General features: G+C 34.6%; 1 protein-coding gene across 1 annotated transcript; it reads left to right on the top strand.

Moving 5' to 3' along the window:
- Positions 1-31,916: 31,916 nt before the first annotated feature.
- LOC149544134 (uncharacterized) lies at positions 31,917-42,704 on the top strand. Its single transcript, XM_089795897.1, has 4 exons — positions 31,917-32,143; positions 32,491-32,575; positions 42,368-42,463; positions 42,561-42,704. Exons 1-4 carry the CDS (start codon positions 31,917-31,919, stop codon positions 42,702-42,704), a joined length of 552 nt encoding a protein of 183 aa, XP_089652023.1.
- Positions 42,705-72,089: the final 29,385 nt, after the last annotated feature.

The following is a 72,089-nucleotide window of genomic DNA, read 5'->3' as shown; positions in this document are numbered from 1 at the left end:
ATTAAATAAGAATAAAAAATGTCGCTCATTGCAGAAAAAGGAGAAAGGAAGTTAGCACACAGGGACTTTCAATCAATCTTTTTGAAATTGTCTCTTTTCGTATCACTTTCTGTGAAGCGAAGAAATGATAGTGATCCAGGACAAAGAGTGGCTGAAACCATTCATTGCTGATTGGTCTTTGCATAAGTAACAGCGCGGAAGACCCGCAAAAGTATCATCTGGTAAGCACTTCTAAATTCATAGACTTCTAGCTGATAATCTAGAATTTCCGACCATCTAGAACTCTCTGCCAAATCCACTTTCTTCATATATATATATATATATATATATATATATATATATTATTGTCTGGAAAGGGTTTTTAATTCGAAGATTTCCAGCTATAGAATTATAGACCATCTAGAACTCTTTATATATATAATTCATTTTTTTGAGTGTTTGTTTTGTTTCATATATTCAACTATCATATTTTGTACATGAAACTTTCAACAATGTACCTTAGTGTGCAATGGGTACATGTGTAGATACGAGAGCTCAATTAAACAAAAATTTGACCTTACTTTTGTATATATACATGCAATATATTTAAATTTGTACATTTTGATATTTCTTTCTCCTACATCTTCCTCTATCTCATTAACTCTCCATCACTATGCATCCCTTATCTCTTCATCTCGACCTCCTTAAATATCAATTTCTATCTTTATCTTTACATCACTCCCTATCTCAATGTGCCTTCTTTATATATTTATATCTTCCATTCCTCTTTCTCTAAATTCCCCTCCCTCTCCTATCCTCTCCATGTCCCTCTTCTTTATCTTAGCATCTCTCCTCCTCTCGATCATTATCCCTTTAGCCACTTCAGTAATATTGTAGTTTTTGTCAACACCAACTCAAGTTTAGGAAGATGTATCATTTGATGCCAAGGTCAAGGCTTAGATTTGTATAACCTTTCGGGCTAACTTTGTAGATAATAGTAATTGAATAATACATAATAGTAAATAAATAATAAATAATCTAGGCTTAGAACTCAACAATTATTAACATGTCCAGCTCAATTAAAAAATAAAACAATCAGCAACCAAGAAAGCTAAAAAATGATCAACTATTACTAAATGAACATGCATTATCTACACGTCATCATTTTCTTGAATTTTTAAAAATAATAATTAAAAACTATCTATGACTAAACTAGTAGTAGGGGGTCTCCTCTCTTCTCCTAGTTAAGGTGCCCACTTCAAGGTTGCTTAGGAATTATGCAACGGTGTCGTCTACCCAGCCCCATCGTTCAGGATGGGTTGGATGTGCACCCCTCCATGCCATGCCATGCAATTGCATCTGCAGGCCCCTGTTGAACTTTCTATAAGCGAGTGGCTATTAGACAGTAAAGGCACGAGGAGATGTGTGGGATGTTTTTTCAAATAAAGGTTCAAAATAGTGAATATTTTGTATATGTGCATGTGATTAGTTATAAATTTTTAATTTTTAATTTTAATATTTATTATTTTATTATTTTTTCGAACTAAAAATGTTTATTATGTATATTTATTATTATTTAATATTGTTTAAGTTTAATATATATCATTAAGATATTCAATATATAAGTAGATTTCTTTGTTTAATACATATTATCATTTACATAATAAATCTATATTTTAATTTTCATGTTAATTAAATTTAATTTTCATTAATGCTAGTAAATTTAAATGAATACGTATTAGTTTAATATAATTTGACATAACTATAATAAACAATATTAATTAGATAATAAGTTTTCAAATTAATCTAGTTAAAAATAAAAGTTTGCACGGGGTAAAATTTGAAAAAAAATATCATAACTTAAATAAAAATATAATTAAGTGTCTATGGTGAGAAATCTAATTTAAAAAAAACTAAATGGACCTAAAGTAATTTTTTTAGTGTTAATCATAAAATTTATCATTTATTTTCCTTTAACAAAGATTTTTTAAATGAAGTGATATAAATGAAGTAATATAGTGAAGCGATAATAGAGTGATAGATGATGCCGCTCTATCCATAACCGTGGGGCTGGATAGATGATGTCACTCATCCATGGCATGGCATGGCAACTGTCGGCCCCGTCATCCAAGTGCATTTGCATTGGAAGCACAAACATTTATTTATTTATTCATAGTGCTTGTTTTTATGTTTGATTCAATTTTGGTTAAGTTAGATTTATTAATAGTTCGATTTATTAATAGCTAGATTTATTTTTAGTTAGAGTTATTAATATTTTAAATTAAATAGTGTTTAATAATACTATATTTAAAAGTTACATTTACATTTTAAGTCTACATAAATATATTATATTTTTAGTTACTATAAATAATATTTTTTTAGTATATCAAAATAAAAATTAAGTTAGATTTATAGTTAAACTTATATAGATTTTTTTAGTATATATATATATATAATCTCGATTTACTAATTAATATTTTTAGAATTATTAAAATTATAAAAGATTAAAATTTTAAAATATAAATTAATTTAGTAAAAAATAAAATGCTTATATTAATAAAATTTTAAAAAATATATCATAATAAAATATTTATCTAATTAGATGTATGTAGACTTTCATTTTTAACTAAACTAATTCAAAATCTTATTATCTTATTGTTTTTTATATATGTATTATTATTTATAACTTAAAGTGTTGTTTAGAATTGAATGTTAAATATTAAATTTTGTCAAATGATATTTCCTTCAATTTTTATGTTAAATATTATTTTCCTTATTAAATTTGTAACAAAATAATATTTTCTGATGAAATATTAAATATTTATTTTATTTCTTAGATTTTAATAATGACTCTATTGAATTAGAATTTTAAAATTAATTAATTAATAGAGTTAATATCACTCTATAATTGTTTCATTATATTACTAACTCTATTATATTACTTCATTTAAAAAATCTTTGTTAAAGGAAAATAAATGATAAATTTTATGATTAACACGCCCACATCTCTTCATGGCTTTACCGTGTGACGACCACTCACTTGGACAAAGTGCAACTGGGGCCCACGGATGATGCAATGGCATGGCATGGAGGGGCACGCATCCAGCCCATCTCGAATGATCAGGCTGGGTAGACGATGCCGAAATAGAGTTCTTTTTTTCCCACTTCGATGAAATTTTTAATGTACCCAACGAATACGTAGTTATCTATAAAAGGTTGTCTATGAAGCAACGTATTTGAACTTGATTTCACTAAAGTTTAAAGATATTGAAATAATTATTTTCTTAAAATAAAAAAATACACAATCAAAATAATTTAGCAAACGTGTTTTCATTTAGCCACTCGGTAATTAGATGTTTTCCCTAAATTTAGTGGAACAACAGGCGAGACACCAACAACTACGAAATGGGATTCCACAGACAAAAATTCTTTTGCGCCTTCAGCTTCTGTTCGGAGATGCTTCCGTGTTTCTCCCGCGCGGTTTCCTTCCCAATTAAGGTTGGCAGCCGCGCAATCGACGCGTTCGACTCCACATTACAACTAGAGCACTTCTTTCGTGCATTTATTTTACCTCAACTTTTTTATTTGGTGCATCTTATCTCAACAAGAAGATGAACAACCCTTCTAGTTTTGTCCTTCAGTTCTGTGTCTGTTGTCTTGTTTCATCAAATCTGATTTCATGGCATCTACTTCCAACACTAGCAGTGGCCAAGAGCTCGAAGAAACTGCCCCATCTACATTTAATTCTGGTGGATCCACAATATCAAAGTTGGAAGAAGGCCAAAGGAGTACGAAAAGTCAAATAAAACTTCAGTTGTCCTCAACTAGTCACTCTAACTCTTTTAGTGAGACTCTGTCATGCTTCTTCGTTTCTTTGTTTCTTCCGCGCGGTTACCTCAGCGAGTACACACAGTCTACACGTTTAGTCGCACATTTATTTCTCATTACTTATCCCTCTCCTGCTCTTTTATATGCACCCACTTCTTTTCTGTTTGAACGCCCCTTTTTTCAACCTTTGTCATGTTCGCTTAAATCTAATTTCATGGCATCTTCTTCTAACCCGCACAGTGGTGTTTCGTTAAATTGCCAACACGCTGAAGAATTTCCATCATCCACATCTGCTTCTTGTGCATCAACGATGCCTATGAAAGATTTCCCGTGTTATGATGTATTGATCAATCATTTTAAACATCCTCTGGGCGTAGCAATTTATAAAGAGCTTGATGCGTTAGGACTGAAGGTTTTTCTGAATTCGAAAGAGCTCGATTTGCGGGATGAAGAAGTAGAAGCAGCTTTTAAGAGTGCCTGGCTTTACATTCCAATATTTTCAGAGGGGGTATGCACAATCCGATCGGTGCTTAGAAGAGCTGTCATCAATGCACAAAAGGGGTAAATTAGGCACTAAAATTGTTCCTATTTTCTGCCATGTTAAGACTGATGATGTACGCTATGTAAAAGGAGGCTACGCATTTGACCCAAACAAGCTTTAACGCGACTCTAAGAAACTGGAGGAGTGGAGGAAAGCGCTTTACAGCGTTTCACATTATGTAGGTCCGATCGTTGAGAGCAAGGAGTAAGTACTAAGTACCCATCTCTCCACCAGATGCACTCATCGTTTACTAATCGCTTCATTCTTTTATCTTGAGGCTCATAGAGTTCAGTTATCCATAGAACTTGTGACGTTTATGTTGCTGAAGACAATTACAGAGTGGGTAGCGAAAGAGGGAAAAATGTGTCAAGAATTTTTAGGACCAGCTAAGACTAGTTCAAGCATCCAACAACAGGGAGAAGAATTTGCAGCAACTACATCTACTTTAGGTGGATCGATAATGCTTGTGAGAATGGTTAAGTATGATGTATTTATTAACCATCGGGGTCCTGATGTCAAACATACAGTCGCCACAGCTATCTATAAAATGCTCACAGGAATGGGGCTGAGGGTTTTTCTGGATTCAGAAGAGCTTAAGTGGGGGGGTCACTTTCGTAGTATACTAGAACATGTAATAAAGAGTACCTGGCTTAACGTAGCTATATTTTCAAAGGACTATGCAACGTCCAAGTGGTGTTTGCGAGAGCTTTCGTTGATTAGCGAAAGAGAAGGTAGTAAGTCTGTTCCCATTTATTACCATGTCCTTTCGTATGAATTAAGATATATTGGAAAGGGAAGCTATGGTAAGGCATTTGGGCGGCACCAAGACAAGGGTAGATATAACCCAGAGAAGCTGGAGGAGTGGAAGGAAGCACTTCGCCATGCTTCATTTTGTGCGGGTCATATCATCAATAGCAAAGAGTAAGTACCGATTACTCCAATCAAGGAAGTTAACCCAAGTTCTTTTTGATACATTCTTTGCATGTTTCCTTCCTCATTTTCAAGCTCATGGACTTTTTAAATCAACATTTTGAAATCTAAAGTTTATTATGTTTCCTTTGCTATTGGATATCTCAGCGACGAGGACATGCTCCTGAAGAAGATGACGGATTTGGTAATGAAGGAAGGTAACGAGGCTCAAGAATTCAAATTAGGTAACACTCGTCCAATCATTCACCCACGAGGTAAATTGGCATTTCTTTGTGGTAAAATATATGCAAGGCCTACGAGAGATGTCCGTTACGACGTACACATTAATCATCGCGGTCCTGATGTTAAGCGTTCATTGGCCCTAGCTATCGATAACAAGCTTAAGGACATGGGACTGAAGGTGTTTCTAGATTCAGAAGAGGTTAGATTGGGGGATCACATCGCCGGTGTAATAGAAGAAGCAATAAGCAGTGCTAAAATTCATATTGCTATATTTTCCATGAACTATGCAGAATCCCCTTGGTGTTTGTGAGAGCTGACACTTATGCTACAGACAGGCACTAGAATTACATAATAATAAAAATATACATAATAAACATTACTAGTTCAATATAATAATAATAATAAAATATTAAAGCTAGACATTTAAAATTTATAACTAATCACATACATATATACAAAATATTATTCACTATTTTGAAACTAAAAAGAGAAAAAATTTATGAAACTTTATTTGAAAAAACATCCCACGCGTCGACATCTCTTAATGCCTTTACCGTGTGACGGCCACTCGCTTGGACAAAGTGCAACTGGGGCCGCGGATGATGCCATGGCATGGCATGGAGGGGCATCCATCTAGCCCATCCCGAACGATCGGGTTGGGTAGATGACGTGGAAATTGAGTTCTTTTTTTCCCACTTCGATGAAATTTTCAATGTACCCAACGAATATGTAGTTATCTATAAAAGGCTGTCTATGAAGCAATGTATTTGCACTTGATTTGACTAAAGTTTAAAGATATTGAAATAATTATTTTCTTAAAATAAAAAAATACACAATCAGAATAATTTAGCAAACGCGTTTTCATTTAGCCACTCGGTAATTAGATGTAATTAGATGTTTTCCCTAAATTCGGTGGAACAACAAGTGAGACACCAACAACTACGAAATGGGATTCCATAGATGAAAATTCTTCTGCGCCTTCTGCTTATGTTCAGAGATGCTTTCGCGTTTCTCCCACGCAGTTTCCTTTCCAATTTAGGTTGGCAGCCGCGCAATCGACAAGTTCGACTCCACATTACAACTAGAGCACTTCTTTCGCGCATTTATTTTACCTCAAATTTTTTATTCGGTCCATCTTAGCTCAACAAGAAGACGGACAACCCTTCTAGTTTTGTCCTTCAGTTCTGTTTCTGTTGTCTTGTTTCATCAAATCTGATTTCATGGCATCTACTTCCAACACTAGCAGTGGCCAAGAGCTCGAAGAAATTTCCCCATCTATATTTAATTCTGGTGGATCCACAATATCAAAGTTGGAAGAAGGCCAAAGGAGTACGAAAAGTCAAATAAAACTTCAGCTATCCTCAATTAGTCACTCTAAAACTTCAGCTGTCCTCAACTAGTCAATCTAACTCTTTTATTCAGACTCTGTCATGCTTCCTCGTTTCCTCGTTTCTTCCACAGGGTTACCTCAGTGAGTACACAATTATTTTCTTAAAATAAAAAAAATACACAATCAGAATAATTTAGCAAACATGTTTTCATTTAGCCACTCGGTAATTAGATGTTTTCCCTAAATTCAGTTTAACAACAGGCGAGACACCAACAACTACGAAATGGGATTCCACAGACGAAAATTCTTCTATGCCTTCTGCTTCTGTTCAGAGATGCTTCCACATTTCTCCCGCGCGGTTTCCTTCCCAATTAAGGTTGGCAGCCGCGCAATCGACGCGTTCGACTCCACATTAAAACTAGAGCACTTCTTTCGCACGTTTATTTTACCTCAACTTTTTAATTTGGTCCATCTTATCTCAACAAGAAGACAAACAACCCTTCTAGTTTTGTCCTTCAGTTCTGTTTCTGTTATCTTGTTTCATCAAATCTGATTTCATGGCATCTACTTCCAACACTACCAGTGGCCAAGAGCTCGAAGAAATTGCCCCATCTATATTTAATTCTGGTGGATCCACAATATCAAAGTTGGAAGAAGGCCAAAGGAGTACGAAAAGTCAAATAAAACTTCAGCTATCCTCAATTAGTCACTCTAAAACTTCAGCTGTCCTCAACTAGTCAATCTAACTCTTTTAGTCAGACTCTGTCATGCTTCCTCATTTCTTCGTTTCTTGTGCAGGGTTACCTCAGCGAGTACACGCAGTCTACGCATCTAGTCCAACATTTATTTCTCATTACTTATCCCTCTCCTGCTCTTTTATATGCACCCGCTCCTTTTCTCTTTGAACGCCCCTTTTTTCAACCTTTGTAATGTTCGCTTAAATCTAATTTCATGGCATCTTCTTCTAACCCGCATAGTGGTGTTCCGTTAAATTGCCAACACGTTGAAGAATTTCCATCATCCACATCTGCTTCTTGTGCATCCACGATGCCTGTGAAAGATTTCCCGCATTATGATGTATTTATCAATCATTTTAAACATTTCGGGGATGAAGAAGTAGAAATAGCTTTTAAGAGTGTCTGGCTTTACATTCCAATATTTTCAGAGGGCTATGCACAATCCGACCGGTGCTTAGAAGAGCTGTCATCCATGCACAACAGGGGTAAATTAGGCACTAAAATTGTTCCTATTTTTTGCCGTGGTAAGACTGATGATGTAAGCTTTGTAAAAGGAGGCTACGCATTTGACCGAAACAAGCTTGAACGCGACTCTGAGAAACTGGAGGATTGGAGGAAAGCGCTTTATAGCGTTTCACATTATGTAGGTCCGATCGTTGAGAGCAAGGAGTAAGTACTACGTACCCATCTCTCCACCAGATGCACTCAGTGTTTACTTATTGATTCATTATTTTATCTTGAGGCTCATAAAATTCAATTATCCATATAACTTGTGACATTTACTGTGTTTTCTTCTTTGTCGAATGTGTCCAGGGATGAAGACATGCTGCTGAAGACAATTACAGAGTGGGTAGCGAAAGAGGGAAAAATGTGTCAAGAATTTGTAGGACCAGCTAAGACTAGTTCAAGCATCCAACAATAGGGAGAAGAATTTGCAGCAACTACGTCTACTTCAGGTGGATCGATAATGCTTGTGAGAAAGGTTAAGTATGATATATTTATTAACCATCTGGGTCCTGATGTCAAACGTACACTCGCCACAGCTATGTATAAAATGCTCACAGGAATGGGACTAAAGGTTTTTCTTGATTCAGAACAGCTTAAGTGGGGGGATCACTTTCGTGGTGTACTGGAACAAGCAATAAAGAGTACCTGGCTTAACATAGCTATATTTTCAGAGGACTATACAATGTCCAAGTGGTGTTTGCGAGAGCTTTCGTTGATTAGCTAAAAGAGAAGGTAGTAAGTTTGTTCCCATTTATTACCATGTCTTTTCGTATGAATTAAGATATATTGGAAAGAGAAGCTATGGTAAGGCATTTGGGTGGCACCAAGACAAGGGTAGATATAACCCAAAGATGATGGAGGAGTGGAAGGAAGCACTTTGCCATGCTTCATTTTTTGCGGGTCATATCGTCAATAGCTAAGAGTAAGTACCGATTACTCCAATCAAGGCAGTTAACCCAAGTTCTTGTTGATACATTCTCTGCATGTTTCCTTCCTCATTTTCAGGCTCACGAACTTTTTAAATCGATATTTTCAAATTTGAAGTTTATTATGTTTCCTTTGCTGTTAGATATCTCAGCGACGAGGACATGCTCCTGAAGAAGATGACGGATTTGGTATCCAAGGAAGGTAAAGAGCCTCAAGAATTCAAATTAGGTAACACTCATCCAATCATTCACCCACGAGGTAAATTGGCATTTCTTTGTGGTAAGATATACGCAAGGCCTACGAGAGATGTCCGTTACGACATACACATTAATCATCGCGGTCCTGATGTTAAGCGTTCATTGGCCCTAGCTATCCATAACAAGGTTAAGGACATGGAACTGAAGGTTTTTCTAGATTTAGAAGAGGTTAGATTGGGGGATCACATTGCTGGTGTAATAGAAGAAGCAATAAGCAGTGCTAAGATTCATATAGCTATATTTTCCATGAACTATGCAGAATCCCCTTGGTGTTTGTCAGAGCTGACACTTATGCTATAGACAGGCACTAGAATTGTTCCTATTGACCCTGTGGATGTCCGATATGCTAAAGGGGTCTATGCTCATGCATTTGATAAGCTTGTAGAGATGGGAAGATATGCCTCGAAAAATATTTTGGAGTGGAAGAAGGCACTTTACAATGTGTCATTTAATTTAGGCCACATCGTTAAGAGCAAGGAGTGAGTACTAATTGCTTGACCTTTTATTTATCAATGCATCCTCTATAATTTTATTTTATATTTTATCAGTATAAAGTCAACTATTACGGCTTGATTCTTATTCAATGTTGTGTTTGCATTTATAGCGACGAAAACATGATACTCAAGCATATCGCTCATCGTGTGGGGACAGAGGTTAGAGAAGTACCACCGGTGGTCGCAGAATGTTCGTTGAGCGACGTAGATGGAGTTGTAGAGGACTCTGAATTGAGGACAAAATTCTAAATGTAAATAATTGTACAATAACTATTCAAGTAATTGATATATTCCACACAGATATTAAAGTAGTGAGTAATGTGACACGATGACTTTCACGTCACCCTGTAGATGTTCTTTCGAGAGGTGCATAAAAATTGTGGATAAGACATTATTATTTGACTAGTGGTCCAATAGATTCTGGATGCTTCTACGCTTCTTCAGGCCGTGGTTTCTGACGGTTTAGTCAATTTTCAAGGCATTTTTGTGCCCAAAGAAATGTAATAGCACAATAAGATTTTCAAGGCTCCATTGCTAGTGAGATCCCAAATGACCCAGTTAGCATAGAGGGAAATCCCCTATTTGTGAGTGGAAAGCAGTCCAAGAGCGTAGGAGGCTTTAGGTAGACATAAAAGTCCTAGGCAGCTCCATGAAACTCATGATGCACAACATCAGAGGTCCAGATGAAATCCCTTAGGAGGCATTCAAGTTTGAGGTATGGAGCTCTGGAAGGAGCAAAACATGATGAATAATAGACATGTGTACCAGCCAACACTTTAGAATAAATCTGAAATTTTCTTGCAAGAGAGGGAGGTTTGGTAATCCAATAGTCCAATTTTTAATTAAGAAAAATTAATTAATAACTAAATAAATAATAGATTAATAACATTTAAAAATCTAATTGGAAAATATATATTTTCAAAAAAAAAAATATTTTATCATTGCCAAGCTCAAAGGCATGAACTCCATCTCTAAAAGAGCTCTTGTTATTGAATGATCTAGACAATGTTAGTTGAATTTTATTTTCAAATAAATATAATTATGGTTAATTTCTTATCATGTTAATAGATGTGTGGGGAGAAAGAGAAGGAAGAGAGATGACTTTATATTAGTGAAAGTGCTCATATATTACATCATTCATAATCCTTCATTATAACTATCATATTCTAGCATAAAGGATGGTGTTGATGCAGATACTACTTATTTTTATTAATGTTTAATAACCATCAATATTGAACTTGAGTGTTGTTTACATTCTAAGTAGGCTATGTTATATACTTCAACTTGTTTGTCAAAATTTACATGCACATGTACTATAATTTTTTGAGTATAATTAAAAATTTTAGATGCTTCAACTTCTGGAAAAAATAAACCTCACAATAAAATAATTTTACTTAATTCAAATAAGTTCTTTTTACATATTATCACTCTTTTAATTATAAGGGTCCAACACATTATGCACTCTCTTTTATGTAATTCATTTTTAGATTAAATTAGTACATATCAATATATTTCTATATTCGATTGGGTGTTCTGTTAGAATCCAATAGACACATACAATTGAATCAAAAAAAATATTGATATTTACTAATAGCTTGTGAAAATTTGATACTATTAAGTTAAATTAGAATATCCTTATTATGATCCATGATTGTACGTTATGGCGATTGATCCATCCATTTTCTCCAAATTCACTCGACCTTATGAACATTTTTTTTGTCAACACCCTTCATCCTAAATCATATGGAATCTACTTTTGCTTTGTTCCTATCATACAAGCTAACTTTCTCTTTGTTTTCGAAGTTCAACTTGGAGAATATGTATGACATATATGTTGTATATTTACATGATGACACATTGTAGGTTACGTTAAATTTATATGTATGCAATGATTGTATCCCTTCATATCCAAATTCTTGTTTTATGCATACATTTTGTGTCAATGCTATATATTTTTAGACATATAATCATTCTAAGATTCACATGTATCTCAAAGGTAAGATAGAAAAATTATAAATTTTGTATACCAATTATATTTTCAATTTATTTCTGTGTTTGTTCTAAGGAGAATCCCTTGATAAATAGATATATTGACAAATGGAATATCTACCCAAATGTCACACATATTTCATATTTAATTAACCCCCAACATTTTCTTTATGCACTCATATCTCAATCAAGTAGCATTAATTATACATTTATCAAATGATTATATGCATGCATATAATTTAAATTGATCCATTTTTTATGTTGTCATTGAGGGACCGACCTTAGATTTATAGAATTGATCCACAAATATTGAAAATTAAATGTTCAAAATAATGTCCACTCATGCCAATTGTTTTCTTTAGAGGATGACTAATATAAATACATTTAATGCAATTCATTTTCTCATTTGATATCATTATGCACTTAAAAACCATCATTTACATTTAGCATTTGAATTGATATAATAGAATAAATCTAAAATTGAATAATCATTCTAGAAACATTTCCATAAGAATGAAGTTCTTGATTGTTCATCAAGAGAACATGCATTTTTATTGAGGAAAATAATAATAGGTCACAGCTATCCTCCTTACAAACTGTATAGGTTACCAAGTTTCAAAAAACTGAAAACATCATGGATTTTCCAAAAAATTCAGCATTTGATCTTTATGATCTGCATAGTTTGTAGCCGAAAACAACAAAAAATTTGAGAAAAGATTACTATAACTTTGTGAATTTGGAAAGGAAAAGTTTGGCTTTATTTTTTCTTTAATAAATTTTTTTTTGTAGATTAACGTATCACATAATAATATAATATACTAAATACAATTTAAAGTACATACATTTAAAAATTGAATAATGATGAAAGCAGTTTGAAAATAGAGCTCCCTTTATGTTGAGTATTCTGCAGCCTTTCATTTAGTTTTACAAATCCTGTACATACAGATGGAATATTCTTGAGCAGCATATCCTCATCTCTCAACATATATCACAAAAAGATGCGAGAAAATAAACATTAGAATTTAAGAGTTTTGATTACACTTAATACGAAATACAAGAAAAAAATCAAACAACTAAACATTATCTTATAAAAGTTTAACTATGTAATTGATAAGAAATGAATAATTAGGGACTGATGCTCAATCCTTGCTATGAAGGATTGGACTGAGATGCCATGAAGCACCAAAGAGTGTTTCCTTCGACTTCTGAAGCTGCTTTGAGGTGAATCTACCCTTTTTTTTAAGTCATTGAAAGGCATCCCCAAAAACTCCTTTCATATATCAAAAATGTTTAGGTTGTACACCATAGAAAATGGGAATAATCTGAGCACAAGTTTTGGATTTCATTAATGCCACCTCTCGCAAGCACCACTTTGACTCTGCATAGTTCATTGAGAATATGGCTATATGAACCTTTCCTCTTTTCATTACTATTTCTAGAACACCGGGCACGTTATATCCCCATATAATGTGAAACTCTAAAATGTGCTTTCTTCCACTTGCGAAGCTTTTTTGAGTTGTATTTTCCTTCTCATTTGTATTGCTCAAATGCATCAAAATAGTCTCCTTTCAAATATCGTACATCTTTAGGCTTAACTTAGTAGAAGATGGGAACAATTCTACCGATTTTCCTTCTTTTGTGTATGAATGCCAACTCTTCCAAACAGTGGTTGGATTGAGCATGCTCCTTTGAAAATATGACAAAATGCAGGGAAGCACAATTGATTGTTTTTTTTACTTGTTGATCCACCAATTGACACTATTCTGAATTCAGAAAAACCTTCACTTGCATGGCTGCATATTTAAGCTTTTCAGAGATCAAGAGTTTAGCTAGCAGATGTTTGGCGTGACTAATAAATACATCGGATGGTGTAGGTTCTGCAACATGCGGAAAACTACTGCTAGTGTTGGAAGATGATGCCATGAAATCGGATTCGACGGTACAAAACAACAAAGGGAAAAAGATGGAAATCTAAAAGAAGAAAGGGATTCTTGTTATTCATCAAGCAAAGAGAAATCCGAAACATATAAAAAGCTTAGAGGTGCAGGTACCGCAATAAAGAAATGTAAAGGAAGCTAGTCGGAACTAACAGAGAAGCGCGAATGGATATGATGTAATTAAATAAGAATAATAAAAGTGGCTCCTTGTAGACAAAGGAGAAAGGAAGTTAGCACACAGGAATTTCCAATCAATCTTTTTGAAATTGTCTGTTTTCATTTCACTTTTCATGAAGCGAAGAAATGATAGTGATCTAAGACAAAGAGTGGCTGAAACCATTCATTGCCGACCAGTCTTTACATAAGTAACAGTGCGGAAGACCTACAAAAGTATCATCTGCTAAGCACTTCTTTATTCATAGACTTCCAGCCGATAATCTAGATTTGCTGACCATCTAGAACTCTGCGCCAAATCCACTTTCTTCATATATATATTATCGTCTGGGAAGGGCTTTTAATTTGAAGACTTCCAGGTGTAAAATTGCAAACCATCTAGAACTCTTTATATATATAAATAATTTTTTTGAGTGGTTGTATTGTTTCATATATTTGACTGTCATATTTTGTACATGAAACTTTCAGCAATATACCTTAGTGTGCAATGGGTACATGTGTAGATATGAGAGCTCAATTAAATAAAATTTTGACCTTACTTTTGTATATATACATGCAATATATTTAAATTTGTACATTTTGATATTTCTTTCTCCTACATCTTCCTCTATCTCATTAATTCTCCATCACTATGCATCCCTTATCTCTTCATCTCGACCTCCTTAAATATCACTTTCTATCTTTATCTTTACATCACTCCCAATCTCAATGTGCCTTCTTTATATATTTATATCTTCCATTCCTCTTTCTTTATATTCCCCTCCCTCTCCTATCCTCTCCATGTCCCTCTTCTTTATCTCAGCATCTCTCCTCCTCTCGATCATCATCCCTTTGGCCCCTTCAGAAATATTGTAGTTTTTGTCAACACCAACTCAAGTTTAGGAAGATGTATCATTTGATGCCAAGGTCAAATCTTAGATTCATATAACCTTTCGGGCTAACTTTGTAGATAATAGTAATTGAATAATAAATAATAGTAAATAAATAATAAATAATCTAGGCTTAGAACTCAACAATTATTAACATGTCCAACTCAATTAAAAAATAAAATAATCAGCAACCAAGAAAGCTAAAAAATGATCAACTATTAGTAAATGAACATGCATTATCTACACATCATCATTTTCTTGAATTTTTAAAAATAATAATTAAAAAGTATCTATGACAAAACTAGTAGTAGGGGGTCTCCTCTCTTCTCCTACTTAAGGTGCCCACTTCAAGGTTGCTTAGGAATTATGCAACGGTGTCGTCTACCCAGCCCCATCGTTCAGGATGGGTTGGATGTGCGCCCCTCCATGCCATGCCATGCAATTGCATCTGTGGGCCCCCGTTGCACTTTCTATAAGCAAGTGGCTATTAGACAGTAAAGGCATGAAGAGATGTGTGGGATGTTTTTTCAAATAAAGGTTCAAAATAGGGAATATTTTGTATATGTGCATGTGATTAGTTATAAATTTTAAATGTTTAATTTTAATATTTATTATTTTATTATTTTATATTGTTTATGTTTAATATATATCATTAAGTTTAATGTTTATTATGTATATTTATTATTATTTTATATTGTTTAAGTTTAATATATATCATTAAGATATTCAATATATAAGTAGATTTATTTGTTTAATACATATTATCATTTACATAATAAATCTATATTTTATTTAAAGAGGGGTAAACTCTTTGACCTGGAGCTATGAACCAGTGAGGCCAGAAACGGGGGACCTCATCCCCATGAGATTTGAACCTTGATGGCAATGATAACAACATAACAACTTAACCATCACAACATGCCACTATTGGCAATAAATTAAATTAAATTTTCATTAATGCTAGTAAATTTAAATGAATGCGTATTAGTTTAATATAATTTGACATAACTATAATATACAATATTAATTAGATAATAAGTTTTCAAATTAATCTAGTTAAAAATAAAAGTTTGCACTTGGTAAAATTTGAAAAAAAATATCATAACTTAAATAAAAATATAATTAAGTGTCTATGGCAAGAAATCTCATAAAAAAAAAACTAAATGGACCTAAAATAAATTTTTTAGTGTTAATCATAAAATTTATCATTTATTTTCCTTTAACAAAGATTTTTTAAATGAAGTGATATAAATGAAGTAACATAATGAAGCAATAATAGAGTGATAGATGATTCTGCTCTATCCATAACCGTGGGGCTGGATAGATGACGTCACTCATCCATGGCATGGCATGGCAACTGTCGGCCTCGTCATCCAAGTGCATTTGCATTGGAAGCACAAACATTTATTTATTTATTCATAGTGCTTGTTTTTATGTTTGATTCAATTTTGGTTAAGTTAAATTTATTAATAGTTCAATTTATTTTTAGTTAGAGTTATTAATATTTTAAATTAAATAGTGTTTAATAATACTATATTTAAAAGTTACATTTACATTTTAACTCTACATAAATATATTATATTTTTAGTTACTATAAATAATATTTTTTTTAGTATATCATAATAAAAATTTAGTTAGATTTATAGTTAACCTTATATAGATTTTTTTAGTGTGTATCTATATATATATATATATATATATATATATATATATATATATAATCTCGATTTACTAATTAATATTTTTAAAATTATTAAAATTATAAAAGATTAAAATATTAATATATAAATAAATTTAGTAAAAAATAAAATGCTTATATTAATGAATTTTTTAAAAATATATCATAATAAAATATTTATCTATTTAGATGTATGTAGACTTCCATTTTTAACTAAACTAATTCAAAATCTTATTATCTTATTTTTTTTTATATATGTATTATTATTTATAACTTAAAGTGTTGTTTAGAATTGAATGTTAAATATTAAATTTTGTCAAATGATATTTCCTTCAATTTTTATGTTAAATATTATTTTCCTTATTAAATTTGTAACAAAATAATATTTTCCTATGAAATATTAAATATTTATTTTATTTCTTAGATTTTAATAATGACTCTATTGAATTAGAATTTTAAAATTAATTAATTAATAGAGTTAATATCACTCTGTAATTGTTTCATTATATTACTAACTCTATTATATTACTTTATTTAAAAAATCTTTGTTAAAGGAAAATAAATGATAAATTTTATGATTAACACTAAAAAAATTTATTTTAGGTCCATTTAGTTTTTTTTTTTTTTTAAATTAGATTTTTCACCATAAACACTGAACTATATTTTTATTTAAGTTATGATAATTTTAAAAAAATTTTACTAAGTGCGAACTTTTATTTTTAACCTTTATTCGAAAAAAATCCCACACGCCCACATCTCTTCATGCCTTTACCGTGTGACGGCCACTCACTTGGACAAAGTGCAATTGGGGCCGCGGATGATGCAATCGCATGGCATGGAGGGGCACGCATCCTACCCATCCCGAACGATCGGGCTGGGTAGACAACGCCGAAATTGAGGTTTTTCTGAATTCGGAAGAGCTCGATTTGCGGGATGAAGAAGTAGAAGCAGCTTTTAAGAGTGCCTGGCTTTACATTCCAATATTTTCAGAGGGGGTATGCACAATCCGACTTGTTCCTAGAAGAGCTGTCATCCATGCACAACAGGGGTAACTTAGGCACTAAAATTGTTCCTATTTTCTGCCGTGTTAAGACTGATGATGTACGCTATGTAACAGGAGGCTACGCATTTGACCCAAACAAGCTTGAACACGACTCTAAGAAACTGGAGGAGTGGAGGAAAGCGCTTTACAGCGTTTCACATTATGTAGGTCCGGTCGTTGAGAGCAAGGAGTAAGTACTAAGTACCCATCTCTCCACCAGATGCACTCATCATTTACTAATCGCTTCATTCTTTTATCCTGAGGCCCATAGACTTCAGTTATTCATAGAACTTGTGACGTTTATGCTGCTGAAGAAAATTACAGAGTGGGTAGCGAAAGAGGGAAAAATGTGTCAAGAATTTGTAGGACCAGCTAAGACTAGTTCAAGCATCCAACAACAGGGAGAAGAATTTGCAGCAACTACATCTACTTCAGGTGGATCGATAATGCTTGTGAGAAAGGTTAAGTATGATGTATTTATTAACCATTAGGGTCCTGATGTCAAACGTACACTCGCCACAGCTATCTATAAAATGCTCACAAGAATGGGACTGAAGTTTTTTCTGGATTCAGAAGAGCTTAAGTGGGGGGGTCACTTTCCTAGTGTACTAGAACAAGTAATAAAGAGTACCTAGCTTAACATAGCTATATTTTCAGAGGACTATGCAACGTCCAAGTGGTGTTTGCGAGAGCTTTCGTTGATTAGTGGAAGAGAAGGCAGTAAGTTTGTTCCCATTTATTCCCATTATCAATCATTTTAAACAGCCTCTGGGTGTACCAATTTATAAAGAGCTTGACGCGTTGGGACTGAAAGTTTTTCTGAATTCGAAAGAGCTCGATTTGGGGGATAAAGAAGTAGAAATAGCTTTTAAGAGTGCCTGGCTTTACATTCCAATATTTTCAGAGGGCTATGCACAATCCGACCGGTGCTTAGAAGAGCTGTCATCCATGCACAACAGGGGTAAATTAGGCGCTAAAATTGTTCCTATTTTTTGTCGCGGTAAGACTGATGATGTATGCTATGTAAAAGGAGGCTACGCATTTGACCCAAACAAGCTTGAACGCGACTCTGAGAAACTTGAGGAGTGGAGGAAAGCGCTTTAGTGTGTTTCACATTATGTAGGTCCGGTCGTTGAGAGCAAGGAGTAAGTACTAAGTACCCATCTCTCCACCAGATGCACTCAGCGTTTACTTATTGATTCATTCTTTTATCTTGAGGCTCATAGATTTCAGTTACCAAATATAACTTGTGACGCTTACTGTGTTTTCTTCGTTGTCGAATGTGTCCAGGGACGAAGACATGCTGCTGAAGACAATTACAGAGTGGGTAGCGAAAGAGGGAAAAATGTGTCAAGAATTTGTAGGACCAGCTAAGACTAGTTCAAGCATCCAACAACAGGGAGAAGAATTTGCAGCAACTACATCTACTTCAGGTGGATCGATAATGCTTGTGAGAAATGTTAAGTATGATGTATTTATTAACCATCGGGGTCCTGATGTTAGATGTACACTCCCCACAGCTATCTATAAAATGCTCACAGGAATGGGACTGAAGGATTTTCTAGATTCAGAAGAGCTTAAGTGGGGGGGTCACTTTCCTAGTGTACTGGAACAAGTAATAAAGAGTACCTAGCTTAACATAGCTATATTTTCAGAGGACAATGCAACATCCAAGTGGTGTTTGCGAGAGCTTTCATTGATTAGCGGAAGAGAAGGCAATAAGTTTGTTCCCATTTATTACCATGTCTTTCCGTATGAATTAAGATATATTGGAAAGGGAAGCAATGGTAAGGCATTTGGGCGGCACCAAGACAAGGGTAGATATAACCCAGAGAAGCTGGAGGAGTGGAAGGAAGCACTTCGCGTTGCTTCATTTTGTGTGGGTCATATCGTCAATAGCAAAGAGTAAGTACCGATTACTCCAATCAAGGGAGTTAACCCAAGTTCTTGTTGATACATTCTTTGCATGTTTCCATCCTCATTTTCAGGCTCACAGACTTTTTAAATCGATATCTTAAAATCTGAAGTTTATTATGTTTCCTTTTCTATTGGATATCTCAGCGACGAGGACATGCTCCTGAAGAAGATGACGGATTTGGTAATGAAGGAAGGTAAAGAGGCTCAAGAATTCAAATTAGGTAGCACTCCTCCAATCATTCACCCACGGGGTAAATTGGCATTTCTTTCTGGTAAAATATACGCAAGGCCTATGAGAGATGTCCGTTACGACGTACACATTAATCATCGTGGTCCTGATGTTAAGTGTTTATTGGCCCTAGCTATCCATAACAAGCTTAAGAACATGGGATTGAAGGTGTTTCTAGATTCAGAAGAGGTTAGATTGGGGGATCACATCGTTGGTGTAAGAGAAGAAGCAATAAGCAGTTCTAAGATTCATATTGCTATATTTTCCATGAACTATGCAGAATCCCCTTGGTGTTTGTCAGAGCTGACACTTATGCTACAGACAAGCACTAGAATTGTTCCTATTGACCCTGTGGATGTCCGATATGCTAAAGGGGTCTATGCTCATGCATTTGATAAGCATGTAGAGATGGGAAGATATGCCTCAAAAAATATTTTGGAGTGGAAGAAGGCGCTTTACAATGTGTCATTTAATGTAGGCCTCATCGTTAAGAGAAAGGAGTGAGTACTAATTTCTTGACCTTTTATTTATCAATGCATCCTCTGCAATTTTCTTTTATATTTTGTCAAAATAAAGTCAACTGTTACAGCCTGATTCTTATTCAATGTTGTGTTTGCATTTATAGCGACGAAAACAAGGTGCTCGAGCATATCGCTCATCGTGTGGGGACAGAGGTTAGAGAAGTACCACCGATGGTCGCAGAACGTCCGTTGAGCGACGTAGATGGAGTTGTATAGGACTCTGAATTGAGGACAAAATTCTAAATGTAAATAATTGTACAATAACTATTCAAGTAATTGATATATTCCACACAGATTTTAAAGTAGTGAGTAATGTGACACGATGACTTCCGCGTCACACTGTAGATGTTCTTTTGAGAGGTGCATAAAAATTGTGGATAAAACATTGTTATTTTACTAGTGGTCCAGTAGATTTTGGATGCTTCTACGCTTCTTCAGGCCACGGTTTCTAACGGTTTAGGCAATTTTCAAGGCATTTCTGTGCCCAAAGAAATGTAATAGCACAATAAGATTTTCAAGGCCCCATTGCTAGTGAGATCCCAAATGACCCAGTTAGCATAGAGGGAAATCCCCTATTTGCGAGTGGAAAGCAGTCCAAGAGCATAGGAGTCTTTAGGTAGACATAAAAGTTCTAGGCAGCTCCATGAAACTCATGATGCACAACATCAGAGGTCCAGATGAAATCCCTTAGGAGGCATTCAAGTTTGAGGTATGGGGCTCTGGAAGGAGCAAAACATGATAAATAATAGACATGTGTACCAGCCAACACATTAGAATAAATCTGAAATTTTCTTGCAAGAGAGGGAGGTTTGGCAATCCAATAGTCCAATTTCTTCTCAATTTGTGCCAAGAAAACATTCCACAACTCCATAGGGGAAGCTTAAAAAGAGAAAGGAATGCCGAAAAATTGAAAGATTTTGCCATGCTAAACTCATTTCCACCCATAACCCTACAACCATTGAGGGCTTGACAAGAAGGATTGTCTATAGCAAAGGGTCTTGTTCAATTAAATAGTAGACCTAAAGGAAAGGCAAAAAGTATTGAAGTATTTTAAAGAGTTGGCAATATTATCTTCATCCTCCAGGAGGGTGAGAAAGGAGTCATCTGCAAAATGGGAATTCACAAGCTACATAGAGGAATTTGGGAGAGTTATGCCACACACAAGACCCCGAGAGATAGTGTAGGCAAGAAGATAGCCTAACCCTTCGGTCGCCAAAACATAAATAGAACACCCTAAAGGAAAACCTCAATGGATAGATTTGTAGATCCTGAAAGCATCATATTGCTGGCCATTTATGGTAATACAAGTAGAGGCATCACCAAAAAGCATCTAAACTGATTACAGAAAGACTGTGCCAAACCCCAGGGCTTGAAGCATGGCCAAAATGAAGGGCCATTCAATCCAATCATAGGCTTTGGAAAAATCAATCTTAAGAAACAAGGCCTATAGTTTGGACAAATGAGGCTACTCCATACCTTTCCAAACAACAATAATATTATCTAGAATATATCATAATTTAATGGACCTAATTCTTTCAAGATGAACAATCTATGGGAGCAGATGCTAGATTTAAAGGGAGAGAGCCTTGGCAATGACCTTGTCGGAGACATTCAACAAAGTGATGGGCCTACAATTGCATATGTCTTCATGATCACTAGCTTTAGATATGAATTTGATATTACCCTTATTAATAATGTCTCCTAGGGAATGAGAATTGTGTGCTTCTTCATATATACCTGATGCATATTAGGAAAAATGTTATCCCATAGAGCTTTGTAAAATTCACATGGGAAACCATCACATAGAGCTTTTTAGGGTTTTTTTCCTACTATATCCTCTCACACAACTGCCTCAAGTTCTCCATCATCACTCTCCATAGACTACACATCTTAACCAGAGCAAAAATCCTAGTCATACAAAGCCCTTGTCCTCAAGACCAAATCGTACAGATAGAGGCAATAGACAAAGGTATGAGCTTGAAGCATGATCACCTATAAAGTGGTTAAAATACACATTACAAAATGATAAAGAAAGAAGGTAAGAATTAATGAACGTTAATAATAAATATTTTGAATTATTTGATGATATATAATCTAATGAATACATCTGTGCAGTTTTAATTAAGAAATAAAAGCTCAAATTTATTTTAAATAAATTTAAAGCATGCATTGACCTTGTTATAAATGTTCAAATTTTATATTCTCATTCAATTAGTATGTGATAAATTTAATTTTTAATTTTCAAAATAATAGAATTATCTGAAATATACATAAAATATAAGTAAATTCTAAGTCTTCCTTTATGAATTTTATTTTAACTATTTTGCACATCGTTTCTATTTTGTGTTTATGTTTGTTGAATGGGTGTAAATTATTATTCATTCATGGGAGCTTAAGAAAATTCAATTTTAGGGAGCAATATTTAAATAGATATATGACTTGCTTATTTAGCCATTCCAAATTCACAACTCAAATTTTCTCACAAGAGCACACAAATGGGAATTTTTTAGTAATATTTTTCAAACATCTATTATTTCATTTTAAAAAAATTATTTTCATTCTAATATTTTGTTAAAAAATCATTTTATTAATTTATTAATTTCACAAGAAATATCGACTTTATTTAAATAAAAATTAATTAATAACTAAATAAATAATAGATTAATAACAATTGACAATCTAATTGGAAAATATATTTTTTCAAAAAATATAATATTTTATCATTGACAAGCTCAAAGGCACGAACTCCATCTCGCCAAGAGCTCTTCTTATTGAATGATCTAGACAATGTTAGTTATATTTTATTTTCAAATAAATATAATTATGGTTAATTTCTTATCATGTTAATAGATGTGTGGGGAGAAAGAGAAGGAAGAGAGATGACTTTATATTAGTGAAAGTGCTCATATATTACATCGTTCATAATCCTTCATTATAACTATCATATTCTAGCATAAAGGATGGTGTTGATGCGGATACTACTTATTTTTATTAATGTTCAATATCCATCAATATTGAACTTGAGTGTTGTGTACATTCTAAGTAGGCTATGTTATATACTTCAACTTGTTTGTCAAAATTTACATGCACATGTACTATAATTTTTTTAGCATAATTAAAATTTTTAGATGCTTCAACTTCTAGAAAACTTAAACCTCACAATAAAATAATTTTACTTAACTAAAATAAGTTCGTTTTAGATATTATCACTCTTTTAATTATAAGGGTCCAACACATTATGCACTCTCTTTTATGTAATTCATAACAGATTAAATTAGTAAATATCAATATATTTCTAGATTCGATTGGGTGTTCAGTTAGAATCCAATAAACACAAACAATTGAATGCAAAAATATATTGATATTTACTAATAGCTTGTGAAAATTTAATACTATTAAGTTAAATTAGAATATCCTTATTATGATCCATGATTGTATGTTATGGCGATTGATCCATCCATTTTCTCCGAATTCACTGGACCTTATGAACATTTTTTTTTTCTCAACACCCTCCATCCTCAATTATATGGAATCTACTTTTGCTTTTTTCCTATCATACAAGCTAACTTTCTCTTTATTTTCTAAGTTCAACTTGGAGAATATGTATGACATATATGTTGTATATTTACATGATGACACATTGTAGGTTATGTTAAATTTATATGTATGCAATGATTATATCCCTTCATATCCAAATTCTTGTGTTATGCATACATTTTGTGTCAATGCTACAAATTTTTAGACATTTAATCATTCTAGGATTCATATGCATCTCAAAGGTAAGATAGAAAAATTATAAATTTTGTATACCAATTATATTTTCAATTTATTTATATGTTTGTTCTAAGGAGAATCCCTTGATAAATAGATATATTGACAAATGGAATATCTACCCAAATGTCACGCATATTTCATATTTAATTAACCCCCAACATTTTCTTTATGCACTCATATCTCAATAAAGTAGCATTAATTATGCATTTAACAAATCATTATATGCATGCATATAATTTAAATCAATCCATTTTCGATGTTGTCATTACGAGATTGACCTTAGATTTATAGAATTTGTCCACAAATATTGAAAATTAAATGTTCAAAATAATGTCCACTCATGCCAATTGCTTTCTTTAGAGGATGACTATTATAAATACATTTAATGCAATTCATTTTCTCATTTGATATCATTATGCACTCAAAAACCATCATTTACATTTAGCATTTGAATTGATATAATAGAATAAATCTAAAATTGAATAATCATTCTAGAAACATTTCCATAAAAATGAATTTCTTGATTGTTCATCAAGAGAACATGCATTTGTATTGAGGAAAATAATAATAGGCCGCGGCTATCCTCCTTACAAACTGTATAGTTGACCAAGTTTAAAAAAATTGAAAACATCATGGATTTTCCAAAAAATTCAGCATTTGATCTTCATGATCTGCATAGTTTGTAGCCGAAAACAACAAAAAATTTGAGAAAAAATTACTATAAATTTGTGAATCTGGAAAGGAAAAGTTTGGCTTTATGTTTTCTTTAATAAATTTTGTCTAGAGATTAACCTATCACATAATAATATAATATACTAAATACAATTTAAAGTACATACATTTAAAAATTGAATAATGATGAAAGCAGTTTGAAAATAGAGCTCCCTTTATGTTGAGTATTCGGCAACCTTTCATTTAGTTTTACAAATCCTGTACATACAGATGGAATATTCTTGAGCAGCATATCCTCATCTCTCAACATATATAACAAAAAGATGCGAGAAAATAAACATTAGACTTTAAGAGTTTTGATTACACTTAATACGAAATACAAGAAAAAAAATCAAACAACTAAACTTTATCTTATAAGAGTTTAACTATGTAATTGATAAGAAAAGAATAATTAGGGACCGATGCTCAATTCTTGCTATGAAGGATTGGACTGAGATGCCATGAAGCACCAAAGAGTGTTTCCTTCGACTTCTGAAGCTTCTTTGAGGTGAATCTAACCTTCTCTTTAAGTCATTGAAAGGCATCCCCAAAAACTCCTTTCGTATATCAAAAATGTTTAGTTTGTACACCAAAGAAAATGGGAATAATCTGAGCACAAGTTTCAGATTTCATTAATGCCAGCTCTCGCAAGCACCACTTTGATTCTGCATAGTTCATTGAGAATATGGCTATATGAACCTTTCCTCTTTTCATTACTGTTTCTAGTACACTGGGCACATTATATCCCCATATAATGGGAAACTCTGAAATGTACTTTCTTCCACTTGCGAAGCTTTTTTGAGTTTTATTTGCTTTCTCTTTTGTATCGCTCAAATGCGTCAAAATAGTCTCCTTTCAAATATCGTACATCTTTAGGCTTAACTTGGTAGAAGATGGGAACAATTCTACTGATTTTCCTTCTTCTGTGTATGAATGCCAGCTCTTCCGAACAGTGGTTGGATTGAGGATGCTCCTTTGAAAATATGATAAAATGCAGGGAAGCACAATCAATTGTTGTTTTTACTTGTTGATCCACCAATTGACGCTCTTCTGAATACAGAAAAACCTTCAGTTGCATGGCTGCATATTTAAGCTTTTCAGAGATCATGAGTCTAGCCAGCAGATGTTTGGCGTGATTAATAAATACATCGGATGGTACAGATTCTGCAACATGCAAAAAACTACTACTAGTGTTAGAAGATGATGCCATGAAATTGGATTGGACGGTACAAAAAAACAAAGGGAAAAACATGGAAATCTAAAAGAAGAAACGAATTCTTGCTATTCATCAAGCGAAGAGAAATCCAAGACATATAAAAAGGTTAGAGGTGCAGGTAGCGCAACAGAGAAATGTGAAGGAAGTCAGGCGGAACTAACAAAGAAGCGTGAAGGGATACAATGTAATTAAATAAGAATAATAAAAGTGGCTCGTTGCAGACAAAGGAGAAAGGAAGTTAGCACATAGGAATTTCCAATCAATCTTTTTGAAATTGTCTCTTTTCATTTCACTTTTCATGAAGCGAAGAAATGATAGTGATCCAAGACAAAGAGTGGCTGAAACCATTCATTGCCGACAAGACTTTGCATAAGTAACACCGCGGAAGACCTGCAGAAGTATCATCTGCTAAGCACTTCTAAATTCATAGACTTCTAGCCGATAATCTAGAATTGCTGACCATCTAGAACTCTGCGCCAAATCCACTTTCTTCATATATATATTATCGTCTGGAAAGGGTTTTTAATTCGAAGACTTCCAGGTGTAGAATTGCAGACCATCTAGAACTCTTTATATATATAATTCATTTTTTGAGTGGTTGTATTGTTTTATATATTCAACTGTCATATTTTGTACATGAAACTTTTAGCAATGTACCTTAGTGTGCAATGTGTATATGTGTAGATACGAGAGCTCAATTAAACAAAATTTTGACCTTAATTTTGTATATATACATGCAATATATTTAAATTTGTACATTTTCATATTTCTTTCTCCTACATCTTCCTCTATCTCATTAACTCTCCATCACTATGCATCCCTTATCTCTTCATCTCAACCTCCTTAAATATCACTTTCTATCTTTATCTTTACATCACTCCCTATCTCAATGTGCCTTCTTTATATATTTATATCTTCCATTCCTCTTTCTCTAAATTCCCCTCCCTCTCCTATCCTCTCCATGTCCCTCTTCTTTATCTTAGCATCTCTCCTCCTCTCGATCATCATCCCTTTGGCCCCTTCGGCAATATTGTAGTTTTTGTCAACACCAACTCAAGTTTAGGAAGATGCATCATTTGATGCCAATGTCAAAGCTTAGATTCGTATAACCTTTCGGGCTAACTTTTTAGATAATAGTAATTGAATAATAAATAATAGTAAATAAATAATAAATAATCTAGGCTTAGAACTCAACAATTATTAACATGTCCATCTCAATTAAAAAATAAAACAATCAGCAACCAAGAAAGCTAAAAAATGATCAACTATTAGTAAATGAACATGCATTATCTACTCGTCATCATTTTCTTGAATTTTTAAAAATAATAATTAAAAAGTATCTACGACAAAACTAGTAGTAGGGGGTCTCCTCTCTTCTACTACTTAAGGTGCCCACTTCAAGGTTGCTTAGGAATTATGCAACGATGTCGTCTACCCAGCCCCATCGTTCAGGATGGGTTGGATGTGCGCCCCTCCATGCCATGCCATGAAATTGCATCTGCGGGTCCCCGTTGCAATTTCTATAAGCGAGTGGCTATTAGACAGTAAAGGCATGAAGAGATGTGTGGGATGTTTTTTCAAATAAAGGTTCAAAATAGTGAATATTTTGTATATGTGCATGTGATTATTTATAAATTTTAAATGTTTAGTTTTAATATTTATTATTTTATTATTTTATCGAACTAATAATGTTTATTATGTATACTTATTATTATTTTATATTGTTTAAGTTTAATATATATCATTAAGGTATTCAATATATAAGTAGATTTATTTGTTTAATACATATTATCATTTACATAATAAATCTATGTTTTAATTTTCATGTTAATTAAATTTAATTTTCATTAATGCTAGTAAATTTAAATGAATACGTATTAGTTTAATATAATTTGACATAACTATAATATACAATATTAATTAGATAATAAGTTTTCAAATTAATCTAGTTAAAAATAAAAGTTTGCACTTGGCATGGCATTGCATGGCATGGCAACTGTCAGCCCCGTCATCCAAGTGCATTTGCATTGGAAGCACAAACATTTATTTATTTATTCATAGTGCTTGTTTTTATGTTTGATTCAATTTTGGTTAAGTTAAATTTATTAATAGTTCGATTTATTAATAGCTAGATTTATTTTTAGTTAGAGTTATTAATATTTTAAATTAAATAGTGTTTAATAATACTATATTTAAAAGTTACCTTTACATGTTAACTCTACATAAATATATTATATTTTTAGTTACTATAAATAATATATTTTTTAGTATATCATAATAAAAATTAAGTTAGATTTATAGTTAAACTTATATAGATTTTTTTAGTATATATATAATCTCAATTTACTAATTAATATTTTTAAAATTATTAAAATGATAAAAGATTAAAATATTAATATATAAATTAGTTTAGTAAAAAATAAAATGCTTATATTAATACAATTTTAAAAAATATATCATAATAAAATATTTATCTAATTAGATGTATGTAGACTTTCATTTTTAACTAAACTTATTGTTTTTTATATATGTATTATTATTTATAACTTAAAGTGTTGTTTAGAATTGAATGTTAAATATTAAATTTTGTCAAATGATATTTCCTTCAAACCTAGCCTGGTATTTCTCGATGCTACCATCTACACCGTGCTTTATCTTATAGATCCAGCGTGATCCAACTACAACCCTATATGTTGGTCTAGGTACTACCTCCCACACATCATTCTGCATTATTGAAGAATATTCCTCAACCATAGCATCTCGCCATACCTGATGTTCTGCAGCTTCCTGATAGCTAGAAGGCTCACTATCTACCAACTGACTAACTAATGCCACATAGTCATTGAACTTGGCTGGTTGTCTTCGATGTCTAGTATTCTTCCTAGGAGCTGCCACAAACTCCTGAGTATCCCTTAGTGTATCTGGAACCACATGGTTCCTACTGCCAACTGTAGAGGATGAAATGTCAACCTCTAAGTCTTGTAGATGCATTTCCTGTTGCACCCGTTGCTCCATACTCTATGAATCTTCACTAACTGAGTCTACACTCATACTGGTAACTGTACTTGAGCTTTGCTACCCTTGACTTGGTCTTGGAGCTTCTGTTGGCTGCTCACTTTGATCATCTGCTGGCAAATCTCTGGATCTCTTGAATGCCTTGTCCTCCATGAACTTGACATCCTGTCTGACAATAATTCTTTTAGTCCCCGGGATGAAAATCCTGCATGCCTTTGAGGTCTCACTGTACCCAACAAAGTACCCCCTCTTTGCAGTCTGATCTAACTTTGTACGTGTATCTCCAGGAATATGACAATATGCCAAACTCTCGAATATATTGAAGTGACTAACATCTGGCTTCTTCCCTGTGAAAGCCTCCTCTTTAGTCATCTTCCCTAGCACCTTATGTGGAACTCTATTTTGAGTGTAGACTGATGTATTACATGCCTCTGCCCATAAGTAATGGGTCATGTCCTAGTCATGTAGCATAGCTCTTGCTGCCTCCGATATAGAATGGTTCTTCCTCTCAGCAACTCCATTCTGCTGTGGATTGTAAGGAACAATCCATTCTCTCTTGATTCCTTCTCTGGTGCAAAAATCCTGGAAGACATTTCCTTTGTACTTGCCTCCATTGTCTAACCGAAGAACCTTTATCTTCTTTCTTGTCGAGTTCTCCACAAGAGCCTTGAACTCTTGGAATCGACTGAAAACCTCATCCTTAGTCTTCAAGAAGTATATCCAGGTCTTTCTAGAGAAATTATCAATAAAAGTAACATAGTACTCATATCCTCTGAGAGATTTTGTCGACATTGGTCCACAAACATTTGAATGTACTAGATCAAGAACACCCTTAGATCTGGTGTCACTCCTTGGAAAAGATGCTTTCGCAAACCTTCCCAACACACATCCCTTACATACATCGTCATGCTCTGTGCTCACCTTTGGAACACCTATCATGGTCTCACGAAGCAATCTAAGTGCTCCATGATGAATATGGCCCATCCTCCTATGCCATAGCTCTCCAAGATCTCTAGGATTACTGTTGCTCATAAGTGCCTTAGGAGTACCAAACTGCAATCTATAAAGGCGACCACTCCTAACTCCAATAGTTATGGGTGATTTCCAATCCTTGTGCTTAATCAACACATGTGTCCCTCTAAAGAGTACATTATACCCCCTATCTTGAAGAACAGATATAGAAATCAAATTCATACCTAAGCTTGGCACATATAACACATCATGAAGAAGAATTATATTTCCATTCTCCCTCTGAAATTGAACAGTCCCTTTCCCAACAGGGTTGAGTTTGGACAAGTTTCCCATAGAAATTTGGATGTTGGTGTCCTCCTCCTTGTAACTGGAGAAGTACTCTCTAACTCTTGTCATATATACCAAAAACATTGTGAGGTTGAGCTAACCATACAAGCTATGAGTGCAAACTCATCTTCCATTCTACTAGAGAGTTCTTCTGCACTTGCTGAAGCTGCCACCTACTTCTTACCCTTTTTCCTCTTTGGGCAATCATTGACATAGTGGCCAAACTCGTGACATCCAAAGCACTTGACCTTAGAAAGGTCCTTCTTCTTCTTTTCACTTTGTGAATTTGATCCTTTGCTAGATCCCTTCTTTGCTTTCCATTTACCTGCTAGGGAAACGTTCTCTTGTTCCAGCTCATTTTTTTGACTCTTGTTGGCCCCATTGACAAGACTTAGTCTAAACTCCTCCTGAGTGAAATCAGTCCATAATCGATCCCAACTCGGTAAAGTATCTTGTCCACTGACAACTTGAACAAAGACACTCCATTGTTTAGTAAACCCTTTTAGGGCTATTCTCACTAGCTCATCATCACTAGGGCTATCTTCAACAGCTGTTAACTCATCCTTGACAAGTCTGAGCCTGGTGAGGTAACTTGTGATGTCTTCTCCCTGATTCATTCATGTATTCTTTAGCTTCTCTCTAAGAATCAACTTCCTATTGGTGGTAGCATTTTGGTACAGACTTACAATGGCATCCCACATCTTCTTTGCTGTATCTAACTCTGAGATATGTGGAACATATGATCCTTGACACCATCAAGGATAATCCTCCTCGCTTTGGCATCGTCCTTCCTATATGTTGCAAGCTGTGTTGCATCCGTTGGTACAGGTACACCACTGGTAGCATAATCCTCGATACCATTCTCTTCCAACAATAAAGAAATTCTGGCCTTCCCGACACAAAAATTTGAGGCACCATCCAATCTATCCTGATCTCTCAAACCAACTAAAGCCATCTCAAGGGTTTAAAGCAGTAATAAATCTAAAGAGATCAAACTTTCTTTCCTAGGGAAAAACTCTTCTACCCTTAACAATGCTCTGATACCATGTGAAAAATCAAACTATTGCAGTCACTGATTATTAATATCCTATCATAAATGATTATTAAACTGCTGAAAAAAAATTTCCAGCTAATATTGAAAAATAACACAACTGCAACTTCACTTATAAAATACAGAAAGAAATGTGCAACACAATATTTTCGGACAAAATGTCCCTGGAAAAACCCCTAAGGGAAAACCAGTTCTATAGATGAAAAATTATATTAAACTTCAGCAAATCAAGAGATACAAAAATTCCTTACCTCTCACTGGCAGAACTCCGACAACCTCCTAATTTATCCCGCTGATATTCCTCACTGATATCCCTGCGCTAACATTGCGCCCTTGCTAACACTGCAAGATTGTTTGCTAACACTGCAAACTGCTTCTCCAAACTTCTTCCTCCAAATGACCCAATGACCGCTTTTTATACTACTCCTGTTGGTAAACCAACGACCGAGATTAAATCAAACCAACAGTTGAGATTAAGACAACTGGACAACCAATAATAGAATTGGTTGCAAAGTGTCCAAAAGCGAATCACTAAAATTAGTAAATAATAACCATTTACTAATTTTTGGAAAGTGGACAAATAGTTGTCCAAACCACCCATAAATACAACTGCTATTCATAGATAATGACAAACAGCTATCCAAGCTACCCATAAATACTACTGCTATTTTCGGGTCAGAAATAACAGCTGTCGAACTAACAATAATTAACATTTCTTTGTCGTAAAATATATGCAAGGCCTATGAGAGATGTTCATTACGACGTACACATTAATCATCGCAGTCCTGATGTTAAGCGTTCATTGGCCCTAGCTATCCATAACAAGCCTAAGGACATGGGACTGAAGGTGTTTCTAGATTCAGAAGAGGTTAGATTGGGGGATCACATCGCTGGTGTAATAGAAGAAGCAATAAGGAGTGCTAAGATTCATATTGCTATATTTTCCATGAACTATACAGAATGGCTTTGGTGTTTGTCAGAGCTGACACTTATGCTACAGACAAGCACTAGAATTGTTCCTATTTTCTACTATGTTGACCCCGTGGATGTATGATATGCTAAAGGGGTCTATGCTAATGCATTTGATAAGCATGTAGAGATGGGAAGATATGCCTCAAAAAATATTTTGGAGTGGAAGAAGGAACTTTACAATGTGTCATTTAATGTTGGCCACATCGTTAAGAGCAAGGAGTGAGTACTAATTGCTTGACCTTTTATTTATCAATGCATCCTCTGCAATTTTCTTTTATATTTTACCAAAATAAAGTAAATTGTTATAGCCTGATTGTTATTCAATATTGTGTTTGCATTTATAGGGATGAAAACACGATTCCCGAGCATATCACTCATCGTGTGGGGATAGAGGTTAGAGAAGTACCACTAGTGGCCGCAGAACGTCCGGTGAGCGATGTAGATGGAGTTGTATAGGACTCTGAATTGAGGACAAAATTCTAAATGTAAATAATTGTACAATAACTATTCAGGTAATTGATATATTCCACACAAATATTAAAGTAGTGAGTAATGTGACACAATGACTTCCGCGTCACCCTATAGATGTTCTTTCGAGAGGTGCATAAAAATTGTGGATAAGACATTGTTATTTGACTAGTGGTCCAGTAGATTCTGGATGCTTCTACACTTCTTCAAGCCGTGCTTTCTTACAGTTTAGTAAATTTTCAAGGCATTTCTGTGCCCAAATAAATGTAATAGCACAATAAGATTTTCAAGGCCCCATTGCTAGTGAGATCCCAAATGACCCAGTTAGCATAGAGGGAAATCCCCTATTTGGGAGTGGAAAGCAGTCCAAGAGCATAGGAGTCTTTGGGTAGACATAAAAGTTCTATAAAACTCCATGAAACTCATGATGCACAACATCAGAGGTCCAGATGAAATCACTTAGGAGGCATTCAAGTTTGAGGTATGAAGCTCTGGAAGGAGCCAAACATGATGAATAAAAGACATGTGTAGCAGCAAACACTTTAGAATAAATCTAAAATTTTCTTGCAAGAGAGAGAGGTTTGGTAATCCAATAGTCCAATTTCTTCTCAATTTGTGCCAAAAAAACATTCCATAACTCCACAGGGGAAGCTTAAAAAGAGAAAGGAATGCCCAAAATTTGAAAGATTTTTCCATGCTAAACTCATTTCCACCCATAACCCTACAATAATTGAGGCCTTGACAAGAAGGATTTTATATAGCAAAGGGTCTTGTTCAATTAAATAGTAGACCTAAAGGAAAGACAAAAAGTATTGAAGTATTGTAAAGCGTTGGCAATATTATCTTCATCCTCCAGGAGTGTGAGAAAGGAGTCATCTGCAAAATGGGCATTCACAAGCTACATAGAGGAAATTGGGAGAGTTATGCCACACACAAGACCCCGAGAGATAGTGTTGGCAAGAAGATAGCTTAACCCTTCGGTCGCCAAAACATAAATAGAATGCCCTAAAGGAAAACCTTGATGGATAGATTTGTAGATCCCGAAAGCTTCATATTGCTGGCCATTTATGGTAATACAAGTAGAGGCATCACAAAAAAGCATCTAAACTGATTACAGAAAGGGCTTGAAGCATGGCCAAAATGAAGGGCCATTCAATCCAATCATAGGCTTTGGAAAAATCAATCTTAAGAAACAAGGCCTATAGTTTGGACAAATGAGCCTTCTCCATACCTTCCCAAACAACAATAATATTATCTAGAATATATCATAATTTAATGTAGCTAAATTTTTCAAGATGAACAATCTATGGGAGCAGATGCTAGATTTAAAGGGAGAGAGCCTTGGCAATAACCTTGACGAAGACATTCCATAAAGTGATGGGCCTACAATTGCATATGTCTTCATGATCACTAGCTTTAGATATGAATTTGATATTACCCTTATTAATAATGTTGCCTAGGGAATGAGAATTGTATGCTTCTCAATATATACCTGATGCATATAAAGAAAAATGTTATCCAATAGAGCTTTGTAAAATTCACATGGGAAACGATCACATAGAGCTTTTTAGGGTTTTTTTCCCTACTATATCCTCTCACACAACTGCCTCAAGGTCTCCATCATCACTCTCCATAAACTACACATCTTAAGTAGAGAAAAAATCCTAGTCATACAAATCCCTCGTCCTCAAAACCAAATCGTATAGATAGAGCTAATAGAGAAAGGTATGATCTTGTAGCATGATCACCTATAAAGTGGTGAAAATACACATTCCAAAATGATAAAGAAAGAAGGTAAGAATTAATGAACGTTGGAGATGACTTCAATGGTAGTCATTACTCCTACATTATTTCCAACCATTGGATGACAATTTTAGCCCCTCACTCTTCAAGTAAGGAAATGCCTACGATGTTAATTATAAATATTTTGAATTATTTGATGATATATAATCTAATGAATACATTTTTGCAGTTTTAATTAAGAAATAAAAGCTCAAATTTATTTTAAATAAATTGAAAGCATGCATTGACCTTGTTATAAATGATCAAATTTTATATTCTCATTCAATTAGTATGTGATAAATTTAATTTTTAATTTTCAAAATAATAGAATTATCTGAAATATACATAAAATATAAGTAAATTCTAAGTCTTCCTTTATGAATTTTATTTTAACTATTTTGTACATTGTTTCGATTTTGTGTTTATGTTTGTTAAATGGGTGTAAATTATTATTCGTTCATGGGAGCTTAAAGACAATTCAATTTTAGGGACCAATAGTTAAACAGATATATGACTTGCTTATTTAGCCATTCCAAATTTACAAGTCAAATTTTCTCACAAGAGCACACAAATGTGAATGATTAATAACAATTGACAATCTAATTGGAAAATATATTTTTTCAAAAAATATAATATTTTATCATTGACAAGCTCAAAGGCACGAACTCCATCTCGCCAAGAGCTCTTCTTATTGAATGATCTAGACAATGTTAGTTAAATTTTATTTTCAAATAAATATAATTATGGTTAATTTCTTATCATGTTAATAGATGTATGGGGAGAAAGAGAAGGAAGAGAGATGACTTTATATTAGTGAAAGTGCTCATATATTACATCATTCATAATCCTTCATTATAACTATCATAATCTAGCATAAAGGATGGTGTTGATGCGGATACTACTTATTTTTATTAATGTTTAATAACCATCAATATTGAACTTGAGTGTTGTGTACATTCTAAGTAGGCTATGTTATATACTTCAACTTGTTTGTCAAAATTTACATGCACATGTACTATAATTTTTTTAGTATAATTAAAAAATTTTGATGCTTCAACTTCTAGAAAACTTAAACCTCATAATAAAATAATTTTACTTAATTAAAATAAGTTCGTTTTAGATATTATCACTCTTTTAATTATAAGGGTCCAACACATTATGAACTCTCTTTTATGTAATTCATAACAGATTAAATTGGTAAATATCAATATATTTCTAGATTCGATTGGGTGCTCTGTTAGAATCCAATAAACACATAAAATTGAATGCAAAAATATATTGATATTTACTAATAGCTTGTGAAAATTTGATACTATTAAGTTAAATGAGAATATCCTTATTATGATCCATTATTGTATGTTATGGCGATTGATCCATCCATTTTCTCCAAATTCACTCAAGCTTATGAACATTTTTTTTTTCTCAACACCCTCCATCCTCAATTATATGGAATCTACTTTTGCTTTGTTCCTATCCTATAAGCTAACTTTCTCTTTATTTTCTAAGTTCAACTTGGAGAATATGTATGACATATATGTTTTATATTTACATGATGACACATTGTAGGTTATGTTAAATTTATATGTGTGCAATGATTATATCACTTCATATCCAAATTCTTGTGTTATGCATACATTTTGTGTCAATGCTACATATTTTTAGACATATAATCATTCTAGGATTCACATGCATCTCAAAGGTAAGATAGAAAAATTATAAATTTTGTATACCAATCATATTTTCAATTTATTTCTGTGTTTGTTCTAAGGAGAATCCCTTGATAAATAGATATATTGACAAATGGAATATCTACCCAAATGTCACACATATTTCATATTTAATTAACCCCCAACATTTTCTTTATGCACTCATATCTCAATAAAGTAGCATTAATTATACATTTATCAAATGATTATATGCATGCATATAATTTAAATCGATCCATTTTTGATGTTGTCATTAAGGGACCGACCTTAGATTTATAGAATTGATCCACAAATATTGAAAATTAAATGTTCAAAATAATGTCCACTCATGCCAATTGTTTTCTTTAGAGGATGACTAATATAAATACATTTGATGCAATTGATTTTCTCATTTGATATCATTATGCACTCAAAAACCATCATTTACATTTAGCATTTGAATTGATATAATAGAATAAATCTAAAATTAAATAATCATTCTAGAAACATTTCCATAAGAATGAAGTTCTTGATTGTTCATCAAGAGAACATGCATTTGTATTGAGGAAAATAATAATAGGCCGCGGCTATCCTCCTTACAAACTATATAGTTGACCAAGTTTCAAAAAATTGAAAACATCATGGATTTTGCAAAAAATTCAGCATTTGATCTTCATGATCTGCATAGTTTTTAGCCGAAAACAACAAAAAATTTGAGAAAAAATTACTATAAATTTGTGAATTTGGAAAGGAGAAGTTTGGCTTTGTTTTTTCTTTAATAAATTTTGTTTGGAGATTAACCTATCGCATAATCATATAATATACTGAATACAATTTAAAGTACATACATTTGAAAATTGAATAATGATGAAAGCAGTTTGAAAATAGAGCTCCCTTTATGCTGAGTATTCTGCAGCCTTTCATTTAGTTTTAAAAATAATGTACATACAGATGGAATATTCTTGAGCAACATATCCTCATCTGTCAACATATATAACAAAAAGATGTGAGAAAATAAACATTAGACTTTAAGAGTTTTGATTACACTTAATACGATATACAAGAAAAAAATCAAACAACTAAACATTATCTTATAAGAGTTTAACTATCTGATTGATAAGAAATGAATAATTAGGGACTGATGCTCAATCCTTGCTATGAAGGATTGTACTGAGATGCCATGAAGCACCAAAGAGTTTTTCTTTCGACTTCTGAAGCTGCTTTGAGGTGAATCTACCCTTCTCTTTAAGTCGTAGAAAGGCATCCCCAAAAACTCCTTTCGTATATTGAAAATGTTTAGGTTGTACACCATAGAAAATGAGAATAATCTAAGCACAAGTTTCGGATTTCATTAATGCCAGCTCTCGCAAGAACCACTTTGATTCTGCATAGTTCATTGAGAATATGGTTATATGAACCTTTCCTCTTTTCATTACTGTTTCTAGAACACCGGGCACGTTATATCCCCATATAATGTGAAACTCTGAAATGTACTTTCTTCCAGTTGCAAAGTTTTCTGAGTTGTATTTTCCTTCTCGTTTGTATTGCTCAAATGCATCAAAATAGTCTCCTTTCAAATATCGTACATCTTTAGGCTTAACTTGGTAGAAGATGGGAACAATTCTACTAATTTTCCTTCTTCTATGTATGAATGCCAGCTCTTCCAAATAGCGGTTGGATTGAGCATGCTCCTTTGAAAATATGACAAAATGCATGGAAGCACAATCGATTGTTTTTTTTACTTGTTGATCCACCAATTAATGCTCTTCTGAATTCAGAAAAACCTTCACTTGCATGGCTGCATATTTAAGTTTTTCAGAGATCATGAGTCCAGCTAGCAGATGTTTTGCATGACTAATAAATACATCGAATGGTGCAGATTCTGCAACATGCGGAAAACTACTGCTAGTGTTGGAAGATGATGCCATGAAATTGGATTCGACGGTACAAAACAACAAAGGGAAAAAGATGAAAATCTAAAAGAAGAAAGGGATTCTTGTTATTCATCAAGAGAAGAGAAATCCAAAACATATAAAAAGCTTAGAGGTGCAGGTAGCGCAACAGAGAAATGTGAAGGAAGCCAGGCATAACTAACAGAGAAGCGTGAAGGGATACGATGTAATTTCACTTTTCATGAAGCGAAGAAATGATAGTGATCTAAGGGAAAGAGTGGCTGAAACCATTCATTGCCGACCAGTCTTTGCATAAGTAATAGCGCGGAAGACCTGTAGAAGTATCATCTACTAAGCACTTCTAAATTCATAGACTTCCAGCTGATAATCTAGAATTGCTGACAATCTAGAACTCTGCGCCAAATCCACTTTCTTCATATATATATTATCGTCTGGAAAGGGTTTTTAATTCGAAGACTTCCAGGTGTAGAATTGTAGACTATCTAGAACTCTTTATATATATAATTCATTTTTTTGAGTGTTTGTATTGTTTCATATATTCAACTGTCATATTTTGTACATGAAACTTTCAGCAATGTACCTTAGTGTGCAATGGGTACATGTGTAGATACGAGAGCTCAATTAAACAAAATTTTGACCTTACTTTTTTATATATACATGCAATATATTTAAATTTGTACATTTTCATATTTCTTTCTCCTACATCTTCCTCTATCTCATTAACTCTCCATCACTATGCATCCCTTATCTCTTCATCTCGACCTCCTTAAATATCACTTTCTATCTTTATCTTTAGATCACTCCCTATCTCAATGTGCCTTCTTTATATATTTATATCTTCCATTCCTCTTTCTCTAAATTCCCCTCCCTCTCCTATCCTCTCCATGTCCCTCTTCTTTATCTTAGCATCTCTCCTCCTCTCGATCATCATCCGATTGGGCCCTTCGGCAATATTGTAGTTTTTGTCAACACCAACTCAAGTTTAGGAAGATGTATTATTTGATGCCAAGGTCAAAGCTTAGATTCATATAACCTTTTGGGCTAACTTCGTAGATAATAGTAATTGAATAATAAATAATCTAGGCTTAGAACTCGAAAATTATTAACATATCCAACTCAATTAAAAAATAAAACAATCAGCAACCAAGAAAGCTAAAAAATGATCAACTATTAGTAAATGAACATGCATTATCTACACGTAATCATTTTCTTGAATTTTTGAAAATAATAATTAAAAAGTATCTATGACAAAACTAGTAGTAGGGGTTCTCCTCTCTTCTCCTACTTAAGGTGCCCACTTCAAGGTTGCTTAGGAATTATGCAATGGTGTCGTCTACCCAGTCCCATCGTTCAAGATGGGTTGGATGTGCGCCCCTCCATGCCATGCCATGCAATTGCATCTGCAGGCCCCTATTGCACTTTCTATAAGCGAGTGGCTATTAGACAGTGAATATTTTGTATATGTGCAGGTGATTAGTTATAAATTTTAAATTTTTAGTTTTAATATTTATTATTTTATTATTTTATCGAACTAATAATGTTTATTATGTATATTTATTATTATTTTATATTGTTTAAGTTTAATATATATCATTAGTATATTCAATATATATGTAGATTTATTTGTTTAATATATATTATCATTTGCATAATAAATCTATATTTTAATTTTCATGTTAATTAAATTGAATTTACATTAATGCTAGTAAATTTAAATGAATACGTCTTAGTTTAATGTAATTTGACATAACTATAATATAAAATATTAATTAGATAATAAGTTTTCAAATTAATCTAGTTAAAAATAAAAGTTTGCACTTGGTAAAATTTGAAAAAAAATATTAGAACTTAAATAAAAATATAATTAAGTGTCTATGGTGAGAAATCTAATAAAAAAAAAAACTAAATGGACCTAAAATAAATTTTTTAGTGTTAATCATAAAATTTATCATTTATTTTCCTTTAACAAAGATTTTTTAAATGAAGTGATATAAATGAAGTAATATAATGAAGCAATAATAGAGTGATAGATGATGCCGCTCTATCCATAACCGTGGGGCTAGATAGATGATGTCACTCATCCATGGCATGGCATGGCAATTGTCAGCCCCGTCGTCCAAGTGCATTTGCATTGGAAGCACAAACATTTATTTATTTATTCATAGTGCTTATTTTTATGTTTGATTCAATTTTGGTTAAGTTAAATTTATTAATAGCTAGATTTATTTTTAGTTAGAGTTATTAATATTTTAAAATAAATAGTGTTTAATAATACTATATTTAAAAGTTACATTTACATTTTAACTCTACATAAATATATTATATTTTTAGTTACTATAAATAATATATTTTTTAGTACATCATAATAAAAATTAAGTTAGATTTATAGTTAAACTTATATGGATTTTTTTAGTGTATATATATATAATCTCGATTTAATAATTAATATTTTTAAAATTATTAAAATTATAAAAGATTAAAATATTAATATATAAATTAGTTTAGTAAAAAATAAAATGCTTATATTAATAAAATTTTAAAAAATATATCATAATAAAATATTTATCTAATTAGATGTATGTAGACTTTCATTTTTAACTAAACTATTTCAAAATCATATTATCTTATTGTTTTTTATATATGTATTATTATTTATAACTTAAAGTGTTGTTTAGAATTGAATGTTAAATATTAAATTTTGTCAAATGATATTTCCTTCAATTTTTATGTTAAATATTATTTTCCTTATTAAATTTGTAACAAAATAATATTTTCTTATGAAATATTAAATATTTATTTTATTTCTTAGATTTTAATAATGACTCTATTGAATTAGAATTTTAAAATTAATTAATTAATAGAGTTAATATCACTCTATAATTGTTTCATTATATTACTAACTTTATTATATTACTTCATTTAAAAAATATTTGTTAAAGGAAAATAAATGATAAATTTTATGATTAACACTAAAAAATTTTATTTTAGGTCCATTTAGTTTTTTTTTTAAAATTAGATTTTTCACCATAGACACTTAACTATATTTTTATTTAAGTTATGATAATTTTTTAAAAAAATTACTAAGTGCGAACTTTTATTTTTAACCTTTATTTGAAAAAACATCCCACACGGCCACATCTTTTCATGCCTTTACCATGTGATGGCCACTCACTTGGACAAAGTGCAACTGGGGCCCGTGGATGATGCAATGGCATGGCATGGAGGGGCATGCATCCAGCCCATCCTGAACGATCGGGCTGGGTAGACGACGCCGAAATTGAGTTCTTTTTTTCCCACTTCGATGAAATTTTTAATGTACCCAACGAATACGTAGTTATCTATAAAAGGCTGTCTATGAAGCAACGTATTTGCACTTGATTTCACTAAAGTTTAAAGATATTGAAATAATTATTTTCTTAAAATAAAAAAATACACAATCAAAATAATTTAGCAAACGCGTTTTCATTTAGTCACTCGGTAATTAGATGTTTTCCCTAAATTCGGTGGAACAATAGGCGAGACACCAACAAATACGAAATGGGATTCCACAGACAAAAATTCTTCTGCGCATTTTTCTTCTGTTCGGAGATGCTTCCGCGTTTCTCCCACGCGGTTTCCTTCCCAATTAAGGTTGGCAGCCGTGCAATCGACGCGTTCGACTTCGCATTACAACTAGAGCACTTCTTTCGCGCATTTATTTTACCTTGACTTTTTTTGTTTGGTCCATCTTATCTCAACAAGAAGACGAACAACCCTTCTAGTTTTGTCCTTCAGTTCTGTGTCTGATGTCTTGTTTCATCAAATCTGATTTCATGGCATCTACTTCCAACTCTAGCAGTGGCCAAGAGCTCAAAGAAATTGCCCCATCTACATTTAACTCTGGTGGATCCACAATATCAAAGTTGGAAGAAGGCCAAAGGAGTACGAAAAGTCAAATAAAACTTCAGCTGTCCTCAACTAGTCACTCTAACTCTATTAGTCAGACTCTGTCGTGCTTCTTCATTTCTTCGTTTCTTCCGCGCGGTTACCTCAGCGAGTACACAGAGTCTACACATTTAGTCACACATATATTTCTCATTACTTATCCCTCTCCTGCTCTTTTATATGCACCCACTCCTTTTCTCTTTGAACACCCCTTTTTTCAACCTTTGTCATGTTCACTTAAATCTAATTTCATGGCATCTTCTTCTAACCCGCACAATGGTGTTCTGTTAAATTGCCAACACGCTGAAGAATTTCCATCATCCACATCTGCTTCTTGTGCATCCACGATGCCTGTGAAAGATTTCCCGCGTTATGATGTATTTATCAATCCTTTTAAACATCCTCTGGGCGTAGGAATTTATAAAGAGCTTGATGCGTTGGGACTGAAGGTTTTTCTGAATTCGGAAGAGCTTGATTTGCGGGATGAAGAAGTAGAAGCAGCTTTTAAGAGTGCTTGGCTTTACATTCCAATATTTTCAGAGGGGGTATGCACAATCCGACCGAGGCTTAGAAGAGCTGTCATCCATGCACAACAGGGGTAAATTAGGCACTAAAATTGTTCTTTTTTTCTGTCGTGTTAAGACTGATGATGTACGCTATGTAAAAGGAGGCTACGCATTTGACCCAAACAAGCTTGAACGCGACTCTAAGAAACTGGAGGAGTGGAGAAAAGCGCTTTACAGCGTTTCACATTATGTAGGTTCGGTCGTTGAGAGCAAGGATTAAGTACTAAGTACCCATCTCTCCACCAGATGCACTCATCGTTTACTAATCGCTTCATTCTTTTATCTTGAGGCTCATAGACTTCAGTTATCCATAGAACTTGTGACGTTTATGCTGCTGAAGACAATTACAGAGTGGGTAGCGAAAGAGGGAAAAATGTGTCAAGAATTTGTAGGACCAGCTAAGACTAGTTCAAGCATCCAACAACAGGGAGAAGAATTTGCAGCAACTACATCTACTTCAAGTGGATCGATAATGCTTGTGAGAAAGCTTAAGTATGATGTATTTATTAACCATCGGGGTCCTGATGTCAAACATACACTCGCCACAGCTATCTATAAAATGCTCACAGGAATGGTACTGAAGGTTTTTCTAGATTCAGAAGAGCTTAAGTGGGGGGGTCACTTTCCTAGTGTACTAGAATAGGTAATAAAGAGTACCTGGCTTAACATAGCTATATTTTTAGAGGACTATGCAACGTCCAAGTGGTGTTTGTGAGAGCTTTCGATTATTAGCGGAAGAGAAGGCAGTAAGTTTGTTCCCATTTATTACCATGTCTTTCTGTATGAATTAAGATATATTGGAAAGGGAAGCTATGGTAAGGCATTTGAGCGGCACCAAGACAAGGGTAGATATAACCCAGAGAAGCTAGAGGAGTGGAAGGAATCACTTCGCCATGCTTCGTTTTGGGCGGGTCATATCGTCAATAGCAAAGAGTAAGTATGAGCTTGAAGCATGATCACCTATAAAGTGGTGAAAATACACATTCCAAAATGATAAAGAAAGAAGGTAAGAATTAATGAACGGGTGAGATGACTTCAATGGTATATTTTTCTCACAAGAGCACACAAATGGGAATTTTTCAGTATATTTTTTAAACATCTATTATTTCATTTAAAAAAATCATTTTCATTCTAATATTTTGTTAAAAAATTATTTTATAAATTTATTAATTTTTAAATTTCACAAGAAATATCAACTTTATTTAAATAAAAACTAATTAATAACTAAATAAATAATAGATTAATAACAATTGACAATCTAATTGGAAAATATATATTTTCAAAAAATATAATATTTTATCATTGACAAGCTCAAAGGCACGAACTCCATCTCACCAAGAGCTCTTCTTATTGAATGATGCAGACAATGTTAGTTAAATTTTATTTTCAAATAAATAAAATTATGGTTAATTTCTTATCATGTTAATAGATGTGTGGGGAGAAAGAGAAGGAAGAGAGATGACTTTATATAAATACATTTAATGCAATTCATTTTCTCATTTGATATCATTATGCACTCAAAAACCATCATTTACATTTAGCGTTTGAATTGATATAATAGAATAAATCTAAAATTGAATAATCATTCTAGAAACATTTCCATAAGAATGAAGTTCTTGATTGTTCATCAAGAGAACATGCATTTGTATTGAGGAAAATAATAATAGGCCACGGCTATCCTCCTTACAAACTGTATAGTTGACCAAGTTTAAAAAAATTGAAAACATCATGGATTTTCCAAAAAATTCAGCATTTGATCTTCATGATCTGCATAGTTTGTAGCCGAAAACAACAAAAAATTTGAGAAAAAATTACTATCAATTTGTGAATCTGGAAAGGAAAAGTTTGGCTTTATTTTTTCTTTAATAAATTTTGTCTGGAGATCAACCTATCGCATAATAATATAATATATTGAATACAATTTAAAATACATACATTTAAAAATTGAATAATGATGAAAGCAGTTTGAAAACATAGCTCCCTTTATGCTGAGTATTCTGTAGCCTTTCATTTAGTTTTACAAATCCTGTACATATAGATGGAATCTTCTTGAGCAGCATATCCTCATCTCTCCACATATATAACAACAAAATGCGAAAAAATAAACATTAGACTTTAAGAGTTTTCATTACGCTTAATACGAAATACAAGAAAAAAATCAAACAACTGAACATTATCTTATAAGAGTTTAACTATGTAATTGATAAGAAATGAATAATTAGGGATTGATGCTCAATCCTTGCTATGAAGGATTGGACTAAGATGCCATGAAGCACCAAAGAGTGTTTCCTTTGACTTCCGAAGCTGCTTTGAGGTGAATCTACCCTTCTCTTTAAGTCATTGAAAGGCATCCCCAAAAACTCCTTTTGTATATTGAAAATGTTCAGGTTGTACACCATAGAAAATGGGAATAATCTGAGCACAAGTTTTGGATTTCATAAATGCCAGCTCTCGCAAGCACCACTTTGATTTTGCATAGTTCATTGAAAATATGGCTATATGAACCTTTCCTCTTTTCATTACTGTTTCTAGTACACTGGGCACGTTATCTCCTGATATAATGTGAAACTTTGAAATGTACTTTCTTCCAATTGCGAAGCTTTTTTGAATTGTATTTTCCTTCTCTTTTGTATCGCTCAAATGCGTCAAAATAGTCTCCTTTCAAATATCGTACATCTTCAGGCTTAACTTGGTAGAAGATGGGAACAATTCTACTAATTTTCCTTCTTCTGTGTATGAATGTTAGCTTTTCCAAACAGCAGTTGGATTGAGCATGCTCCTTTGAAAATATGACGAAATGCAACGAAGCACAATCGATTGTTGTTTTTACTTGTTGATCCACCAATTGACGCTCTTCTAAATTCAGAAAAACCTTCAGTTGCATGGCCGCATATTTAAGCTTTTCAGAGATCATGAGTCCAGCTAGCATATGTTTGGCGTGACTAATAAATACATCGGATGGTGCAGATTTTGCAACATGCAGAAAACTGCTGCTAGTGTTGGAAGATGATGCCATGAAATTGGATTCGACGCTACAAAAAAACAAAAGGGAAAAAGATGTCAATCTAAAAGAATAAAGGGATTCTTTTTATTCATCAGGCGAAGAGAAATCCAAAATATAAAAAAAGCTTAGAGATGCAGGTAGCGCAACAGAGAAATGTGAAGGAAGCCAGGCAGAACTAACAGAGAAGCGTGAAGGGATACGATGTAATTAAATAAGAATAATAAAAGTGGCTCATTGCAGACAAAAGAGAAAGGAAGTTAGCACACAAGAACTTTCAATCAATCTTTTTGAAATTGTCTCTTTTTGTATCACTTTCCGTGAAGCGAAGAAATGATAATGATTAAAGACAAAGAGTGGCTGAAACCATTCATTGTTGACTGGTCTTTGCATAAGTAACAGCGCGGAAGACCTGCAGAAGTATCATCTGGTAAGCACTTCTAAATTCATAGACTTCCAGCTGATAATCTAGAATTGCCGACCATCTAGAACTCTGCGCCAAATCCACTTTCTTCATATATATATATATATAGATATATATATTATTGTCTGGAAAGGGTTTTTACTTCGAAGACTTCCAACTGTAGAATTGCAGACCATCTAGAACTCTTTATATATATAATTCATTTTTTTGAGTGGTTGTATTGTTTCATATATTCAACTGTCATATTTTGTACATGAAACTTTCAGCAATGCACCTTAGTGTGCAATGGGTACATGTGTAGATACGAGAGCTCAATTAAATAAAAATTTGACCTTACTTTTGTATATATACATGCAATATATTTAAATTTGTACATTTTCATATTTCTTTCTCCTACATCTTCCTCTATCTCATTAACTCTCAATCACTATCCATCCCTTATCTCTTCATCTCGACCTCCTTAAATATCACTTTCTATCTTTATCTTTACATCACTGCCTATCTCAATGTGCCTTCTTTATATATTTATATCTTCCATTCCTCTTTCTCTAAATTCCCCTCCCTCTCCTATCCTCTCCATGTCCCTCTTCTTTATCTTAGCATCTCTCCTCCTCTCGATCATCATCCCTTTGGCCCCTTCGGCAATATTGTAGTTTTTGTCAACACCAACTCAAGTTTAGGAAGATGTATCATTTGATGCCAAGGTCAAAGCTTAGATTCGTATAACCTTTCGGGCTAACTTTATAGATAATAGTAATTGAATAATAAATAATAGTAAATAAATAACAAATAATCTAGGCTTAGAACACAACAATTATTAACATGTCCAACTCAATTAAAAAATAAAACAATTAGCAACCAAGAAAGCTAAAAAATGATCAACTATTAGTAAATGAACATGCATTATCTACACGTCATCATTTTCTTGAATTTTAAAAAATAATAATTAAAAAGTATCTATGACAAAACTAGTAGTAGGGGGTCTCCTCTCTTCTCCTACTTAAGGTGCCCACTTCAAGGTTGCTTAGGAATTATTCAACGGTGTCGTCTACCCACCCCCATCATTCAGGATGGGTTGGATGTGCCCCCCCCATGCCATGCCATGCAATTGCATCTGCGGCCCCCCGTTGCACTTTCTCTAAGCGAGTGGCTATTAAACAGTAAAGGCATGAAGAGATGTGTGGGATGTTTTTTGAAATAAAGGTTCAAAATAGTGAATATTTTGTATATGTGCATGTGATTAGTTATAAATTTTAAATGTTTAGTTTTAATATTTATTATTTTATTATTTTATCGAACTAATAATGTTTATTATGAATATTTATTATTATTTTATATTTTGTAAGTTTAATATATATCATTAAGATATTCAATATATAAGTAGATTTATTTGTTTAATACATATTATCATTTACATAATAAATCTATATTTTAATTTTCATGTTAATTAGATTTAATTTTCATTAATGCTAGTAAATTTAAGTGAATACATATTAGTTTAATATAATTTGACATAAGTATAATATACAATATTAATTAGATAATAAGTTTTCAAATGAATCTAGTTAAAAATAAAAGTTCGCACTTGGTAAAATTCGAAAAAAAATATCATAACTTAAATAAAAATATAACTAAGTGTCAATGGTGAGAAATCTAATAAAAAAAAAACTAAATGGACCTAAAATAATTTTTTTAGTGTTAATCATAAAATTTATCATTTATTTTCCTTTAACGAAGATTTTTTAAATGAAGTGATATAAATGAAGTAATATAATGAAGCTATAATAGAGTGATAGATGATGCCGCTCTATCCATAACCGTGGGGTTGGATAGATGACATAACTCATCCATGCCATGGCATGGCAACTGTCGGCCCTGTCATCCAAGTGCATTTGCATTGGAAGCACAAACATTTATTTATTTATTCATAGTGCTTGTTTTTATGTTTGATTCAATTTTGGTTAAGTTAAATTTATTAATAGTTCGATTTATTAATAGCTAGATTTATTTTTAGTTAGAGTTGTTAATATTTTCAATTAAATAGTGTTAAATAATACTATATTTAAAAGTTACATTTACATTTTAACTCTACATAAATATATTATATTTTTAGTTACTATAAATAAGATTTTGTTTTGTATATCATAATTAAAATAGTTACAGTTATTAATAATTTTTCTATTAGATATAAGAGTTACAAAAAGGAGGAAAACCAAAAAGGTCACCATGAGAGAAAACAAGGAGGCCAAGCCTCACCACAGAGAATCAGAGACTGTTGTACATCAAGTCAGAAAAACAACAAAAGAGAAGAGGAATAGTCTACCTAAGAACATCATAGGGATTACCCACGTTGTCCAACCTAAGGGGCCCTCCATTCAAACAATTCGTTTGTGCTCTTGAATCTGAATTGGCATGAATAATTCCTCTTTTTTGGCATGCCCTTTCTCTTTGATCTCCCTGGTCAGCCTATTATAATCATGCAGGAAAACTTGCAAGTCATCCAAAGTTCTATGCCATTGGTACCCATCATGTAGGAACCTTCTCAATTTCTCCTGCTCAATCAAAATGGTAGCTTGCACCTGCAAGTAGATTTTAAATTAAATAGTGTTTAATAATATTATATTTAAAAGTGACTGTTACCTCTGGTTTTATTGCCAAGGATTTAAATTTTGAAAGTGCAGCTCGTGCAACAATTAGTCTCGAATTAGTATTTTAATGTTATGACCTGCAAGTTTTTGGGCGTCAGATCTAAGCGGTACCGACGGTTGGTGCCATCGCGCTATAAGGGAAATGCACGATATTTATTATAGCGCGATGACACCCTGACGACATGTTGCAGGGGTGGGTCCGACGTTCTGTGGGTCAAAAAAGGTTCTTGACGCCCTTGGCGCTAATGTCGCTATCGCATATCGGCCAAAAAATCTCCATAGCGACATAGCGCCCGGCAAAAATAGTCATGGCGGTGAGTTTCAATGACCAACAGAATTAGGTGTTGTGGCGACAAATCAAAAGGAACCGCATGTGCCAGGTCAGAGTTCCTGTCGGCATGGCTAACACAGTCGGAGCTTACGTTCACCACCGTCGGATCAGCTAGGATCAACGGTAAGCACCATCGCGCTATGGAGGAGTTGCGCGAGGGTTATGACAGTGACATCGTGCCCTAGTGACACGTGTCAGGTGGGGCCATGTCTCAAGGCGATGCCAGGTGTATCGACATGGAGGGCGTAAGCACGAGGTATGACGAGTCCTCACGATCGTCGAATTGGGTCGCATCAACGGATGGTGCCATCTCGCTATGGCAGAGATGCATGGATTTTATCATGGTGACATAGTGACCATCCGCCACGTGGATCGACAGGACCAAGTCTCACCAAGGATTGCCAGGTGTCATCCAGAGTGTGGTGGAGTTGCAGACATGGCACCAAGTGGGATGGGTCCAGTCGCAGATCGCAGAGTATGGTAGGTCAGAAGTTTCATGGCGGCGGGCAAATAAGTTTCATGGCCCGCAGATTTCAAAAAATGGCGAGGCGCCATGGCACCAATGAAAAACCAATGCATTTTCTGATGGCGACATAGTGCCCAAACGGAAGGTTCACCGTGGTGAGGAATGATCAGGCAGATGGGTCCCGTCGGTACTTTGCAACGTAATTTGTTAGCCCGAGTCAGGATAGCAAATCGGATGGGGACATGTGTAAATCTCAGGACACACTATCAGTGGGCGCTATGGCGCTATGGAAATTTGGTCTTGATTTTTGCATAGCGACATGGCGCCTAGTTGACACGTGGTCGCTCTACAGATCAGGTCTTGGGTTGCCAGCTAGTGTTTCGTCAAACCAAATAGGGAGGTTCCATGTGTATGAGTCAGTGCATAGTATACAACGGGCCCAGTAGTCTCAGCATGAATGGCGAGTCTTCACGATCATCAGATCCGTGGGGATCTACGACTGGCACTATCTCGCTATCGAGAACTGCCCAGGAGTTAACGTCGGCGACATAGCGCCCGTGCGCCATGTGTCCTGGCGGGGCCACATTTCATGCCGCTGGTGCAGCTAGATTTAAGTGACCAACAGACCAACAAGGAGATGCCACGTATCAGCGGGCCTGGCAAATCAATAGAGAAGGAGGGTCGCGGGAGGTCAAGTTTTGCGATCGTTAGATCTACAGAGATCAGCGGTGGGCGCTATCTCGCCATGGAGAAGCCATGCGAGTTTTATGATAGTGGGTTAGCGCCTGTGCACTGCGTGTCCTTGTGGGCCCGGATTCGGAAGCGCAGTAAGTAAAATGGTTGGCGGTTGGCGGTCATTGCAATCGTCGCAGTCAACGTGACGGTTAACGTAAGGTTACAACAAGATGATGAAAGGTGGCACAGTTAGGTTGAAACCCTTAGGCACTATGGCACTATCGAGATCTTCGATGACTTTTCGATAGCGACATAATGCACAGTCGCATGGAAAGGGTGGTAAGTGCCCAGTCAAACGTAAGAGACTACCAGGGTGGCGAGATCGAAGGTGCGATTGGCCTGCATGGCCCAATTGGCTCATCGAGCCTATTTGACTGATCGATTCTAATGGGTGCACAAATCATAAATGATGAGAAATCCGAGTTTTGCCACAATCTGATAGTGGGATTAGTTCCTACCAACTCGAAATGAGTGCCAAGCGCAAGAAGACACTCCATCCATCCGGGCGATCCATCTACCATGTCAGAGAATGTTGTGGCACCGTTGCTATCTTCTCGAGGCTCTTTCTCAGAGGGATATCAGATTTCTTGGTATGCAGGCCATGTTCAATTAGATCTTTGATTGGATTCTTAGGATAGAAAGTTAATGCCAGTAGGTGAGAAATGAATGTAATGCAGAAATCTTCAGTTATGCCTAATCTATAAAGGCAATTTGGTGATCTATTCTTAGGGTCGACTCTTCCTGATTTTCTCTGCTGCTGCTTGCAGACTTGTAGTGTAAAAATCCCTTTGTCTCTAAGCTAGATAAAACATCCTGTATCATCTCTTTCAGCCATCAACATGTATGTGTAGCGTTTTGCCTCTCATTGATGTATTGTTCAGATCAGTGGTCTGCATACTATATCTATCTTTGGCCTATGGAATAATATACAAGTGAAATCTTCTATTCCTGGTGTTATTCAATTGGTCTCCTGATCTATATATGGTTTTTGTTCGATATAAGTCTGAATGAATGTATGACCTTGAATGTTACCCTAGTTCCGTAGTGCATATATGGGCAGAAATGAGCCTGAACACTCTATTTTGGTGCATCACTGCCTTAGATTAGACTAGGTAGATTTTCTTTAGTGCTCTCTTTCTCCCTTTCCCTTCTGAGAATAGATAGGTGTGCCCTGATAGTAAGAGGAAGCCGGCCTTCTCCGGAGACTCAACCTCGCAGTTCAAGTCCCATAGCTTGGAGGTTGTTTCCATGTTTCACTAGGTTGTCCTCGCGCATAGGCCTTGGACAAGGGTGAAAACCTATGTGACAACAGTTTTTGGCATGCCCGGTGGGACTCATATCAGAAGATTTCAAGTCTACTGGTGTCAAGAAGAAAGAATTCTAGAGATAAATTCTGAAGAAGTAGTGCTGCCTTCAGTTTTCAAGCCTTCAAGAGGCTGATTCTTCAAGTACTTGGCGACTCTGAACATCAAAAAGTTTGGTTCCAGACCAAGTTTGCAGTGATTCATGCCCAGGACTGAAACAAGGGCATCTTCTAGAGGTAAATTTCAATATCAAGAGCTTTCTCTTTCAAATCCTAGGAGAAGAAGGACTAGAACTTCATTATCACTAGTTAGGGGTAGAATAATAGTTGATATACCTGTAAGATCTGTCTCTACTCCCCCTACTGTTCGAACTCAGCCTAGATTGCCATCAACACTCATCAATAGAACACTTGTTTATATGGCACAGCCAAGAGTTCATGCTTTTGCCACCTTTAATGGTGGAAGTCCTCTGTTGTTAGCCCAAAGACATGATATACCAGTATCTGCACTAAAAAGTATACCTGATTTTACTGGTGAAACTTCTATTTCCCCTTTAGAGCATATCCAAGAGGTAGCGAATGTCTGCAATATTCATGGTATTATAGAAGATGATGTTGCCATCAAACTTCTAGCCTCATCTTTAAAAGGAAAAGCATTACAATGGTATAGAGGCTTAGCTCATGGTTCCATAAGTGATTGAGATGGACTAGGAGCAAGATTATGCAAACATTTTGAGGATAAGAGTGACCATTTGTCACTACTAGAGTAGCTGACTACAATAAGAAGAGCCCCCCATGAATGTATGACTGATTTTAATTATAGATTCCAAAAGAGATGGGATAGAATACCTACTATAGTGAAATCTACACCTGATAATGCCTTCTTGCATTACCTTAAAGCTTTCAACAGTGACATTGCGACTACAATCCAAACTATGGGAGGGGATACATTACCGAATGCTTATGAGATAGCTATAAAGGCTGAGAACATCCTAATACAAGTCAGAAAGTTGGCTCCAAGGCCTCCTATGCCTTTCTTTCCTGATGTTCCCAACCACCAACCAGCAATAGCCCCCCTTCCTACGATTTCTACGTCACAAGCTCTTACTCCAGTTCCCCAAGCTTCCACATCCTCAAACGGAATAGATGAACTCAAGGAAATGCTCCAAGGTCTAGTGCTAAATACAGATAAAAGAGAGAGGACTCTGGATAAAAAATTGCAAGAGTAGGGGAAGAAGTTGAAGGACCAATGGAAGAGATTAGAGGATAGTTTTTCTCTAATACAAAAAATGAGTAACAAGGTGGTGGCCTTAGAAAGGCAGCAAGCCCAAAGTGGCAAGCCCCCCCAATTACAACATCAGGCCCCAAGTGGTGGTAGGCCTCCTAATCATTGGAATAGCTCTTTTGATCAGAATAGGCAAAATAGTCATGCTGCTGCTTCAAGCTCAAATCAGAATAGAGCTTTAGTTCCTCAAAATAACTTAGCCCAAGATCAAGACTTCTATCCTTCATGTAACTATTCTTATGCCTACTGCCTATGTCAGAAGGCAGAATCTTATTTGGCCCTAACTGTCCAGCAGTCCGCAGTAAAGCAATCATACAAGGAAGATCATCCTAAGGAGGCCTCATATGTTCAGAGGCAGGGTGATTGCTCTTTTATGAATCACTAGATTGAGGAGCATTATAATGTAAACCAGGATTCCGTTGCTCATAACACAAGAACCAAGAAGAGAGCTATGGAACACACTGCCCCCCTTTCTCCTGAGTAGGCCTCAACTTCGAGTGTTATACCTCATACACAAAAAGCAAATAAGCAGAAAAACACTTCACAACAGCAAAGGCAAGGTCCAAGAAAGGAGGATGCAAGTGATCCCTATGTTGCTCCATCTCAGCCTCTCATGGGTACAGCTCCCAAAGTTTTTGCCAAAATTCCTAATGCACCCTTGAGTGTGGTGGAGAAAATGAAGAAAACCAATGTAAGCATCTCCATGTGGGATGCAGTTGCCACCATACCAATGCAGAAAAGGATGCTGCAACAAAAATTGGAAAAGATCGAACCCAAAGATCAGTCACCCACCATGGAGAGTGATACTAGTTTAGTACAACCATCAGGTCATGTGGAGACAAATAAAAAGGTTAGAGCTCCTCCGTTCTATGTTTCTCTGATTATAGGGGGCAAGTTAGTCCATAATTGCATAATAGATTCAGGGGCTAGTAGCTCAGTAATGCCTAGGTGTGTTGCTGATGCTTTAGGAATGAAATATGAGCCCATTATTAGGGATGTGTTACAACTAGATGGGAGTACTATCAAAACCGTAGGCATCCTTAGGAATGTGGAAATGGCCCTAAATGCATGCCCTGGTTGTACTGTGATTCAAGACATATCTGTTGTTGAAGTCAAGCCCTATTTTGCCATCTGTCTTTCAAGAGACTTCACTGCCCAAATAGGTGGATTCATATCTTCTGATTTGTCTTATATGTCATTTAAGACCAGATATGGGGCCAATGCTTCAATTAGAGCAGAACCTCAAGCCCTTCATCACACTGAACCCTACACCCCTAACTTCATTAATATGAATTGCCCTATTTTGGAGATGGATGAAAATGACATAGTAAATGAGCCCGCCACCTCCATAGTAGAGATTCTTGATTTCTTCTTAGATGAGTGGGCAAATACATGTCAGTTTGAACCTATGTCGAAAACTCTTGAGACAGGCCTTAGTACATATTGCATAATAGAGAAGGAGGCTCAAGTTCCTGATCTTGTTGGAGCTATTGATGACATAAGTTGAAAATGGCGTATGTACTTTGATGGCTCAAGGAATAGAAATGGATCAGGGGCTGGTGTTATGTTGATCTCTCCTGCACAAATAAGATACTACTTCTCTTTTAGGCTCCAATTCAGTTGTACCAATAATGTGGCCGAGTATGAATCTTTGATCCAAGGTCTCCTACTTGCCCAAAAGAGGGGAATTCAAGCCTTGACAGTATATGGAGATAGTGAGTTGGTAGTGAACCAAGTGAGAAATTAGAATATCACCAAAAATGGCCTGCTCAAGTCTTACAAACACAGAGTCTGGGATTTGCTTGAGGGTTTCCAAGAATTTAATATCCAGAGCATTCCTAGGAAAGAAAAAAAATATGCTGATAGACTTGCAGCAGTGGGTGCATCTTATGATGTGCCAGAGAATCTTGAGGAAGAGAAGAAGCAACAAATAAAGGTGGTAGTAAGGCCTGCTGTTCCTGATAATAATACTCATTGGCAAGTGTTTGAGTCTGATGAGCAGATTGTGAGTTTCTTGCAGAATGAAGCAGAATTTTCAGAAAAAAATTAGTCAAGACTACAAGATCAGTATGGTGATCAGATCATTCACCTCAATTCCAACAAGTTGCCCGAGGGTCTCATTACCTTGGAGAGTGTCTTTAATCCTGATGATCAGTCAAGAGGCAAAGGAATGAATCTAGCTATAGAAAAAGATGATCATGCCCCAGTTACAATTGCGGATGGAAAATCTCTTAACATGGGGAAGGTATGTTCTGAAGTGGAGCAAGAAAATTTCATTCATCTATGTCAAGAATTTAATGATGTGTTTGCTTGGACATATGATGACTTAAAGGGGTTTGACCCTAGTTTGTTTCAGCATACCATAGATTTAGTTGATAGGGTCAAACCAGTAAGGCAAAAACAGAGACCAATGAATCCCAAGATTGAACCCTTAATGAGGAAGGAACTATCCAAGTTGATTGAAGCTATAATAATTTTTCCTATCAAAAACTCATCATGGGTGGCTAACCTTGTCCCTGTAAGGAAGAAGAATGGAGAAATCAGATTGTGTGTGGACTTTAGGGATCTTAATCAGGCTTCCCTTAAGGATCACCACCCTCTCCCTTCTATGGAGCAAATTCTGTCCAAGATCAGTGGGTCAATTAGGTTCACTTTTCTTGATGGATTTTCTGGTTATAACCAAGTGTTGGTTAAAGAATCTGACAGATATAAGACAACATATACTACTAAATGGGGCACCTATGCTTATTGCAAGATGCCATTTGGACTAACAAATGCAGGTGCCACATTCCAAAAGGCAATGGAGGTGGCTTTCAGAAGATTAATCGACAAGTTTGTCTTAGTATACCTTGATGATATAACTGTATATTCCAAGAATGTAAAAGATCATCTTGATCATTTGAGACAAGTATTTCTAAGATGTAGAGAGTTTGGGGTTTCCCTCAACCCAGCCAAGTGTGTCTTTGCTACAAGCCAAGGAAAATTACTGGGACACATTGTATCTAAGGATGGGTTGACCATTGATCTAGAAAGAACAAAAGCAATACTTGCCCTTCCTCTCCCTAAACACAAGAAAGGGCTGCAAAGTTTCCTTGGTAGGATAAATTTTGTAAGAAGGTTTATTCCTAATCTTGCCATCATGGTGAAACCCCTCACAGCCATGCTTAAGAAAGATATGGTCTTCTCATGGACCAAGGAGGGGAAGGAGTGTTTTGAAGAAATCAAGGCAGCCATAGCCTCAGCCCCCACTCTCATGAACCCAAATTTTGAGAAAGATTTCATCCTCTACACTTTAGGTGGCGAGTCAAGTGTTTCTGTTGTCTTGACTTAGACAAATGACAAGAATGAGGAGCAGCCCATAGCCTTCTTTAGTGAAGGACTCAAGGAATATGAAGATAAGTATAGCTTTGTTGAGAAGCAAGCCCTTGCAGCCATTAGATCCTTGAAGAAATTTAGACACCTCTTATCCCACAATAGGATCCATTTGTTGGTGCCCCATGCGAGTGTAAAAGACTTCCTGTTAAGCAAGGACATCAATGAAAAGAGAGCTGGATGGATCACTAGGGTAATGGAATATTATGTTGATATTTAGATTACCAAATTGGTAAGAGGGAGAGGATTATGCAAAGAAATTTTATCAGGTCAGGATTCAGATGAAGGGACTGCTATGGTAATTGCAGAACAACGGGAGGAAAGAAATGTTAATGCCCCAAGGAGCTGGATGGATGACATGAGGAACTTTTTATCAGGGAATGGATACCCTCAGGGATTGGACAAAGCTAAAAGAAGACAATATAGACTGCAGTCCATTCCCTATGTTGTGATTGATGATATCCTATTCAGGAGGGATTTTAATGGGACCCTGTTGAGATGTATTGAAGAGGATCAGGTTGAGAGGATGATAAAAGAACTTCATGATGGCCCTGATGGTGGCCACTTCTCTACAAGAACAACTACCATGAAGATCATGAGGGCTGGATATTATTGGCCATCTCTATTCCATGATTGTTATAGGTATGTGAGAAAATGTGAGAAATGTGCTTTTTTCTCAGGCAAACAGAGACTTGCAGCTCTTCCTCTTCATCCTATTCAGGTGGATCAGCCCTTCACTCAGTGGGGGTTGGATTTTATAGGTCCCATTAATCCTCCATCTAGTGCAGGTCATAAATGGATCTTGGCTGCTACTGATTATTTCACTAGGTGGACAGAGGCAGTTGCCTTGAAGGATGCTACAGAGTCATCAGTTGTGGAAATCCTTGATGGAATTGTATCTAGGTTTGGAGCTCCTTCTCCTATCATCTCAGATAATGCCAAATCTTTTGTTGGAACCCAGATTTGTGCATGGGCAATGAGTCACAATATCTATCTGAGCACATCATCAAATTACTACCCCCAGGGTAATGGTTTAGCTGAATCTTCCAACAAAAATCTGATCAGAATCATAAGGAGAATGATAGAAGACAATCAGAGGGTCTGGCATAAAAAAATAAGGACTCCTCTATGGGCTGATAGGATAACACCCAAGAGATCTATTGGGAATTCACCTTTTGTGCTGGTATATGGTAGGGAGGCCAGACTTCCAATCTCATTGGAATTCCCATCCTTGGAGTTGGCTCATCAGCTGGAATTGGTTGAAAATAGTTCCATGTCAGTAAGAATGGCAGAGTTGATTGAACTGGAAGAAAAGAGAAACAAAGCTATGCAAACCCTGGAGATACACCAGCAGCAGATGAAGAAGAGTTTTGATAAAAAAAGGCAAGGGCTAGAATCTTCAGAGAGGGAGATTTAGTTCTCAAGTGGGACTCAGACAGAGAAAAACCAGGAAGGCACTCCAAATTTGATCCACTATGGAGTGGCCCTTATTTGATCTCCAGTTGCAAACAGGCCAATGCGTTCTAGCTAAGCAGGCTGAATGGTGAAATTTTGCCCATTCCAGTCAATGGGATCCATCTGAAGCCCTGTTTCTGAAAAAGTTGTGAATCCATGTACATAGTTAGTTTAGTTGCTTCCTGTTTGTTCCTGTTTTGCAATAAGTGCGCATGCATATGGCTCACTTCTTGAGTCGCCAATTCTCGAAGTTTTGACAAGTCTCAGGTTGCTGAGGAGGTCCTATTTTTGTTTCCAAGTCGTAGAGACAGAGCCAGAGTTCAAGGGTTTTTAATGTTTTGATTTCCTCATTAAGGGTTAGGGTTTCTTGCAATGCTCGGTTCTGTACCTTCCAGGCCCTCTTTTTCGACTCCATGGCCCAATGGATCATTCTCAGGCACTGGTCATGCATTGAGCAGGCTTATGCCCCCTACGAGTTGCCAGAGGTGTTACCTCTTGTTTTACCGCCAAGGATTTAAATTTTGAAAGTGCGGCTCATGCAACGGTTAGTCTCGAATTAGTATTTTAATGTTACGACCTGCAAGTTTCTGGCCATCAGATCTAAGCGGTACCGACGGTTGGTGCCATCGAGCTATAAGGAAAATGCACGATATTTATTATAGCGCGATGATTCCCTGACGACACGTTGCAGGGGTGGGTCCGACGTTCTGTGGGTCAAAAGAGGTTCTTGATGCCCTTGGCACTATGTCGCTATCGCATATCGGCCAGAAAATCTCCATAGCGACATAGAGCCCGGTGGAAATAGTCATGGCGGCGAGTTTCAATGACCACGTGTGCCATGTCAGAGTTCCTATCAGAAGGAACCACGTGTGCCAGGTCAGAGTTCCTATCGGCACGGCTAACACAGTCGGGGCTTACGTTCACCACCGTTGGATCAACTCAGATCAACAGTAAGCGCCATCATGCTATGGAGGAGTTGCGCGAGGGTTATGACAGCGACATCGAGCCCTAGTGACACGTGTTAGGTGGGGCCATGTCTCAAGGCGATGCCAGGTGTATCGACATGGAGGGCGAAAGCACGAGGTACGACAAGTCCTCACGATCGTCGCATTGGGTCGCATCGACGGATGGCACCATCTTGCTATGGCAGAGATGCACGGATTTTATCATGGTGACATAGCGACCATCCGCCACGTGGATTGACAGGACCAAGTCTCACCAAGGATTGCCAGGTGTCATCTAGAGTGCGGTGCAGTTGCAGACATGGCGCCGACTGGGATTGGTCCGGTCGCAGATCGCAAAGTACGGCAGGTCAGAAGTTTCATGGCGGCGGGCAAACAAGTTTCACGGCCCAAAGATTTCAAAAAAAAGTGAGGCGCCATGGCGCCAACGGAAAACCAATGCATTTTTTGATGGCGACATAGCGCCCAAACGGAAGGCTCACTGTGGCGAGGAATGATCAGGCAGATGGGTCCCGTCGGTACTCTGCAACGCAATTTGTCAACCCGGCGTCAAGATAGCAAATCGGATGGGGACACGTGTAAATCTCAAGACACGTTGTCAGTGGGCACTATGGCGCTATGGGAATTTGGTCTTGATTTTCGCATAGCAACATGGCGCCTAGCTGACGCGTGGTCGCTCTATGGATCAGGTCTTGGGTTGCCAGCTAGTGTTTTGTCGAACCAAATAGGGAGGTGCCATGTGTATGAGTCAGTGCATAGCGTATAGCGGGCCTAGTAGTCTCAGCACGAATGGCGAGTCTTCACGATCGTCGGATCTGCGGGGATCTACGATTGGCACTGTCTCGCTATCGAGAACTGCCCGAGAGTTAAAAGTATAAAAGATTAAAATATTAATATAAAAATTAATTTAGTAAAAAATAAAATGCTTATATTAATAATATTTTAAAAAATATATCATAATAAAATATTTATCTAATTAGATGTATGTAGACTTTCATTTTTAACTAAATTAATTAAAAAAATTATTATGTTATTGTTTTTTATATATGTATTATTATTTATAACTTAAAGTGTTGTTTAGAATTGAATGTTAAATATTAAATTTTGTCAAATGATATTTCCTTCAATTTTTATGTTAAATATTATTTTCCTTATTAAATTTGTAACAAAATAATATTTTCTTATGAAATATTAAATATTTATTTTATTTCTTAGATTTTAATAATGACTCTATTGAATTAGAATTTTAAAATTAATTAATTAATAGAGTTAATATCACTCTATAATTGTTTCATTATATTACTAACTCTATTATATTACTTCATTTAAAAAATCTTTGTTAAAGGAAAATAAATGATAAATTTTATGATTAACACTAAAAAAATTATTTTAGGTCCATTTAGTTTTTTTTTTTAAATTATATTTTTCACCATTGACAATTAACTATATTTTTACTTAAGTTATGATAATTTTTTTAAATTTTTACTAAGTGCAAACTTTTATTTTTAACTAGATTAATTCGAAAACTTATTATCTAATTAATATTGTGTATCATAGTTATGTTGAATTATATTAAACTAATACGTAATCATTTAAATTTACTAACATTAATGAAAATGAAATTTAATTAACATGAAAATTAAAATATAGATTTATTATGTAAATAATATGTATTAAACAAATAAATATACATATATATTGAATATTTTAATGATATATATTAAACTTAATCAATACACAATAATAAAAATATACATAATAAACATTATCAGTTCAATATAATAATAAAATAAAAATATTAAAGGTAGACATTTAAAATTTATAACTAATCACATACATATATACAAAATATTATTCACTATTTTGAGACTAAAAAGAGAAAAAATTTCTGAACCTTTATTTGAAAAAACATCCCACATGCCCACATCTCTTCATGCCTTTACCATGTGACGGCCACTCGCTTGGAGAAAGTGCAACTGGGGCCCGCGGATGATGCCATGGCATGGCATGGAGGGGCGCGCATCTAGGCCATCCCGAACGATCGAACTGGGTAGACGACGTCGAAATTGAGTTCTTTTTTTTAGCAATGTACCTTAATTCGATGCATCTCTTCACCCTAAGGGATTATAGGGATTACCCACGTTGTCCAACCTAAGGGGCCCTCCATTCAAACAATTCGTTTGTGCTCTTGAATCTGAATTGGCATGAATAATTCCTCTTTTTTGCCATGCCCTTTCTCTTTGATCTCCCTGGTCAGCCTATTATAATCATGCACAAAAACTTGCAAGTCATCCAAATTTCTATGTCATTGGTACCCATCATGCAGGAACCTTCTCAATTTCTCCTGCTCAATCAAAATGGTAGCTTGCACTTGCAAGTATATTTTAAATTAAATAGTGTTTAATAATATTATATTTAAAAGTGACATTTACATTTTAACTCGACATAAATATATTATATTTTTAGTTACTATAAATAATATTTTGTTTAGTATATCATTATAAAAATTAAGTTAGATTTATAGTTAAACTTATATAGATTTTTTTAGTATATATATATATAATCTCGATTTACTGATTAATATTTTTAAAATTATTTAAAGTATAAAAGATTAAAATATTAATATATAAATTAATTTAGTAAAAAATAAAATGCTTATATTAATAAAATTTTAAAAAATATATCATAATAAAATATTTATCTAATTAGATGTATGTAGACTTTCATTTTTAACAAAATTAATTCAAAATCTTATTATCTTATTGTTTTTTATATATGTATTATTATTTATAACTAAAAGTGTTGTTTAGAATTGAATGTTAAATATTAAATTTTGTCAAATGATATTTCCATCAATTTTTATGTTAAATATTATTTTCCTTATTAAATTTGTAACAAAATAATATTTTCTTGTGAAATATTAAATATTTATTTTATTTCTTAGATTTTAATAATGACTCTATTGAATTAGAATTTTAAAATTAATTAATTAATAGAGTTAATATCACTCTATAATTGTTTCATTATATTACTAACTCTATTATATTACTTCATTTAAAAAATCTTTGTTGAAGGAAAATAAATGATAAATTTTATGATTAACAGTAAAAAAATTATTTTAGGTCCATTTAGTTTTTTTTTTTTTTAATTATATTTTTCACCATTTACAATTAACTATATTTTTACTTAAGTTATGATAATTTAAAAAAAAAATTACTAAGTGCGAACTTTTATTTTTAACTAGATAATCCGAAAACTTATTATCTTATTAATATTGTGTATCATAGTTATGTTGAATTATATTAAACTAATACGTATTCATTTAAATTTACTAACATTAATGAAAATTAAATTTAATTAACATGAAAATTAAAATATAGATTTATTATGTAAATAATATGTATTAAACAAATAAATCTACATATATGTCGAATATTTTAATGATATATATTAATCTTAATCAATACACAATAATAAAAATATACATAAGAAACATTATCGGTTCAATATAATAATAAAATAAAAATATTAAAGGTAGACATTTAAAATTTATAACTAATCACATACATATATAAAAAATATTATTCACTATTTTGAGACTAAAAAGAAAAAAAAATTTTGAACCTTTATTTGAAAAAACATCCCACATGCCCACATCTCTTCATGCCTTTACCGTGTGACGGCCACTCGCTTGGACAAAGTGCAACTGGGGCCCGCGGATGATGCCATGGCATGGTATGGAGGGGCGCGCATCCAACCCATCCCGAACGATCGAGCTGGGTAGACGACGTCTAAATTGAGTTCTTTTTTTCCCACTTCGATGAAATTTTTGGTGTACCCAACAAATACGTAGTTATCTATAAAAGGTTGTCTATGAAGCAACGTATTTGCACTTGATTTGACTAAAGTGATTTGACTAAAGTGATTTGACTAAAGTTTAAAGATATTGAAATAATTATTTTCTTAAAATAAAAAAATACACAATCAGAATAATTTACCAAACGCGTTTTCATTTGGCCACTCGGTAATTAGATGTTTTCCCTAAATTCGGTGGAACAACAGGCGAGACACCAACAACTACGAAATGGGATTCCACAAACGAAAATTCTTCTATGCCTTCTACTTCTGTTCAGAGATGCTTCCGCGTTTCTCCCGCGCGGTTTCCTTCCCAATTAAGGTTGGCAGCCGCGTAATCGACGCGTTCGACTCCACATTACAACTAGAGCACTTCTTTCGCACGTTTATTTTACCTCAACTTTTTTATTTGGTCCATCTTATCTCAACAAGAAGATGAACAACCTTTCTAGTTTTGTCCCTCAGTTTTATTTCTGTTGTCTTGTTTCATCAAATCTGATTTCATGGCATCTACTTCCAACACTAGCAGTGGCCAAGAGCTCGAAGAAATTGCCGCATCTACATTTAATTCTAGTGGATCCACAATATCAAAGTTGGAAGAAGGCCAAAGGAGTACGAAAAGTCAAATAAAACTTCATCTGTCCTCAACTAGTCACTCTAAAACTTCAGCTGTCCTCAACTAGTCACTCTAACTCTTTTAGTCAGACTCTGTCATGCTTCTTCGTTTCTTCATTTCTTCCGCGGGGTTACCTCAGCGAGTACACGCAGTCTACGCGTCTAGTCCAACATTTATTTCTCATTACCTATCCCTCTCCTGCTCTTTTATATGCACCCGCTCTATTTCTCTTTGAACGCCCCTTTTTTCAACCTTTGTCATGTTCGCTTAAATCTAATTTCATGGCATCTTCTTCTAACCCGCACAGTGGTGTTCCGTTAAATTGCCAACACGTTGAAGAATTTCCATCATGCACATCTACTTCTTGTGCATCCACGATGCCTGTGAAAGATTTCCCGCGTTATGATGTATTTATCAATCATTTTAAACATCCTCTGGGCGTACCAATTTATAAAGAGCTTGACGCGTTGGGACTGAAGGTTTTTCTGAATTCGGAAGATCTCGATTTGGGGGATGAAGAAGTAGAAACAGCTTTTAAGAGTGCCTGGCTTTACATTCCAATATTTTCAGAGGGCTATGCACAATCCGACCAGTGCTTAGAAGAGCTATCATCCATGCACAACAGGTGTAAATTAGGCACTAAAATTGTTCCTATTTTCTGCCATGGTAAGACTGATGATGTACGCTATGTAAAAGGAGGCTACGCAGTTGACCCAAACAAGCTTGAACGCGACTCTTAGAAACTGGACGATTGGAGGAAAGCGCTTTACAGCTTTTCACATTATGTAGGTCCGGTCATTGAGAGCAAGGAGTAAGTACTAAGTACCCATCTCTCCACCAGATGCACTCAGCGTTTACTTATCGATTCATTCTTTTATCTTGAGGCTCATAGGCTTCATTTATCCATATAAATTGTGACGTTTACTGTGTTTTCTTCGTTGTCGAATGTGTCCAGGGACGAAGACATGCTGCTGAAGACAATTATAGAGTGGGTAGCGAAAGAGGGAAAATTGTGTCAAGAATTTGTAGGACCAGCTAAGACTAGTCCAAGCATCCAACAACAGGGAGAAGAATTTGCAGCAACTACACCTACTTCAGGTGGATCGATAATGCTTGTGAGAAAGGTTAAGTATGATGTATTTATTAACCATCGGGGTCCTCATGTCAAACGTATACTCGCCACAGCTATGTATAAAATGCTCACAGGAATGGGACTGAAGGTTTTTCTGGATTCAGAAGAGCTTAAGTGGGCGGGTCACTTTCGTAGTGTACTGGAACAAGTAATAAAGAGTACCTGGCTTAACGTAGCTATATTTTCAGAGGACTATGCAACGTCCAAGTGGTGTTTGCGAGAGCTTTCGTTGATTAGCGGAAGAGAAGGCAGTAAGTTTGTTCCCATTTATTACCATGTCTTTTCGTATGAATTAAGATATATTGGAAAGGGAAGCTATGGTAAGGCATTTGGGCGGCACCAAGACAAGGGTAGATATAACCCAGAGAAGCTGGAGGAGTGGAAGGAAGCACTTCGCCATGCTTCGTTTTGTGCGGGTCATATCGTCAATAGCAAAGAGTAAGTACCGATTACTCCAATCAAGGCAGTTAACCCAAGTTCTTGTTGATACATTCTTTGCATGTTTCCTTCCTCATTTTCAGGCTCACGGACTTTTTAAATCGATATTTTCAAATCTAAAGTTTATTATGTTTCCTTTGCTGTTGGATATCTCAGCGACGAGGACATGCTCCTGAAGAAGATGACGGATTTGGTAACGAAGGAAGGTAAAGAGGCTCGAGAATTCAAACTAGGTAACACTCGTCCAATCATTCACCCACGAGGTAAATTGGCATTTCTTTGTGGTAAAATATACGCAAGGCCTATGAGAGATGTCCGTTACGACGTACACATTAATCATCGCGGTCCTGATGTTAAGCGTTCATTGGCCCTAGCTATCCATAACAAGATTAAGGACATGGGACTGAAGGTGTTTCTAGATTCAGAAGAGGTTAGATTGGGGGATCACATCGCTGGTGTAATAGAAGAAGCAATAAGCAGTGCTAAGATTCATATTGCTATATTTTCCATGAACTATGCAGAATCCCCTTGGTGTTTGTCAGAGCTGACACTCATGCTACAGACAGGCACTAGAATTGTTCCTATTGACCCTGTGGATGTCCAATATCCTAAAGGGGTCTATGCTCATGCATTTGATAAGCATGTAGATATGGGAAGATATGCCTCGAAAAAGATTTTGGAGTGGAAGAAGGCGCTTTACAATGTGTCATTTAATGTAGGCCACATCGTTAAGAGCAAGGAGTGAGTGCTAATTTCTTGACCTTTTATTTATCAATGCATCCTCTGCAATTTTCTTTTATATTTTATCAGAATAAAGTCAACTATTACAGCCTGATTCTTATTCAATGTTGTGTTTGCATTTATAGCGATGAAAACACGGTGCTCGAGCATATCGCTCATCGTGTGGGGACAGAGGTTAGAGAAGTACCACCGGTGGTCGCAGAATGTCCGTTAAGCGATGTAGATGGAGTTGTATAGGACTCTGAATTGAGGACAAAATTCTAAATGTAAATAATTGTACAATAACTATTCAAGTAATTGATATATTCCACACGGATATTAAAGTAGTGAGTAATGTGACATGATGACTTTCGCGTCACCCTGTAGATGTTCTTTCGAGAGGTGCATAAAAATTGTAGATAAGACATTTTTATTTGACTAGTGGTCCAGTAGATTCTGGATGCTTCTACGCTTCTTCAGGCCGCGGTTTCTGACGGTTTAGTCAATTTTCAAGGCATTTCTGTGCCCAAAGAAATGTAATAGCACAATAAGATTTTCAAGGCCCCATTGCTAGTGAGATCCCAAATGACCCAGTTAGGATAGAGGGAAATCCCCTATTTGCGAGTGGAAAGCAGTCCAAGAGCATAGGAGTCTTTAGGTAGACATAAAAGTCCTAGGCAACTCCATGAAACTCATGATGCACAACATCAGAGGTCCAGATGAAATCCCTTAGGAGGCATTCAAGTTTGAGGTATGGAGCTCTAGAAGGAGCAAAACATGATGAATAATAGACATGTGTACCAGCCAACACTTTAGAATAAATCTGAAATTTTCTTGCAAGAGAGTGAGGTTTGGTAATCCAATAGTCCAATTTCTAATTAATTTGCATTTAGAATTTATTATGTACTCCCCCTCCTTTCCAAATGAATTCCTCCTCATGCCACACATGACATGAGGGGAGGCTCATCTTCCCACCTATTCTACCACTTTTGGGCACTTTCTCCAAGGTGATAGGGATGTTTAGAGGCCTTGTCATGTTTTAAAAAGCTAGTTCTTTTTTTTTACTTTATTTCCTCCATTTACTTGAATCTTGTCACACTTCCCCAAGACCAATTGTATTGCACATACTCCTGTGTGTGAGGAGATAGGGTAAGATGTGAAATTAGAGGTGGACAACTTGGGTGAGTTGATGGTTTTTTTTTTTTTGAAATATACTTTGGTTAAAAGGTGTTTTTGAATAGATTTTCTCACCAAGGGTACTTTATATATAAATATATATATAGATCACATTTAATCCTAGGTTATTAGCATGTATTACTATACTTGTTTGCACATAGGTAATTTGTTTGTTTTGTTTTGGATTGTGACATGCAATCACATCCCTGACATTAACACAATGGGATGAATAAGAAAGGTTTGCTTCAAAAATTATTATTTGATGGGTCCCTTTTGTGGATAGGACAAGATGCTAATAATATGCTTTTGACTGTTTTATTGATGTAATTGGGGGAAGGAATTATTTCCTTCTCCCATACAATTTCCAGAGAGTTAAAATGCACCTACAACATACTCTCCCATATGAGATTTTTTTTTTTACTATGTCATATGTGGAGTTAATTTTTTTTGTTTTTTGTAACAACTATGATGTCAAGGTGATTTTTTTGATGATGAGTTGATGAGGTTCCTTATACCTATATAGGCTAGAGATATATTGGTGATAAATACTCAAAATTTAACACACTAATGTATAAAATTAATTATAATGTTCTCTACTATGACTTGGATTACAAATGGAATTGCTGGTTATTGAAAACAAAATGAATCATTTCATATGATCTATTTGAAAAGAAAGAACTCTTATTTCCATTATAGAAACTACATAACAAAGCATCTTAGGATGAAATCACTCAAATTTACAATGAACATTCATTTCAATAATTTCTCTCATATAAAAATTCTACTGAGCTTATTGATGGAATTCAAAATTCTAGGCAAGAACAATGAGATAATCTTCAATATGTTTCCCCACAACATGAGATATTCTTTTACATGAATTAATCTTTCCCTATCTACACAACTATGATAGTGCTACAATATTTCTCTTGCAAAAACAACTATATAAAAATTTTCAAACTCCACTTTACATATTTACAATAGTATGCAATAGGAAGTAAATATCTTTCATATTAAAATGAAACAACAATGGAACTTAACATCACAACACACTATGAGGTAAAATGGAACATAGTAGTCTCTCCACAATAGTTGATTCCTTGACATTTCCAAGGGGTGAAACCCTAACCTCTTCATAGGATCTACTTCCTCAAAACCTACATGACAACACAAGACTTGGAACCATGGAGGCTCACCTCCCATCCTAGGCTTCTATGAAGCCACCCACCGAGTAGGGGAAACAAAGCCCAAATGGGATACACACATACAACATTTACTAATGCATGAAACATACAACACTGCACATAACAATCCCTTCCAAGGTTTTCACATTGATTCACCATTAGAATCATTAACACATTGGGTGAAGGTTGACTCTTCAAAGAGGAGAATGCCATATCCATAACACAAAGTCAATTTGCAATTGCTATTTTGCCTCTCAAGGCTATCATAAAATCTCCTCCTCCTTACGCATACACTTATACCTCCAAAACAACAAAAGGCATATGGCTTCAATGGAGCCCATACTCCATGAAAGAAAGAAAAACTCCTCATCATAAGGTAGATTTTCTCAACTACAATGTTGAGCCTAACTAACCCCTTCACCCAAGGCTTCTCTTCCCTCCCAAGGGTGAGTGAAGCCTTCACACCCATGAAAATATTTCAACATTCAAACAAAACAAGGAGATCAAGGAAGAAATTGAAGAAAATTCATGAAACACAATACACAATAACAACACAACACAAAGATTACAATGAGAATACATGATCCCGCAACAACACTTCAAACTTGCAAGTTCATTATGCAATGGAAAGAAAAAATGATCATGTTTTGAGTAGCAACCTTGGTCCAAGCTAAAGGTATGATAGTAGATAAAGAGCTCCCTTAGCCTCCCTTCAAAAACCTAATTGTCTCTAAACTTAGAGAGTGGATGAATTCCCCACTAGTTTGTCCAAGACTCTTTAAAGAGGAATTCCCACTAACTATTTTGGCAAAAACACCAAGCCATTTCTTCTTACAACTTCTCTCCCCCTAAGTTTGCTATATTTGACTTAGTCGAAACATGAGGAAGAACTCATGTGACAACTCAATTTTCGAATTGGCGGAAGAAGGCATTGGTAAAGGGGTCATCTAGGCTATCTAGTCACTATCATGGTAAAAATTAGGTCCCTAACATGTTATACTATCATATGGGTAGCTCATTTTCACATAAAAGATACTTTCAGACCACCTAATGACCCTTCAAAACCCTGGTCAAGTCTAAATTCGAATTTCCTTTTTAATAATGACCCATCCTAGCCCTTGTCAAGTGGGTTTACTTATCATTCACACACAAGTAAGGTTACATTTACGAAATAAACTACATCACAGTGAGGCTTTTGAATCTTCAAAAAGATTCGCCTTGGTTGACCATGTTCACATAAGTTTGAAACTTATTTCGCCCAAAGATTTCCATGGTTCTATTTCCTGCACACTAAACTCAAGCATCAATAGTCCAAGGAGGTCATATAAAATACATATCATAAATGCATATAAATTTAAATGTTACGTAATCCATACATAATTCAATAAATTTCCTTCACTTAATAATTTCAAATAAGTTATCCAAAATGTTAAAATATCAAAATCTACACATCACATTTAATCATAAATCATCATAATCAATTTAACATTTCACATCACATCATAATCAGTTTCCTTTCAAAATGATGAAATGTTGAATCTATATTGTTAAATCAGCCAACATGAAAATTAGATCTGATTAGGTACCTTAGATCAACACCACCAAAATGTAATCATCACAACTAGTATACTTGATTCAATTAAATGTAGTTTGATTACTAACACTATCTTGTTATAATTATGAGATATTACATGATAAAGCATATGTCTCTCACTAATGTCAAGAAATCAGGATGTTTTCATAATCATGTATGCATAGGTTCAAAATTAGTCATCAGGTAAACCCATTATATTTGTTAGTCAATATATTATATTTCATCTTAATCATCATTCACTGTAGCATATCCACCTAATACTAGTACAACAACTGACTTATTATATTTACATCATGCCAAGCTCTACTAATTAGGCCTTTATCTAAATTGATAATAATTTTTGTCTATAATTATTATTAGTACTCACAAGGGTGGGTGTTAATTCATCTTTCCACAATGGCCTCCTAAAACAACTATCCTAGTAGATCATAACATAGTATGAAACCACTAGCATAATTTTCTAAGTTATAACATCTCGAGTCTTTACTCCACAAGGTCTTAGCTTACCAACCTGATAAAATTTCGAATACGATACTTATGACAATAGTGACTACAATAGATATTAGTCTTAATAAGATCTCAGGTCCAATATTAATAAGAATGCCAATCATGACAACCTAAATCCCATAACCTACTTATCATCATTATATCCTAAGATGTATGGTAATATTCTATAATTCACATACCATGCATGATAGACATAGACATGATATCTCACCTCCTTACACTTCCTAATTCTGAACATATTCATGTTATTTAGGGTTTAAAATATGATATTGGGGAAGCGCCTTACACTTGGCATTTTAACCAATTCGTGCAAGTCCATTATCGATTTCTCGGTCCCATACAATTTTAATTTGGGTTGCATTAACACTGCTAGTGTCATTCCTCTTGTATGTTTGTGTCATCATTGAAAAATTTAAACAACTACACACAATTGAAAATTAAATTTTTTTGGTGTGATTAAAAATTAAACACTAAATTATAATTTTATTATTTTAGTTTGCAAGCTAGCTAGCTACTAGAACATAACAATTTAGGCTTACAATTTATTATTGATTAAAATTTAAATCCTAAATTCTATAGCTGATACTACACTTATAGTACAAAAATATGGTGAGAAAAATGTGTCCAAGATTTTACCTGAAAAGTTGAAACTCAAATTGATAACTATAGACTGTGATTTTTTTAGAGGATTTGACCATATTGCAACTTACAAATAGTAACCCCTTTTTGATCAATGATGCTCCAATACTTTTATTGAATCTTGGTGGTTTGTACAAAAGTCCAAGATTGAACAATGAAAAGAAAACCTTACGGTTTACATAAAAGCAAATTTTAAAAATTATAGAATTAGGAGAGTCGAGACTATTTGATATTAATTTTTGTTACATACATTGTACATTATACAACTGACATTATAATTTATTATGAAACGTGCAACATTACACGTATAATTCAGGACTAACTTTAATAATTATTGCTACTTTTTGAAGAGTTAGAGACTTCATTCCCCAAGAGAAATTTTGAAAAAAAAAATGATGGTTGCCAAAATTGACTCAAAATACATCTTGAGTCATTGATCTTTGATGATCCAATGGTTGTCGATGTGTACCCTTATTGGTACATTGTACACATGTGACATTTCTAGAAGGGTATTGCAAAATTTCCATTTATTTTCCCCGACTTCTCGGAATACAACATATGCTATTGATTTATTATAATCTAATGGTTGTTGGGCCTTGCTGATATTATACGAAAATTGTATAGAGTTATGAAATAAGTATATAGTAAAAAAACTATTCATAAGAGGGATGAAACTTATTTTGATTATTAACAAGTCTCATGGCCCATGTAATGGCTTGGTACTTACTATTAGAAATTAAAGTCCACCATGATAACTGAAAGGAGGGGGATGCAAGGAGATTCAATTATACAATTAAAAAAACTATCAATATCCTTATTGATTCTCAAACATATAAACAATAGATACAACAACTATACAAAGATAATCATAAACAAGAACATTAGATTCGTTAGCTAGGGAAACCCTTGATCAGAGGGGAAGCCCTCGTGGGGATGATGCCAGCAAGATGATGTACTAATATAAAAGTTCCTTATGAAAGGATGGCCCCTATTAGGAGTCAATGGAATACAATCAATACATATGACCCCCTGCTAGGAGATAAAATCCAAACAATAGTATCTACTTTGCAAGAACAATGTTTGAAATCTACCTTCACCAAATGCTTCATAAATCTATCCATTATTTATATTTCCATACATTCTCTTAATTGTAGCATCTAGAAATATTCTAGAGTATAATTCCAAGTTTGCACAAGCTGATCTTCAATCCTTGAATCAGGAAAAGCCTATCTTTGTATTTTTTTATGTCAATCTTCATAGAATAACACGTATGTTGACATCAATGACAAACTCTATAATCAATGTAACACCCAACTATTGAATCATGTCTCCAACACTATTAGGATAATCCCCAACATGAATACCATTAGTATTCATGCTAATGATATCCTCTTTTGGCATTGATGACAACATAGATGAAAAACATTTAAGTTCCAGGAATACTAAATATATCTTTTGTATAAGCTCCCCCATTTATGCTACACATGAATGTAACCATACAACAACCAATATTCACAAGGAAGGTGTTAATCTCTTCCACACATCAACATAATTTAAATTCTCTTCATCCATTAAATCCTCTTCATCAAGAACATCATCTCTGCCAAACATGTATAAAGGATGTTTTTCATGTGTATATCTCTCCCTTGGACATCAAAGACAAATATATCATTATGTCAATCCTCTAAGTATGATTTATAATAAGCTCATGTGTCCAAAGACATTGTTGAATACTAGTGCCAAGAGTCTTTCATGACTTGACTCA

The sequence above is a fragment of the Cupressus sempervirens genome, chromosome 8 (assembly GCF_028749045.1).
Source record: "Cupressus sempervirens isolate cs-2001-9-10 chromosome 8, ASM2874904v1, whole genome shotgun sequence".
Lineage (NCBI taxonomy): Eukaryota > Viridiplantae > Streptophyta > Pinopsida > Cupressales > Cupressaceae > Cupressus > Cupressus sempervirens.
This window is presented reverse-complemented; position numbering and strand designations above follow the sequence as displayed.

Bases quoted from the DNA above. Each gene is read 5' to 3' on its own strand.
- LOC149544134 (XM_089795897.1), top strand. From the start codon at position 31,917: ATGAGAGATGTTCATTACGACGTACACATTAATCATCGCAGTCCTGAT. The intron at 32,576-42,367 runs GTGAGCGATGTA...TTGGGACTGAAG, and splicing joins TAGTGGCCGCAGAACGTCCG to GTTTTTCTGAATTCGGAAGA. The intron at 42,464-42,560 runs GTATGCACAATC...TGTCGTGTTAAG, and splicing joins TTCCAATATTTTCAGAGGGG to ACTGATGATGTACGCTATGT.